At 47.4% G+C, this 71,235-nt stretch overlaps 1 non-coding gene across 1 annotated transcript; it reads right to left on the bottom strand.

The window, feature by feature from the left end:
* Positions 1-39,668: 39,668 nt before the first annotated feature.
* On the bottom strand, positions 39,669-39,806 carry LOC114809536. The gene has a single exon (XR_003757314.1). It is a non-coding gene; the product is annotated as a small nucleolar RNA SNORA7 (small nucleolar RNA).
* Positions 39,807-71,235: the final 31,429 nt, after the last annotated feature.

Here is a 71,235-nt window from a genome sequence, read left to right as displayed (position 1 = left end):
CATTTTACAGATGAGGTAATCGAAGCACAGAGAGGTTGAGTGACTTGCCCAAAGTCACACAACTGACAGGTGGCAGAGCCGGGATTAGAACCCATGACCCTCGACTCCTAAACCTGTGCTCTTTCCACTGAGCCACACTGCTTCTCATGTGCTGCTATGTGCAGAGCACTGTACAGAGCACTTGGGAGAGTACAGTACACAGAGTTGGCAGGCAAATTCCCTGCCCACCATGACCTTCAGTCTATAGGGAGAGACAGACTTTAATATAAATAAATCTGCTTGCTTCCCGCTCACATCAGAGACCACCTCGATGATTACAGTAGTTATTGAGGAGGCAGATGGAGCAGAGCGTTGACCTTGCTTCAGTGCTTCCAGCTGGTCCATGTGAAAAGAAGCAGCATGGTCTAGTGGATAGAGCGCGGGCCTGGGAGTCAGAAGGACCTGGGTTCTAATCCCAGTTCCACCACTTGTCTGCTGTGTGACCTAAGATAAGTCACTTCACTTCTCAGGGGCTCAGTTTCCTCGTCTGTTAAATGAGCCCCCAGGTTGGACGTGGACTGTGTCCAACTTAATTACTCTGTAGCCACCCCAGCGCTTCAGAACAGGGCCCGGCTTAACAAATACTATTAAAAAAAAAAAATTCCCCGATCTGGCCAGAGTTATCGACAAGCACCTATGGGCCAAGCAAAAATGCCGTGTTGCATCAAGTTTTGGCTGGTTGGGGGGAGGTTATCTTTTCAGTATGCAAATTTTCAAAGTCATTCATGCCTTTACCTTGTCGTTCTCTGTTAATGCATTGGCCTCTGTTTGTTTAGGCCCTAGGCAGAGAGCAGTTGACCAGAATTACAGTTCTAACCAACTAAGGGCTTGGTGGAACACGGCCTACATCTTGAATGGCACCCAGAAACAATCAGTCTGGAATGAAAGAGCAAGAGAGAAATCAGATAGGCGAGACTGCGGCATTCCATCCAAGAGGTATAACAACATCGCATGCTTAGTAGTGTGATTAATAATAATCGTGGTATGTGTTAAGCGCTTACTGCGAGCCAAACCCCATACTAAGCACTGGGCTAGAAACAAGATCATCAGGGCAGACACAGTCTCAGGGGAGGGAGAGCAGGTGCTTAATGCCCATTTTATAGAGCAGGAAACTGAGGCCCAGAGAATAACAATGTTGGGATTTGTTAAACGCTTACTATGTGCAGAGCACTGTTCTAAGCGTTGGGGTAGATACAGGGTAATCAGGTTGTCCCACGTGAGGCTCACATTCTTCATCCCCATTTTACAGAGGAGGGAACTGAAGCCCAGAGAAGTGAAGTGACTTGCCCCAGGTCACACAGCAGACAAGTGACAGAGTTGGGATTAGAAGCAGGTCTTCTGACTGCCAGGCCTGGGCTCTTTCCACTAGGCCACACTGCTTGCTCGTGTGTGCAGTGAAGTTGTGTTCATGGGTGTTACTGGGAGAGACTGTCTGCAGATAAGGGGCTTCTGACTGGGGGTAGGGGGACACAGGCAGATTGTAGCTGGAAATGAGGGATTGAGGGGAATGAGACTGTGAAGCAGGTGACTTTTATCAGCATAGAGCATAGATCTGGGAGCCGGAGAACGTGAGTTCCAATCCCAGTTCTATCACCCGTCTGCTGCGTGACCTTGAGCAAGTCACTTCACTTTTCTGGGCCTCAGTTTCCTGCTCTGTAAAATGGGGATTAAGCACCTGCTCTCCCTCTCCTGAGACGGTGTCTGCCCTGATGATCTTATTTCTACCCCATTGCTTAGTGCAGGGTTTGGCTCGTAGTAAGCGCTTAACACATACCAAGATTATTATAAATCCCACTATTAAGCATGTGATATTGTTATACCTCTTGGATGGAATGCTGCAGTCTCGCCTGAAAAATGGGGATTAAGACTGTGAATCCCTCGTGGGAGAGGGACTGCGTCCAACCTGATTAGCTTGTACCCATCCCCGAGTTTAATTTAGTACATGGCACATAATATGCACTTAACTAATATCATTTAAAACAACAACAAACAGCACTGAGTGTGCAGAGGTTCGTCTGTTTATATGAATAAATGCAAAATAGCTGAGATGACTGACATTGGCTGCAACAGGAGTTTTTTATTCTTACCTGCTCCTGCCACTGCAGAGTGACTTCTGGTACTCCAGGGAGCCAGACAAAGAGCAGAAGAGCAGGAGTGGGTCAGGTATATTGTTAGACTGTCAGATTGTGCTCTCCCAAGCACTTAGTACAGTGCTCTGCACACAGTAAGAGTTCACTAAATACGTCCGAATGACTGACTGACTGAAAGTAGACTCCGTAGCCGCTGCCCATCGAGGCGAGTGAGGCTCAGGTTGGGTTGTCCAGGATGGGGAGGGCGACAGAGGAAGTGGGGAAAGGGTGTCTATGATAAGGATGGAAGCAGTGGAGGCAGAAGTGGGGACTGTGATTTGGGAATTTTGTTTTTACCTGCCCAGATGCTGTGCCCTGGACATCGGCTTTGAGGCGGGGAAGAGGGTAACCATGGCCATGAGGTTGGGGATTGAGTATGTCAGAAGGACTGCGTAAAGGAGGGCTAAATTGTTCCTCAGAGAGTGTATATGTGTGTGTGTTTGGCTTAGGGGTACTGGGTGTGTCCAAATGAGTGTGTGGATGAGGCTGAGTGTGTCATTTCATCAGTAGGTGTGCGTGTGGATATGCAGGTGTGTGAGGGGTGAGGAGCATGATGCGGTAAGGGGGATCCATTTCAGAATGTCTGCATCTTTTGTCTCCTGGACCCATTTCTCACTGTCCCCTCTCCCCTATCCCTGGCTCCTTCCGCTTCCCTCTTCCTTCCGGGGCCGAACAATAGAAAATCCACCTATACGGCTCACAGGCTTGGATCACAGGGTGCCATGGGCAGACTGCCCTCCTTGCTTCGCGGGCTTCATCAGCTCCATTCTTCCCTGGCAAGTGGGGCTCTCAACGAGGATCCATTCAACACTGGCCATGGCTGGTGTTCTTCCGGTTCACCCAGAAAATGTCCTTTCCAGCTCTGGGGACCTGTATTTATGAGCGTTTGTTTCTGAGAGAGGCTAGTCATGGTTCAGGGCTGGGATCCTGAGAAGAGGAATAGGGAAGGCCTTTTGGAGAAGATGTGCCTTCCATAAGGCTTGGACGACGGGGAGACCGATCCTCTGTCAGATATGAAGAGGGAGGACTTTCCAGTTCAGAGGCAGGACTTGAGTGAGGGGTTGGCAGCGAGATCAAGGTACACGGAGTAGGTCGGCATTAGAGGAGCCAAGTGTGTGGGCTGGGTTGAAGTAAGAAATCGGGAAGGTAAGGTACGAAGGGGGTAAGGTGATTGACTAATAATAACAGTAATAATAATAATAATTGTATTTGTTACACACTTACTATGCCATCTTAATTATTATTATTATTATTATGTCAAGCCCTATACTAAGCACCGGGGTAGATACAAACAAGTTAGGTTGGACACAGTCCCTAACCCAAGTGGGGCTCACAGTCTCGATCCTCATTTTACAGATGAGGTAACTGAGGCCCAGAGAAGTGAAGTGACGTGCCTAAGGTCACACAGCAGATAAGTAGCGGAGTCGGTATTAGAACCCATGACCATCTATCCACTACACCTTGCTGCTTGCTTTAAAGTCTCTGGAGGTGGATGGGAGGTGGATGAGCAGCCACTGGATGTTCTTGAAAAGTGGGGAAACATGGACTGAATAACTTTGTAGAAAGATGATCTGGGCAGCAGAGTGAAGTATGGACTGGAGTGGGGAGAGACAGGAGGCTGGGAGATCAGCGAGGAGGCTGATGAAGTAATCAAGATGAGATAGGATAAGTGCTTGGATTAACTTGGTAGCAGTTTGTAAGGCAAGGGCAGATTTTAACACGCGTTAAGGTTGGACGGACAGGATTGGGACAGGATTTGGTGACAGCCTGAATGAGCAGGCTGAATGAGAGAGGTGAATCAAGGATAACTCCAAGGTTACTGGCCTGTAAAACAGGGAGGATGGTAGTGTCGTCTACAGTGATGGCTAAATCAGGGGCAGGACGGTGTTGGGATGGGAAGACAAGGAGTTCTGTTTTGTACAGGGTAAATTTAAGTGTCAGCAGGACATCCAAGTAGAGACATCCTAAAGGCCGGAGGAAATACAAGACTGCAGAGAAAAAGAGAGATCAGGGCTGGAGATGTAGATTTGGGAATCATCTGCATAGAGATGGTAGTTTAAGTCAAGGGACGAATGACCTCTCCAAGGGAGTGGGTGAAAATGGAGGTGGGGAAAACTGTGGGCAGGGAATGTCACCGTTTATTGTTATACCGTACTTTCCCAAGAGCTTACTACAGTGTTCTGCGCACAGTAAGCGCTTAATAAATATGATTGAATGAATGAATGAATGAATGAATGAATGAATGGCTGGGGAAGCGCTGGGGGAGCTGTTTTTAATAGAGAAAAGTGGAAATGACTACATTTCCCATAACTCGCTTTCCTGAGAATCCACTCCTTCAGAAATCTATCCCAACCCCACCTGCACCTGGTGATACTTTCACCCACAGTTTCCTGTGGGAAGAAATCCCAACCGCTGGATTAGGTCCTGGAGAGAAAACTCTCCAATAAAAGCCAACAAAAGCCCTACCCTCAGGAAACTTATCATCTAAACTTGGGGGGAAGAGAGAACTCAGACAACAAAAGCTCTGGCCTCAGGAAATTTATCATCTAAACAGAGGCTGGGGAGAAAATTCGGCCAGCAAGAGAACCCTCCCCTCAGGAAATGTAATATCTAAACTAGACAGAATTCAGACAACAAGAGAGCCCCACCCTCAGGAAATGAAATACCTAAACTAGGGGGAGAGAAAACTCAAATAACAAAAGCCCTGCCCTTAGGAAACACAATCTATTAATAAAATTTATTTATATTAATATTTATCTCCCCCCCAGACTGTGATCTTGTTGTGTGCAGGGATGTGTCTGTTTGTCATTATATTGTATTCTCCCAAGCTCTTAGTATAGTGCTTTGCACACAGTAGGAGCTCAGTAAATACAATTGAATTAATTAATTAATCTAAAAGGGGCAGGGGAGAGAACTCAGCCAATGAGAGTCCTATCCTCAGAAATCTTACCATCCAGATTTCCCGGAGCAGATCTAACTCTTAAACCCTTCCAAAACCTCCCCAGTAAGAATAATTCATTTAATCGTATTTATTGAGCACTGGGTGTGTGCAGAGCACCATACTAAGTACTTGGGAGAGTACAATACAACAATAAACAGACACATTCCCTGCCCACAACGATCTCACAGTCTAATAATCAGGGTACTTGTTAAGTGCTTACTACGTACCATGTATCCTTATATCGTACTATCCCAAGGGCTTAGTACAGTCCTTTGCGCACAGTAAGCATTCAATAAATACAATCAAATGAATGAATAAAACGCTGTACTAAACACTGGAGTAGATACAAGATAATCAGGATAATCAGATAATCGATTAGACTGTAAGCCCGTCGATTAGACCATAAGCCCGTCAAACGGCAGGGACTGTCTCTATCTGTTGCCGACGTGTTCATTCCAAGCGCTTAGTACAGTGCTCTGCACACAGTAAGCGCTCAATAAATACTATTGAATGAAAGGTCAGGCACAGTCTCTGTCCCCCACGTGGCTCACAGTCTAAATGGGACAGAGAACAGATGACATTTGACAGATGAGGTAACCGAGGCACAGAGAAGTGAAGTGACTTGCCCAAGTTCACACAGCAGGCAAGAGGCAGAACTGGGATTGGAATCCAGGTCCTCTGGCTCACAGGTCTGTGCTCTTTCCACTAGGCCACACTGCTCCAGTGAGAAATTTAGAGAGTCCCGTTACGTCAGGGACACAGTGGAGATGAAGATCTCTGGCAAGTTCCTCGTTCCCCTCTCGGGTGACAGTGGGAGGCATTCACTCAATCGTATGCAGAGCACTGTATTAGGCGCTTGGGAGAGTACAACAGTAACAGACACATTCCCTGTGTCTGGAGTCTAGAGTCAGGGAATGGATAGGAGGAGTTGGGCTTCGGGATTCACCCCCAACCTCCATCCCATTCACAGAATGAATGAAAGCCATCGGTGTTTGCTTTGAAGACATCAACATCCTCCCCTCTGAGCAATAATCCCAAGAAATATTGGCGCTGCAGTTTCGGGGTAAACAAAGTTGGGCAAGGGGACCGGCGACTCAGTCTAACAATCCAATGGGTAAGAAGCAGCATGGTGCAGTGGCAAGAGCCCGGGCTTGGCAGTCAGCGGACGTGAGTTCTAATCCCAGCTCTGCCACTTGTCTGCTGTGTGACCATAGGCAAGCCACTTAACCTCTCTGTGCTTCAGTTCCCTCATATGCAAAATGGGGTTGGAGACTGTGAGCCCCACGTGGGACAACCCGATCACCTCGCATCTACCCCAGCGCTTAGAACAGTGCTTGGCACATAGTAAGCGTTTAACAAATACCATAATAATCATTGCTATTATTATGAGGACTCCAGGCCGGCGGGGGAGTGGAGGAGCTGCCCGAGTCCTATTAGAGAGGTCCAGCCTAGCAGACAGAGCCTGGGGCTGGGAATCGGGGCAGCCGAGTTCTTATCCCGGTTTCACCAATTGCCTTCTATGTGGTCTTGGGCACGTCTCTTTGCCTCAGTTCCCTCAGTGTAAAATGGGGGTTCAATTCCCATCCTCCCTCCCTCTTAACCCGGGAGCTCCACGCGCATCAGGAACCCTGCTCGATGATCTTGCAAAGCGCTTGGCACCTGGTAAACATTTAACCAATATTATTAGTATTATCGATTGTATTTATCGAGCGCTTACTGTGTGCAAAGCACCGTACTGAGTGCTCAAGAACGGTACTGAGAGTTTAGCACTCTACTAAGTGGGTGGGGACCGTGTCGGCTAATTCCGTTACAGCATACTCTCCCAAGTGCTGAGTACAGTGCTCCGCGCAAAGTGGGAGCTCAAACAATACCGCTGATGGATTGATGATTATTAAAAGCAGAGAGCGCTGGGAATTCTGGCCCCCGGGGGGAAATGGGGCATTGTGGATGGAGGGGAGAGATCTCTCTACACTGACATCACACCCAGGACCAACCGCCTCCCCAGGAACTCATCTGATAAATGAGGATGAAGACTGTGAGCCCCACATGGGACAACCTGATTAACCTTGTATCCATCCCAGTGCTTAGAACAGTGCTCGGCACATAGTAAGTGCTTAACAAATACCATTATTATTATTATTATTATTAATGGGCCAATGAGGAGCAGGGACTGTGTCTGACCTGACTGATGGTCTTGTTTTTACCCTATCACTCAGTAGAGTGTTTGGCCCGGACTAGCAGCTTAACGAATACCATTACTGGAATCTAATAATACGTTGAATCGGTGTGGAATTTTCTTATTTTCCCAAAGTACCTTTCGCATCACCTCAATCATTACATCCTTTCCAGGTAAGGAGAGGCAGGCATTCTTATCCCCACTTTACAGATGAGAAAACTGAGGCTCAGAGACATTCAAACCCACAGCGGGTCAGTGCCGGAGCTGGGACTAGAACGCCCATCCTCTGTTTCTCAAACCCTAGCGCTTCCCACCGGACCATGCTGCCGCCCACCTGTTTTACTTTATATAGGACTGGTGTTCCACGATCCAAATTACAAGATGGGTGAACAATGGCTTTGTTCTGGATTAAATGGAAATGGTTCTACGGACAAAATAAAATCACTATAGTCTCCCACCACGTTGCTGCTGCTACCCACACTAGCTGGATTGTCTTCCCCTCTAGAGGGTGGCTCAGTGGAAAGAGCACGGGCTTTGGAGTCAGAGGTCATGGGTTCGAATCCCGGCTCGGCCACTTGTCAGCTGTGTGACTTTGGGCAAGTCACTTCACTTCTCGGTGCCTCAGTTACCTCATCTGTAAAATGGGGATTAAGACTGTGAGCCCCACGTGGGACAACCTGATCCCCCTGTGTCTACCCCAGCGCTTAGAACAGTGCTCGGCACATAGTAAGCGCTTAACAGATACCAACATTATTATTATTATTATTACTGTAAGCTCACTGTGGGCAGGGGTCGTGTCTGTTATATTGTTATACTTTCCCAAGCGCTTAGTAATAATGTTGGGATCTGTTAAGCGCTTACTACGTGCAGAGCACTGTTCTAAGTGCTGGGGTAGATCCTGGGTAACCAGGATGTCCCACGTGAGGCTCACAGTCTTAATCTCCATTTTACAGATGAGGTAACTGAGGCACAGAGAAGTTAAGTGACTTGTCCACAGTCACACAGCTGACAAGTGGCAGAGCTGGGATAGAGTGGACTACGCACAGTAGAGCGCTATAAATGCAACTGACTGACTGACTCCCCGACACAACTGTGGCTCTATCTCCCAACAGGCTGGACCAGTGATGCCCCCAGCCTCATCTTCCTCCCTGCGACCTTTCTCCCCACTCCCTAGACCCATCCTATCCCCCTGCCTCCTAAGGGCAGCAGGCCTAGTGGCAAGAACATGGTCTTGGGAGTAGTAGGACGCGGGTTCTAATCCCAGCTCCACCGCTTGTCTGCTGTGTGACCTCGTCACTTACCTTCTCTGTGCCTCAGTTACCTCATCTGGAAAATGGGGATTAAGACAGTGGACCAATGCCATGTGGGACAGGGACATTCTGCCAAATACCAAGCTAAGCTCTGAGACAGATTGAATACACTTAGAACAGACACGACTCCTGTTCCACATGGAGCTCACATTCCAAGAACAGATATTTCAACCCCGTTTTATAGGTGAGGAAACTGAGGCACAAAGAAGTCAAGTGAGGTACCCAAGGTTCCACAGCAGGCAAGTGGCAAAGTTGGGTTTTTTTTTTTTGTTTTGTTTTGCTTGTTGTTCCTTTCAGTGGTATTTGTTAAGTGCCTATTATGTGCCAGGCACTGTACTGAAAGCTGGGGTAGATTTAATCAGGTTGGACACAGTCTCTGTCCCACATGGGGCTCACAGTCTTAGGTCCCCATTTTACAGATGAGGTAACTGAGGCAACAAAGAAGTGAAGTGATTTGCCCAAGGTCATAGAGCAGACCATCGTTGGAGCCAGGATTAGAGCCCAGGTCCTTCTGACTCCCAGTCCCGTTCTCTATCCGCTAGACCACACTGCTTCTCACAGGCCACGAGGCTTCCCTGCCCACATGGAACTCACATTCCGGATTTCATCCCCATCTTACAGGTGAGGAAGCTGAGGCACAAAGAAGTCAGATGACTTGCCCAAGGCCACACAGAGCAGGCAAGGGACGGAGCAGGTTAGAACCACCCGACTCCCAGCCACGCTCTTTGCACTAGGCCTCGCTGCTTCTGTGCGCACCCAGACGGTGGTCGTGCGGCCCCTACGTCCCCTCCAGCTGAGGAAGGAGAGGGCAGCGCCTCTGACTTTAATATCGGAACATTCCCCTCTCCGTCTGATGCTTTATAAATAAACTCCAAGATGCTCAAGATCCCTCCTCCCCTGCGATGGAGCTTTCCCAGAACCCAGCGCGTATCTCCAGCTGAGAGACTCATTTCATGGTCATAATTTGTCTCAAGTGTCGCTGATTGCTTCCTCCCTTCTCCCCAGCTGATGACTTTTGCACCTTGGCCCGGTTGCTTTGTTTCCTGAGCCATTCTGGACCCTCCCCCTCCGGGAGGCAGTTTACACAACACAGCCCCTTTCATCTGCCTGCTAAACGCTGTCCTCTCTCTGGACAGCCGGATGGATGGGCATCCGAGGCTTCCGATGGTCCCCTTTCATATCGTGTCTCTTTTCCCTCGAAAACAAATTCGACCTCCGTCGGTTCAGCTGTGTGGCCGTTCACCTCCACGACTTGCAGCTCCCGTGGTCATGTGGAGTCTGAGCAGAATCAGTTTAATGTTGATGGATTTCCCAGGGGTTGGAACCGGCTTTAGGAAGACGGTTTAGAGCAGCTAGATTTTGTAATGTATTGTACTGTACTGGATTTCATCATCTTGGATCATATTATGTATTATAAACACACACACTCATACACACACTTCTCTTCTGAGCCAAAAAACTGCCGTAATAATAACTGTGGTATTTGTTAAGCACTTACTGTCTTACAAAGAGTGAATTAAGCACTGGGCTAAAAACAAGCTAATCGAGTCAAATGCAATCCCTCTCCCAGAGTCTAAGTAGGGAGGAGAATAGGTACTGAATCTCCGTTTTATAAATGAGGAAACTGAGGCACAAAGAAGTTAAGTGATTTGCCCAAGGTCACAAAGCTGGCAAGTGGCGGTGCTGGGATTAGAACCCAGGTTTTTCTGACTCCCACTATCCTAGCGCTCTAACCACTGGGCGACGCTGCTTCTCATTTATCGAGTGCTTATTAGGTACGGAGCCTAAGTGCTTGGGAGAGTACAGTGCAACAGAGTTGGTAGACACGTTCCCTGTCCACAACGAGCTTGCGGTCTAGAGCCCAAAGCTGCATAATGCAAAGCTGAGAAGCAGCGTGGCTCAGTGGAAAGAGCATGGGCTTTGGAGTCAGAGATCGTGGGTTCGAATCCCGGCTCTGACACTTGTCAGCTGTGTGATTTGGGGCAAGTCACTTCACTTCTCTGTGCCTCAGTTACCTCATCTCTAAAATGGGGATTAAGACCGTGAGCCCCACGTGGGACAACCTGATTCCCTTGTGTCTACCCCAGCGCTTGGAACGGTGCTCTGCACATAGTAAGCGCTTAACAGATACCAATATTATTAATCCACTTTCTCTAAGAGCAGTAACAGGGAGGAGGAGGAGATGATCCAATACGTTGATCTGGAGAAGCAGTGTAACCTAGCGGAAAGAGTCCAGACTTGCCACTCATCAGCCGTGCGACCTTGGGCAAGTCACTTAACTTCTCTGGGCTTCAGTCTCCTCACGCACATAAAGGGGTTTAACCAGCATTGTGTCTGATCTTCATGTACGGTATCTATCCCACAGCTTAGTACAGTGTTTGGTACATAATAAGCGTGTAACAGATATTATTATCATTGTCTTCCAAAAAAAATAGCCTTTCTCTTGAAGGGAACTACTGCACGTGGAACAAACTACTGCGGGAAACGGACGGACTTGTTTAATGTGATTGATCAGATACGATCTCTGTGTTCCACTTGGCCCTCTTTACTCAAGCTATCTCCCAAAGGATTTCCTGTACACCAAGAGCCTTCGAGATAGCGGGAGTTGGTCATGGCGGCCTCCTGCCTCCAGTGGAACAGATCTATGGGAAGAGCCTTCATGGCTCGTGACTAGCCAGTCCATCGATCCATCAATCAGCGAGGACTAGCGGAAAGAGCCCGGGCCTGGGAGTCAGAGGAACTGGGTTCTACTCCCGGCTCGTCTGAGTGCTTGCGGTGTGACCTTGGGAAAATCGTTTAACTTCTCTGGGCCTCAGTTTCCTCAACTGGAAAATGGGGGTACCTGTTCTCCTTCCTACTTAGACTGTGAGTTCCATGTGGGATAGAACTGTTTCCAACCTAATTAACTTCATTCAGTTGTATTTTTTCATTCATTCAATTGCATTTACTGAACACTTAGCGTGTGCAGATCACTACTAAGCACTTGGAAAGTAAAATACAGCAATAAAGAGAGACAGTCCCTGCCCACAATGGGTTTACAGTCTGGGGAGGGGAGACAGACACCAAAACAAGTAAACTAGCATCAGTATAAATAAATAGAAGCAGCTTGGCTCAGTGGAAAGAGCCTGGGCTTCGGAGTCAGAGATCATGAGTTCGACTCCCGGCTCTGCCACTTGTCAGCTGTGTGACTGTGGGCAAATCCCTTAACTTCTCTGTGCCTCAGTTACCTCATCTGTAAAATGGGGATTAACTGTGAGCCTCACGTGGGACAACCTGATTACCCTGTATCTACCCCAGCGCTTAGAACAGTGCTCTGCACATAGTAAGCACGTAACAAATACCAACATCATTATTAGAAGAGGGGGAGCTGAGGAAAAGCTGAGGATTTAGTCAGGGGAGGCCTCTTGGAGGAGGCACACCTTCAGTAGGGCTTTGAAGGGGAGAACAGTGATTGTTTGGTGGATTTGAGGAGGGAGGGCATTCCAGAACAGAGAGGTAGGACATGGGCCAGGGGTCGGCAGCGAGACGGCTGAGATCGAGGTACAGTGAGAAAGTCAGCACCAGAGGAGCAGAGCGCTTACTGTGTGCAGAGCACTGTGCTAAGTGCTTGGGAAACTACAATAACTTAAACCTAACCTAGCAGTTAAAAGATTTTTTGACATCTAGTAAGCACTAAATAGATACCATTAAAAAATGGTATTTACTGAGCACTTCCTATGTGCAGAGCACTGTACCAAGTGCTTGGGAGAGTACTTTGCAATAGCTTTGCTAGTGACTATTCTTGACCACAAGAACCTTATAATCTAGAGGGGGACACAGACGTTAAAATCAGTTAGGGAGAGAGCACAAGGCCAAGATGAGTTAATCAGTCAATCAATCAATGATACTTATTAAGCGCCTACTGCATGCAGAGCACTGTACTAAGCTCTGTGATAGATCCAGTATAGGCAGATCATACACATCCTTTCCTGCCCCTAACGCCCTCCAGGATAGAAAGAGCTCTCAGTGAGCTATTCCCATTTTCTGCGGAGGCAGGTAATAATAATAATAATAATAATGTTGGTATTTGTTTACCGCTTACTATGTGCAGAGCACTGTTCTAAGCGCTGGGGTAGATACAGGGTCATCAGGTTGTCCCATATGAGGCTCACAGTCTTAATCCCTATTTTACAGATGAGGTAACTGAGGGACAGAGAAGGGAAGTGACTTGCCCACAGTCACACAGCTGACAAGTGGCAGAGCTGGGATTCAAACCCATGACCTCTGACTCCCAAGCCCGGGCTCTTTCCACTGAGTCACACTGCTTCTGAAGGTTCCAGGAGGCTCCCTCCCAGCCCCGCAGCTCTTGATGATGATGTTGGTATTTGTTAAGCGCTTACTATGTGCCGAGCACTGTTCTAAGCGCTGGGGGAGATACAGGGTCATCGGGTTGTCCCACGTGAGGCTCACAGTTAATCCCCATTTTACAGATGAGGGAACTGAGGCACAGAGAAGTGAAGTGACTCGCCCACAGTCACACAGCTGACAAGTGGCAGAGCCGGGAGTCGAACTCATGACCTCTGACTCCGAAGCCCGGGCTCTTTTCCACTGAGCCACGCTGCTTCCCCTTACGTTATGCTTCCTCTTATGTTCATATCCGTAATTCATTTATATTAATGTCTGTCTCCGTGGGACGACCTGATTACCCTGTATCTACCTCAGTGCTTAGAACAATGCTCTGCACATAGTAAGCGCTTAACAAATACCAACATTATTATATTGTTACATTTGTACTCTCTAGTGTTTATACAGTGCTCTGCAAGCAGCAAGCTCTCAATAAAAAAGATTGACTGGATAGCTCATTTCAGGGGCAGGCGGTCAGGGGGACTAGAGGTGTAAGGAAGCCTCAGCCTCGTGAAACACCACGCTGGTAAGACGGTAAGTGCCCAGGAGACGTTCTGGTATGAATTGTTTCCAAACAGATGGTTTCCTTGGATTTTCCTTACATCAGACAGCTTAGAGAAGCAGCACGGCCTAGTGGGAAAAGCACAGGCCTGGAAGTCAGAAGGACCTGGGTTCTAATCTGTTCATTTATATTGATGCTATTGATGCCTGTCTACTTGTTTTGTTTTGTTGTCTGTCTCCCCCCTTCTAGACTGTGGACTGGTTGTTGGGTAGGAATTGTCTCTATTTGTTGCCGAATTGTACTTTATAAGCGCTTATTGCAGTGCTATGCGCACAGTAAGTGCTCAGTAAAAACGATCGAATGAATGAATAATCCTGGCTCCGCCACCTATCTTTTATGTGACCTTGGGCAAGCCACCTAACTTCTCTGTGCCTCGGTTCCCTCATCTGTAAAATGGGGATTGAGACTGTGAACGCCATGTGGGACAGGGATTGTGTCCAAACTAATTAGCTCGTATTTACCTCAGCACTTTAGTACAGTGCCTGGCACATAGTAAGTGCTTAACAAATGCCACAGTCACTATTATTATTGTTATTATTATTACTATTAGCCCGGCTCTGGAGTGAGAAGGGGATGGGATGAGCTAGGATCCCTGCCCAAGTTCCAGCTCTTTCAGCCAGAGACACATACATCCACTGGCCATTCATTCATTCAGTAGCATTTATTGAGCGCTTACTATGCGCAGAGCACTGTACTAAGTACTTGGAATGTACAATTCAGCAACAGATAGAGACAATCCCTGCCCAGTGACGGGCTGGCCATGCCCGGGGATCACTGGGGTGGTGAGCTTCCATCATCCTCCCAGGGCCGCGGGGAGACCAAAGCCGCTCCCAAACCTCCCCCTACCCAGCCTCACCGCACAACATCCGCTCAAGGTAGGCCACTCCACAGCTACACAAGCTTTAGCCCATCCCTGGCTGCCTTCCCTGACCATGGCAGTGGTGGCGGTTTTAAATACCCCCGTGTCCCTCCCTCAGCCCCAACCCCACCCCATGCAGCGGGAGTTAATCCGTTGAAACGTTAGCCAGGTATTCCTTCCAATCCTTGAATACTGTCTTCCCAAACCATCAGGAGAGTTTACTCCGGTTATCTTTTTCTGTACCTCCCCGGAGGCTTGGGTTCCTGCCCCGACAATCTTATGGATGGAAATTCGTGTTTGATTTTGCAGCACTTTTTCTTTTTTTCAGTACAGCCAAACCACTACTTTCCTGGGCCAAGAAACCTGCAAAGCCGAAATAGCAGAGACAAGGAGAACACTGAAGTGAGTCATAAATGGAAATAAACCTATGGAAGTCATTTCTGGAGCTGGAGAAACCAGCTGGTTCCAAAGGAGTTAGGTTTGACCCAAGGGCCCGTATTTGCCGGTCCTTGGAGTGGGAGTTAGGGATGGCGAGGCAAGAGCGCGGGGTGTTGGTAGATCCGTCTGTAATTAGAAGGATGGGTGTTCGGGCGACCAATGGGACATGATTTCTCTGAGCATCCTGGTGCCTCTTTGGGAGACAGAGTCCTGGATTGCATGGACAGAGGGACAGAGCCAGTAATGGGAGTTGTCCACAACTCCTGGCTTGATGAATTAGCCTCCTTATTCATTCATTTATATTTATTAAGTGATTACTTTTATAGAGCACTGTACTAAGCACTTGGGAGAATACAATATAACAATAAACAGACACATTTCCGGCCCCCTCATCAATCAGTCATATTTATTGACTTCATACCGTGCTCAGAGCACAGTACTCAGCTCTTGGGAGAGTACAATATCTCCTGAACTTTTCCCAAATGCCAGAGACATTGCTGGGCAAAATGTTAGCTATTCCATGCTCCCTTTCCCTCCCTGACTCTGCCCGTGTAGCATAGACCGATGATCTTCGTCAACTTCTCTGGATTGTAAGCTTACTGTGAGCGGGGACTGTATCTGTTTGTTGTTGTATTGTACTCTCCCAACTGCTTAGTACAGTGCTCTGCACACAGTAATAGCTCATTAAATAGATTGAATCGATGAACTCTCACCACTCACCCCAGTTTCAAAAACATCTCTTTCTTTGTGGGCGGGGAACGTGTCTACCAACTCTGCTATACTATACTCTCCCAAGAGTTTAGCACAAAGTAGGTGCTCAGTAAATACCACTGATGATGACCTGGTCTTGACAAACAAGGGCGGAGCTCTGATTCACTCCAGACTTGCAGGGGAGGCAGAGAGGACCCAGCTACTACTGTTGGAGCCTTCTGCTCTGATCTGCTTCAGCGAAAAAATACGAAAGACTGATCGCCAATTCTTTCTTTCCTTTTGGGGCATTAGGAGCAGGAAAGACTGTCCATGGGGACAAATCACCGTGGAACCACCCAAGGGTCACGAACCTTTACCTCCCCCTCCCCACCCACCTTTCATGTGCAGATGAGGTCAGACAGAGGGGAGAAAGTTGGAAGGCCAGACGAAATGAATTAGAACCGCTTCCCGCTGCTTCTTTAGGAGGAGGGATGGGAGGCACGTATTTTCCCAAGGTTACAGTTTGGCATCGGTGTCGATCCCATCGGGGATTTGAGTGGGACAGGCTGCACCTGGTCTTGGCAGCGGGCAAAGACAGTCTCGGGCAGCACTGAGCACTGCTTCTGGCCTCTTACAGAAGACCTGACACTCCCCCACCCAAAATATTCTGTGCTAAAATCTTGAGCAAGACAATAATAGTAATGATTCATTCATTCAATTGTGTTTTTATCGAGTCTCCCCGCTTTCCTCTTCTCCCACTCTTTTCTGCATCACCCCGATTTACTCTCTTTGTTCTTCCCCCTCTACCGGACCCACAGCATATCTGTAATTTATTTATTTATATGAATGTCTGTCACCCCGCCTCCAGACCGTAAAGTCGTTGTGGGCCGGGACTATGTCTGTTTATTGTTATTTTATACTCTCCCAAGCACTTAGTACAATGCTTTGCCCTCAGTAAGCACTCAATAAATGCCATTCAATGAGTGAATGAATGAATAAGGCTTTGAAGGTGGGTAGAGTGGTGGTCTGGCGTATACAGAGGAGGAGGGAGTTTCAGGCCAGAGGGAGGATGTGGGAAAGGGGTTGTTGGTGACAGAGAAGAGACCAGGGCACAGTGAGCAAAATGGCACTAGAAGATCAAAGTGTGCAAGCTGGGCTGAAGTAGATCAGTGAGGTGAAGTAGGAGCGAGCAAGCTGATCGAGTGCTTTAATGCTGATGGGAAGAAGTCTCTGTAACAGAGGTGGATGGGCTCCTCTAACTCTTAGAATACTAACCTACTCTCTGTACCTCGCTCCCATCATTCTCCCCACCGACACCTTGTCCACATCCTTCCTCGGGGTCCCTCCCCGTCATATCTGAGAGACTACCACTCTTCCCACCTTCAAAACCCTCATAAAATCCCATCTCCTCCAAGAGACCTTCCCAAACTAAACCCTCATCTCCCCTAACCACCTGCCCCTCTGCATCAACTATGCGTTTGGCCGTATACACCCCTAAAGCACAATGACATTCACCTCAGTCCCCAGCGCATATGTAAATATTCGTATCATCTACAATTTCCCTTATCTCCCAATCTACTTTAATATCTGTCTCCCCCGTATAGATCGGAAGCTCCTCGCGGGCAAAGGTCACCTCTACCAACTCTCTCAGTCCCAAGTGCTTAGTGCAGTGTTCCATTCAATGTACACGCTCCATAAATACCATAGCCCAATTAACTGATTAGGTGCAGAAGGTGTTGGCTGGGTGGGTATCGGAGGGCTGACCAGGCAACCCTCCCCAACTTCCCAACGATGCTGTCTCCATCTTTGGTGGCCCAAAGATTCAAAAAGAGGGAAGGGCAGAAAATAACCTCAAATCCCCAGACAATTCATCAGTCTCATTCATTCATCCATTCCATCATATTTATTGAGTACTTTCTGTGTGCAGAGCACTGTACTAAGTGCTTGGGAGAGTACGGTGTAATAATAAACAGATACATTCCCTGCCCACAACAAACATGGTCTAGAGGGCCGGAGACAGACATCAGTACCAATAAATAAATTACAGATATGTATATAAATGCTATGGGGCTGGAAGAGGGGAAGAACAAAGGGAGCAAGTCAGGGTGACACAGAAGGGAGTGGGAGAAGAGGAAAGGGGGGCTTAATCTGGGAAGGCTTCTTGGAGGAGGTGTGGTTTCAATAAGGCTTTGAATGGGAAGAGAGTAATTGTCCACCAAATTTTTGAGGAGGGAGGACGTTCCGGCCGGAGACAGGATGTGGAAGAGGGGTCGGCGGTGAGATAGATGAGATCGAGGCACAAGGAGAAGGTTAGCACCAGAAGAGCCAAGTGTGCAGGCTGGGTTGAAGTAGGAGAGTAGCAAGATAAGGTAGGAGGGGGCAAGGTGATGGACTGCATTAAAGCCAATGGTGAGGAGTTTTTGTTTGATGCAGAGGTACATGGGCAGCCACGCCAGAATCTTTCAGCCTGCAGATGCCAGCCCAATCCAATTCTGCCCTCAAGGGTTGACCTGGTCCTGGTGTCCAGGAGCTCAAGGTGGAGAAAGTGCCGGGACTGGAGTGTGATGGTGGAAGGGTCTGGCCCGGAAGCTTACCACAGAGAAGTAGTAAGCTCCTCCTCTAGACTGTAAACTCTTTGTGGGCAAGGAACACGCCTACCAACTCTGTTATGTTGTACTCTCCCAAGGACTTAATACAGTACTGGCACACAGTAAGCTCTCAATCAATGCCACTGATTGATTGATTGATTGCTCCCCAAACCCCACTCTGATGGGATGAGGGCCCTGGGGCCCGGAGCTTGACCAGGGCCTCATTGCTACCCTCCGAAAAGGAATCCTGGATTGGACAGGCCACAGGTTAGATCTCATCGCTCCCGCTCTCACCATCTTAACAACACTGAAGCAATTCTACAAATGGGGAAGGGCTTTTTTTTTCTTTTTTAAAAGGAAAAGAAAAAGACGAATCCTAAATCACTCTCCTGACAAGGCCCTTGCAGGCTTGGCCCGGCTCCTGATTCTCTCTCCGGCTTTTCCCAGAGTTTTCCCAGACTCAGACCCTTCACCTCCATGCTCCCTGTTGAGCCCCTTGGAGCTGTGAATAAACAAACAGGCGCTGGGCCTAGCAGGAACAGGATCCAGGCTACTAGGCAGAAAATGAGACCTCCGTGTTTGTTTGATTAGGCAGCCCCCGCCTGAGACCCAGAGGGTATTGAAATGCACATGAATCCCGTCCTCCAAAACGCCTAGGCTCGGACCCCGCCGGACCTCCTGCACTCAGCAGACAGACAGGGTTTGGGGGGGAGCCCTGCCTTTGTCAGTCAGTCAATCACTCAAATTTATTGAGCACTTACTGTGCACAGGGCACTGTACTAAGCACTTGCGGGAGTACAGGCACATTCCCTGTCCACACTGAGTTTACAGATTAGAGTTTTTGTACTCAGAAGAAGATCTATACTCCAACAAAATGATTGATACATAAAGCGTACGACATTTGGGTGAGTATTTGTATATGTGAGCACGCATAAGAAAGAGAGAGAGAGAGAAAGAGAACACAAAGGTGTGTGGGTGCTTGGGACTCTCCCAAGCACAGTGCTCCGCACATGGTAAGTGCTCAGTAAATACCAGTAATTGATTGATTGATATGTCTTTATGGTTGGTCTCTGGGATGCCCCTGATGAAAGCTATACCGACTGCCTGCCCCCAGATGGTTTTTCTACTAGAGATGATTTGGTCTAGGGCAAAGACCAGCTATCTGAGCGTCAAAGGATCTCGGCTCTAGTCCCAGGCCTGCTGAGTGACCTGGGGCAAGTCACTTCACCTTTTTGGGCTCAGTTTTCTCCTCTGTACAATGTAATGTTGTGAAGGAAAATGAGATCAGTGATATGAAAATATATAAATAAGAGAAGAGCAGTGTAGGCTAATGGAAAGAGTGCAGGCCTGGGAGTCAGAGGACCTGGGTTCTAATCCAGACTCTGCCACATACCTCCCGTGTTTCCTGGGGCAAGCCTCAGTTATCTCATCTGTCAAATGGTGATGAAGAATGTGAGCCCCACCTGGGACAGGGACTGTGTTCAACTTGACACAGTCAGGTTGTTTGTAGCTTGTATCAGAGACCAAGGTGCACCTAACACTCCTTTCTAAGTCTATAGTAGTAGAGGTCTTTATTGAGCATATTCCTTGCCCACAGGTAGCTTACCCTCTAATGGGGGGCGAGGGGACGGACATAAAAAAAATGTACAAATAGGCTAATCAGAACCAAGAGTCTACACATATATGCATAAGAGCTGAGGTAGTTTATAATAAAATGTGCTAGAGGTAACTTGGGGCTTAGGGGGTCCATGTTCTTAAAGGCTCATTTCTTCCCATTTTTATCCAGTTGACATTTCTCTGCATTGATTCATTTATTTAGCGGGTAAGTTTCAGCCTGAATCTCATAGTTTTTACTCGTACCTCCCCAGTAAACACTTTCTGAATGACTCAGACTCAACCATGCCTTCTTCCCACCCTGGCGGTAGCCAAGCCAGAATGGGATAAATAAAGGAGAGGGGGAACAGCGTTTGCTTGTCAAATACCATGTCTCCCAGAATGTTTCAGCTGCCTCCCGGTCAGTTTAATCTCCAATGCCTCTGGTCCATCACTCCTCCCCTAATTCCATGGGTATTTTCAAGGGGAATTGGATCCATCTGTTTCTGACTCATTTAAACTTAACTCATCATAGAGAGCTGTTTTGTAAGAGACTTCACTGTCAAAAAAAAACCCCAGCACGAGCTTCTTTTCAAGGTCTGAAAGGCCTTTTGTGGATCTCAACCTTAAATGTGTTGAGATCCCCAAAAGAATCAACCAATGGGATGTACTGAGCTCTTATGGTGTGCAGAATACTCTACTAAACACTTGGGACAGTACAATACAAAAAAGTTGGTATACATGTTCATTCATTCATTCAGTAGTATTTATTGAGCGCTTACTATGTGCAGAGCACTGTACTAAGCGCTTGGAATGAACAAGTCGGCTAAAGATAGAGACAGTCCCTGCCGTTTGACGGGCTTACAGTCTTCCCTGCCCACAATGAGTGTTTAGTCAAAAGGATGTTCATTTGCTCCCTAAATCCAACTGTCTGGGTCTACTGAGGACAATCACGTATCTCGGATGAATTGGGACAGGAACTTTGTAGGATTCTGGAAGCTGTCAAGGGAAAGTTTATGAAAATGGGCAAATATCACTGAATTTTAAGGTGACTAGATATTGTGCTTTTGGCAGTACAGTTCCTGAAAAGTTTATGAGAATGCTGTCCCTTTAAAAACCAAATGGCCAACAGAGATAACATCTGAGTGGATGGGAGGGATGATAAAGAGATGGAGGTGAGTCCTCCTATGAGCACGTGCTTCCCTCCCTCCACAGGAGAGATAGCAGATGATGGGGTGTCCTATCCCAAAATGGAACAACTAAAATTTAACCCCTCCTTCCTCCTCTGGAAAAACAACTGTGGCCTAGTGGAAAGAGCATGGACCTGGGAGTCAGCAGACTTTGGTTCTTATCCAGGCTCTGCCACTTGCCTGCTGTGTGGCTTTCGTTAAGTCACTAAACTGCTCTGAACCTCAATTTCCTCATCTGCAAAATGAGGATGAAGTTCTTACTCACCCACTCCCTTCGAATGAGTATGGGACAGGAATTATATCCATCCAGATTGTCTTGTACCTACTACAGATCTTATTCCAGTGCTTCACCAACTATACCCTTCCATCCCTTCAAAGCCCACCTCCAGCAAGTAGACTTTCCCTGATTAATTCCATGCAGTGCTCTGATGCAGTGTGTTCTACCCACAGAGGCACTCAATAAGTGATACTAAATGAGTCATCTTCATCATGCTCACTATGATCAAGAGAACTTTTGAGTACGTACATTTCGAAGCTTTTGCTGATGCTCTTCTACTCACCTAAAACCACTAGTAAATGACTGCAAACTGAGCTGATGCCTTTTACTTCTCCCGCGGCCCGCCTCCTGAAACAAAAGACTTCCCGTTTTTGTACTGACTTTTGATAGCTGCTTTATCTTCCTGAAAAATCTCACGGCACCATTCTGACCTGAAGGAAAAGCTATTCAGGCCGTCGGTTTCGACGGGGCTGAGCCAACCTGACCTCCGAGTATCCCAAACATGAATCATACTGGGGAGAGAATAAGGGCCCTTGGACGTAGACACGCTGAGGGCTTATCTCCCCTGGGCACAAAGTCTACAGTCAGCTGGGGAGACTGCAACCACGGCTTTCCGTTTTCCTCTCCAGGGCGTGGAACCGGCTGCAGTGAGTCATGGTGTGTGTGTGGGGGGGGCGTGCGGTTGGGTGGCGTGTGCATGCCGTGCATGTGTGTTTGTGTATGTGTGTGTCTGCAGGTACGCAGGTGTGTGGGGGCATACCGTGTATGCAAGTCTGAGGATGTCTGTGCCGGTGTGCGCAGAGAAGCAGTGTGGCCTAGCGGAGAGAGAAGCACCTGGTTTCTAATCCCAGATCCGGTAATAATAATAATAATAATGATAATGTTGGTATTTGTTAAGCGCTTACTATGTGCAGAGCACTGTTCTAAGTGCTGGGGTAGATGCAGGGTCATCAGATTGTCCCACGTGAGGCTCACAGTTAATCCCTATTTTACGATGAGGGAACTGAGGCACAGAGAAGTGAAGTGACTTGCCCACAGTCACACAGCTGACACGTGGCAGAGCTGGGTACTTATCTGCTGTGTGACCTTGGACAAATCACTTCACTTCTCTGTGCCTCAGTGCCCTCAGCTGTAAAGTGGGGATTAAGACTTTGAGCCCCACGTGGGACATAGATCGTGTCCAACCCGATTACCTCGTATCTACCCCGGCGCTTAGAACAGTGCCTGGCATATAGGAAGCACTTAACAAATACCACAAAAAAACTTCCATGTGGGCAGGGATTGTGTCTACCAATTCTAGTGTAAAATATTCCCCTGAATGCTTGGTACAGCTGGAGCACAAAGAAGCTTTCAATAAATACCCTTAATTGATTCAAAGGACTAATTAGCAGAAAGAGGAGCAGAGCCTACAGGTAAAAGGGAGATGGTTCTGATGATCCTTGAAGCAGATGATTAGGAACTTCTGCGATGATGACATAGTAAGTGCTTAAGAAATATCACTAAAAAAATGTGTGGGTGTGCTGGCTCACTCAGACTGCAGCCTATTGCCAAGAGGGCAGGGGTTGGGACACACACTTAGCCTGCCACTCAGTCACAGAGCGGAGCCGGCCTGCCTCTATCTGCCTTCCTGCAAGTGGGCCTCCCGGGCAACGGGCAGCGAGAGGCGAAGGGCTGGTGTCCAGGGGCCATCGCCTGTGTCCAGAGGGACCCTGCCTTTCCCTGGGGCGCCCCCGGCAGCTCAGGCCGTGGGGCCGACCGGGAACTCGGCCCCCCACACGCTCCGCCTGGAAAGTCTGACGGAACGACAACATGATATCGAGAATGGCAGGAAAAGCCCTCATTATTCGGCGTCCTTCTATCTCCCCACGGTGGGGAGGGGGGAAGCCCGGCGCCAGGATCCAGCCCACATCCAACCGGCTTCCCGGGATTTCCGAGTCGTGGCCACCGCTCCTCCCGACGGCCGAATATTTCCCTCCCGAGACCCGCTGTGCTTCCTGATAGAGGATGCCCTCTCATGTCTCCCGGTGACCTCCGGCTGTAATAGAGAGAGTCATAACATGACCTAGAAGGGCCTCGACAGCCCGTCCACGTGAGCCAGTGCCCATGAGGCCCCGAGGAGGCGTGGGCGGCCGTCTGCTTCTCGTCTGCTAGTCGTCTAGCCACCTGTGGGTGGTTCGTCCCTTCCCTGTGACACGGGCAGGAAAGCAGGGAAGCTTAATTCCTGAAGGCTCTAAGTTAAACTGTAATTATGTTAGTGACCAGATGCCAATTGGCAGAATCTTTCTCTGTCTCTCTCCCCATTGCTCTCACCCCCATCCCTTTCTCTCCCATTTCTGAATATTTTTCTCCTTGCTCTCTCCCCTCTCTAGCTGGCTCTCTGCCTCTCTCCTTCCTTTTCTGTCTCCCTCACACTCCCCATCTCTCTCTTCCTCTCTCTGTCTCTTCCCACCTCCATCTCCCCTCCTTCTCCCCATCTCTCTCTCCCCCGTCTGTCTCTCTTCCTCTCTGTCTCTCACCCTCTACCTCTATTTCTGTGTCTCTTTCTATGTCTCTCCTTCACCCTAATATCCTGGGCATTAAAAGGTCATTAATGATCTAACTAGGCCTAGAAATTCAGAGTATTTGCTACTTTACACAAATCTGGGAGTTTTTGGTCCTAAGATACCCCATCCTCCCTTTGCGATGCCTATGCAAGGTTGCTAGTGAAGCAACTGGTGAATGGAACAGAGATTTCTATTTGTCCTTAATTATTTTCCTCATCCTACCACCATCCCTGCAGAACTAGGAAAGGCACCTCTGCCTGGCTTGAAAACTGCAGCTGGGGTTCTCCCTAGGGAACTGAGAGGTGAGTTCATTCTGACCTCAGGGTCATGGTTTTTGAATTTTTCACATCTGGGCGAGGGTGGATTGCTTCCATCAAATAACTGCACCTTTATGGAGAGTGATCCAGCTCTTTGGTGACTCTCTTAAAGATTAGCCTCCCTGATGACAACATAGCTGTCCATCTCAATCTTTTCCTAAGTCTTTTCAGCGATGCTTTTGCCAGAACTAGCCAGAAGGAGCAGGGTGGGGTTTTTGTTAATTATGGTACTTGTTAAGTGTAAGCACTTATGTGTGTATCAAGGACTGTTCTCAGCTCTTAGGTGGATACCTGATAATCAGGTTGGATATAGTCTCTGTCCCACATAGGACTCACAGTCTAAGTAGGACGGAGTATGATTCAATCCCCAAGTCACACAACAAACCAGTGATGGAGCCAGGATTAGAATCCAGGTCCTCTAATTTCCAGGCCCATGCTCTTTCCACTAGGCCAGGCTTCCAAGGACTTAAAAATCAATCGGTCAAACAGTAGCATTTACTGAGTGTTGACTGTGTGTAGAGCACCATACTGAGCCCTTAGGAAATACAGTATGACAGAGTTGGTAGACATGTTCCCTACCAAAAGTAGCTTAGAGTCTAGAGGGGGACACAGACATTAAAATGAATTATGAATTTGGACATAAGTACTGTGGGGTTAAAAGTGAGGTGAATATTAAGTGCTTAAAAGTTACACATCCAAATGCACAGGGGACGCAGAAGGAAGAGGGAGTAGGGGGAACGAGGGCATAGTCAGGGAAGGCTTCTCGGAGGAGATGTGATTTTAATAAGACTTTGAAGGTGGGGGATAGTAGTGGCCCAAGTAATGGATAGTAATATACCAAGGAGAGGGGATTCCAGAACAGAGGGAGGACTTAAGCAAGGAGTTGAGGTGAAATAGATGAAACGGAGATACAGTGATTAAGTTAGTGTCAGAGGAGAGACACGTGCGAGCTGGGTTGAAGAAGGAAATCATCAAGTTACGGAAGGAGGGCGAGTACTGATCGAGTGCTTTAAAAGCAACGGTAGGAAGTTTTCATTTAATGCAGAAGTGGATGGGCAGCCCTTGTAGGTTCTTGAAGAGTGGGGAAGCATGGACTGAATGTTGTTTTAGAAAAACAGTCCAAGCAATGGTGTGAAGAACTGGAACGCAATAAATACAGCTGAATGAATGAATGAATGAATGAATGAATGAATGAATGAATGAGAGAAAAGAGGCAGGTAGGTCATCAAGGAGCCTGAGGGATCAGTCACTGTGGGATATGACTGCTTGACTAAGCAGTTAAGTGCTTAGTACATGCCTAGCCCACAATAAGCACTTAGCAGATACCAGAATTATTTTTTATTATTATTATATGATAAGGGCTTTGATCAGCATAGTAGCAGTTTAAATGAAGACAGAAGGGAAGACTTTAATGATGTGAAGGTAGAACTTACAGGATTCAGTGACAGAATGAATATTTGGTTTGAATGAGAGAGGTGAATCGAGGATAATGCCAAGGATATAGGCTTGTGAAACGGAGGAATAGTGGTGCTGTCTAAAGTGATGGGAAAGAGGGAACGAACAGGTTTTGGGTGGGAAAATGAGGAGTTCTGTTTGGACATGTAAGTTTTGAGGTGTGGGTGGGACATCCAGGAAGAGATGTCCTGAAGGTACTAGACTGAAGAAAAGGACAAAGGTCAGAGCTCATTGTGGGCAGGGAATGTGTCTGTTTATTGCTATATGGTACACTCCCAAGTGCTCGCTACAGTGCTGTGCACAGCGTAAGCGCTCAGTAAATATGATTGAATAAATGAATGAATGAATGACCAGAGATGTAGATTTGGGAATCATCTGCTTAGAGATGGTAGTTGAAGCCATGGAAGCCAAATGAGTTCTCCGAGGGAGTGCGTGTAGGTGGAGAATAAAACGGGACCCAGAACTGAGTCTTGAGTGACTCCCACAGTTTTGAGGGTGGAAGGCAGAGGAGGAGCCCATGAAAGAGACTGCTGAAAAAGAGCAGCCAGAGAGATAAGAGGAGAACCAGGAGAGGCTAGTTCATTCAATAGTATTTATTGAGCGCTTACTGTGTGCAGAGCACTGTACCTAAGTGCTTGGAATGTACAAATCGGTAACAGAGACAGTCCCTGCCCTTTGATGGGCTTAGAGTAGTAGTAGTAGTAGTAGGCTAGTGTCAATGAAGCTGAGGTTGGATGATGTTTCCAGTGGCGGAGGGTGGTTCACAATGCTGAAGGCAACTGAGAGGTCAAGGAGCAATAGGACGGAGCAAAGACCATTGGATTCTGCAAGGGACCTTAGCGGGGGCAGTTTTCATTTTGTGAAGTGGGTGGAAGCCAGGTTGTGGGGAGAAAGGGGTTGGGGGGTGTGGTTTCCAAGGAGAGAATTGGAAGGGAGGAAGTAGAGGAAGTGGGTGGAGACAACTTGCTCAAGGAGTCTGGAAAGGAACAGTAGCAGGGAGATGGGGTGATAACTGAAGGGACCCGTGGGATCCCGGGAGGGTTTTTTTGGGCTAGGAGATACATGAGCATGTTTGAAGGCAGTTGGGAAGGAGTCATTGGAAAGTGAAGAAGGGTGGAGGCAAGCCTTTTGATTAGGCTCAAAGGGATGGGATCAGAGGCCCAGGTGGAAGTGGTAGAATTTGAAAGGAGAAGGAAGAATGGGAGAGTCAAGTCCCACCTTAACACCTGCTTCAGACTCCTCTGACCTCCGTGCCTCAGTCTCTCACCACTCCACTACATACTTCACTCTACTGCCCATATGACTCATCTCTCTCGTTCACCCCACACATCCGATCCGTTACCGAGACCTGCCGGTCTCACCTTTACGATATCGCCGAGATCCGCCCTTTCCTCTCCACCCAGACGGCTACCTTACTGCTACGGGCTCTCGTTATATCCCGGCTAGACTACTGTGTCGGCCTTCTCTCTGATCTCCCTTCCTCCTCTCTCGCCCCGCTCCGGTCTATTCTTCACTCCGCTGCCCGGCTCATCTTCCTGCAGAAACGTTCTGGGCATGTCACTCCCCTTCTTAAACACCTCCAATGGTTGCCTATCAACCTCCGCTCACCTCCGCTCCAAACAAAAACTCCTCACTCTAGGCTTCGAGGCTCTCCATCCCCTTGCCCCCTCCTACCTCTCCTCCCTTCTCTCTTTCTATCGCCCACCCCGCACGCTCCGCTCCTCTGCCGCCCACCTCCTCACCGTCCCTCAGTCTCGCCTATCCCGCCGTCGACCTCTGGGTCACGTCCTCCCGCGGTCCCGGAATGCCCTCCCTCCTCACCTCCGTCAATCTAATTCTCTTCCCCTCTTCAAATCCCTACTTAAAGCTCACCTCTTCCAAGAGGTCTTTCCAGACTGAGCTCCCCCCTTTTTTCCCTCTGCTCCCTCTACCTTCCCCCTTCACCTCTCCGCAGCTAAACCCTCTTCTCCCCCCTTTCCCTCTCCTCCCCCTCTCCTGTCCCATCCCCTCAGCACTGTTCTCGTCCGCTCAACTGTATATATCTTCATCACCCTATTTATTTTGTTTATTTTGTTTAATGAGATATACATCAACCTGATTCTATTTATTTGCCATTGTTTTTATGAGATGTTCTTCCCCTTGACTCTATTTATTGCCATTGTTCTTGTCTGCCCGTCTCCCCCGATTAGACTGTAAGCCCGTCAAAGGGCAGGGACTGTATCTGTTGCCGATTTGTACATTCCAAGCGCTTAGTACAGTGCTCTGCACATAGTAAGCGCTCAATAAATACTATTGAATGAATGAATGAATAAAAATAGTTCAGCTCATTTCTCCCCATTGCTCAAAAATCTCTAATTGTTGCCCATCCACCTCACTGTCAAACAGAAACCCCTTACTGGGTTTAAGGCACTTAATCTGTATTCTCCCTTCTACCTATTTGTTCATTTCCAACTATAACCCAGCCTGCACACTTCACTCCTCTAACGCCAACCTACTCGCTATACCTTGGTCTCATCTATCTCACCGCCGACCCCTTTCCAACATCCTCCCTCTGATCTGGAACACCCTCCCCCTTCATATATGACAGACCACCACTCTTCCCCCGCCTTCAAATCCTTACTAAAATCACACCTCCTCCAAGAGGCCTACCTTGATTAATCTCTCAGTTCCCCTACTCAATCTCCATTATGCATTAACTGTGCATTTAGATCTGTACCCTTTAAACACTTGATATTCACCCCATGCTCAGCCTCCCGGCACTTGAGTACATGCATTCATTCATTCATTTAATCATATTTATTGAGTGCTTACTATGTGCAGATCGATGTATTAAGCACTTAGAATGCATATCCTTATACTCTGCCATTTCCCTTTGTCTTGTCTTATGCCTGTCGAGTCATTTCCGACTCACAGTTACACCACGGACACATCTCTCCCTGAACGCCCCGCTCTCCATCTGCAATCTTTCTGGTAGTATATCCAGAGAGTTTTCTTGGTAAAAATTCGGAATAGGTTTATCACTGCCGTCTTCCGCAGTAAACTCGAGTCTCCGCCCTCGACTCTCTCCCATGCCGCTACTGCCCAGTATTGGTGAATTTTGACTTGTAGCAGATTGCCTTCCACTCTCTAGTCACTACCCAAGGTAGGAATGGAACGGATAGGCCTCTGCTTGACTCTCCCTCCCATAGCTGAGATCGATAGAGTACTGAAAACTCCCCAGGTATGACCCCGAGAGGATCCATTTCCCCTAGCTTTCATTTATTTCATTGTCAGTTTCCTCCTTTAGACTGCAAACTCCATGTGGGCAGAGATTATGTCTCTCAACTCCATTGTACTGTACTGTCCCAATACATTGCTCTGTGCACAGTAAGCACTCAATAAGCATCACTGTTTGTTCGACTGATGAGAATCTTGAACGTTAGATTCTTGGTCCCTGGATTGAGGGTCAAAAAGGTTTAGCTGCATTGTTCAAAATAAAGCTGGAAGTGGATAATATGGCTCCCTATTCCATCTTGGAAAGCGACCAAAATAATCCTGTAACATTTGACAGGGGCTAATGGCTAGAGCATGGGACTGGGAGTCAGAAAGAACTGAGTTCTAATCTCAGCTCCACCACTTGTCTGCTGCATGGCTTTGGTCACTTTACTTCTCAGTGCTCTTGTCCCTCATCTGTAAAATGGGGATTAAGACTGTGAGTCCCATGTGAGACATGGATTGAATCCAACCTGATGGCCTGCTTACAGAAAGCGCTTAACAAATACCACACCAAAAAAAAACTTAGCCTGATGAAGCCACCTCCCTCTTCCTTTTTCTGTCCAATTTAAGGGACAATCCAATCATCTTACCTTCCCTCCCATGCAGCACTTCTCTGGGGATCAAAGAATCAGGAGCCGAAGGAATATTCTGATCTGAACTGGGGCTGCCGGAGGATTTCTCAGGTGCTATTTGTCCTCCCCAAAGTATTCATCTCCAGGGAACATCAAAAGGGTTTTGGCTGATAAGCCGTGTTCACTGGCCATCCAGAAATTGTTCATCTGTACTCTATTGTTTTCTATTTTTAATTACGAAAATGAAAGGGAACAGATGTTTAATGCTAACGCTCACCGAAGAGAGCAATTTCAATCTCTGAGACTAGACAACCCCTCTTTTTCTCTGAGAGGAATGAATGCTTCTTTTCAAGTCTCTCCCTGGCATCCTACTTTTCAGGAATGAAAAACACCTTGGCAATACCCTTGGAGGTAAGTTATCTCTCAAATCAGATGCTGAGGCTCAAACCCCGGAAAGGCCACTCCTAATGTCTGGGTCCTGTTTGATTTCAGCTACATTCACTTCACAAGCAGGATACCCTGTTTCTATGACCTTTCTGCCTTTGGGGATTAGAACAGGCTAACTATCCCAGGAAAGCATAGTTAATGGATACTAGGAAAAGTTCCCGGAGACCCACTGTCCGCTAACATGGGAATTGGTATTAATAATAATGAATAATTATAATTTAGTATTTGTTCAGTGCTTACTATGTGCCAGACACTGTACTAAGCGCAGGGATGGATACAAGCAAATTGGGTTGGGCCCAATCCCTGTCCCAAGAGGGGCTCACAGTCCTAATCGCCATTTGACAGATGAGGTAACTGAGACACAGAGAAGTGAAGTGACTTGTCCAAGGCCACAGAGCAGACGATGGTGGAGCCGCTTTTAGAACCCATGTTCCCTATTTTTCTGGCCTGTGTTCTATTCTTCGGGCCATGCTACTTCCATGATGGTCATCTCTCTGTCTGCCTAGTGCCATCTGTCAACCAATTCATCAAGAGCATTCATAAAGCGTTTTCTCTGTGCAGAAACAGTTGGGAGGGTATGGCACAATATTATGTATTTATAGTACAATTATAACAATCATCACCACACATTTATAATCTATAGTATACTTACATGAATTATATATTAAAAATAACATATTTATTCATATTGTCTGTCTCCCCCTCTAGACAGTAAGCTCATTTTGGGCTCGTTGCATCCTCCCAAGTGCTTTGTATAGCACTGTACACATAGTATGCACGCAAATACGGATTGAATACAGTAGATTTGGTAGATACATTCCCTGCCCACAAGGGAGTCTAAGGGCCACCAGAAGAATTCTAAACTTCCATCCCCCCCACACAGGTTTTTGTTATTTTGCACAAGCAAGTTGTCCCCAAATTATTCATCTGAGCTCAGCAGCGGTGGTGGAGGGCGAGCAGTTGTGTTGCTGAACACTCTGCAGTGGAGAATCCCAGCTGGATGGGCAGCATGACCACTTAGTACTGGCTCCCCCGAGCCCCGTTTTGGGTTTGAGGAATCGATCCCCTATTGAGGCTAATTGGGGCAGGCTATCTCTGGGTAGAAAAGGGCAGGGCTGTCCAGGGAGAGAAGCCAACCAGGCTTATCTTCATCTCTCCTGGACTCTTGCTGGCTGGGAGTTCCTGTTGTCCCGTGTCACACTAGACAGTTCAGTTTTCAGTCAGTCCGCTCCCTGCCCAGTACGAGTATGGAATAACCTCCTTTATATGTGCTGCTTTCATTTTCAGCCCCGAGGTCCCCTCCACCCTGGCTCCTGCCAACTCCCTCAACTTGGCCTAGTCCCCACTCAGCGTGGCCTAGTTTCCCCTTAGTGTGGCCTAGTGGGTGGAACTCAATCCCGGGAGTCAGGAGGACTTGGGTTCTAAACCTTGCTCCGCCATCTGTCCGCCCCTTGACCTCAGGAAAATCACTTCATTTCTCTACTCCTCAGTTACCTCATCTGTAAAATGGGAATTAAGACCGTGAGCCACGTGTGGGACGGGCAATGTGTACAAAGTACCCACCCCAGCGCTTAGTACGGTGCCTGGCACGTAGCAAGCACTTAACAAATACCACAATTATCATTATTATTATTAAGTTTGGCAACACGGAAGCAGTGCTGGTGCTCAGAGGGAACACAAAGGTAGTGTAGGAAGCAGGGGAGGTTAGGAATCCCTCTGGGGACACGATCTAGATTCCGGACTTTGTGACGCCGGGTGGTACTCTGTGTGCCGGGGAGGACTTCATGTGCTTCTCTGTGACTGCAGGCCAGACCACGGTTCTGCAAACAGGGACTCTAGCTGCCTCTGTCAGAATATGGGGGACGATCCCCTAGGGTCGGGAGAGGAGAGACAGGAGGGGTCGGCACCCAGAGCCAGATTGAAAGCAAAATTCATTCTGGGGACTTTCCAGCACGAATACTGGAGAACAAAGGAGTTTGAGGAGGGTGGTTTAAGATATCTTTTTTTAAATAGTATTTGTTAAGCGCTTATTAAGTGCCAGGCACTATTCTAAGCGCTGGGTCAATCCGGTCCGACACGGTGTAGTGGATAGACCTTCTGGGAGTCAGAAGGTCATGGGTTTTAATCCTGCCTCCGGCACTTGCCTGTTGTGTGACCTTGGCAACTCACTTCACTTCTCTGTGCCTCAGTTATCTGTAAAGTGGGGATTGAGACTGTGAGCTCCATGTAGGACAGAGTCACTGTCCAACCTAATTTGCTTGTCTCCACCCCAGTGCTTAATACAAGTAAGCACTTAACAAATACCATAATTATGATGATGATGATGATTATGTCCCATATGGGCCTTACAGTCTTAATCTCCATTTTACAGATGAGGTAATTGAGGTACAGAGAAGTGAAGTGTCCTGCTCAAGGTCACACAGCAGACAAGTGACGGAGCACAGATTAGAACCCAGGTCCTTCTGACACCCAGGCCTGTACGCTATCCAATAGGTCATGCTTGAGGAAAGGGTGTTGAGGAGGGGTACCCTCTTTAACCAGTCCCAATCAACTCCTCCTGGCTCCCAACTCTGAACAAGGCAGGAGCCACTCAGAGCCAATTTCAGCGGCCATGCTCCCTGACAGCCCCCACGAAAACTCACCCACTGAGATTCTCCTGATGCCCCCCGAGGGGCCAGTTCGGCCCAGACCGCAGCTGGGAGCAAGGAAGATGAGCTTCCCGGTCCCGGTGGAGGTAGAGAGCTAGTGCCTTTCTCCGCTGCCAATAAAATCCCGATTGTACATCGTTCAGGTCTCTAAGACGTGCCCTGAAGAAACATTTCAACTTAGTGCTAGCCAAAACGCAGCTGTTTAGGGTCAATAAGTCAAAGTCTGCTTGAGTCTTGCCAGACCGAGCCACTTCCAGAAAACCGGCTTCCACTAACCTGGCTACTTCAGAAGCCCAGCTTAGCTGTAGAAAATGAACTACTCATCTCCCTACTACTCATCTCCCTACTCCTGGTTTGGATTTGAATCGATGAAGATAATCTCCTGTTACCACAAGAATGCTTCTCCTGGGGTGTCCAATTCATACCACCCCAGGGAGAAGCCCGTATCTTAAGAATGAACGTGCTTTTCCCAAGAAGGACTGGCAAAAGTGATGGACTAAAATTTTCCTAACCCAATCCTCCTTCCCTTTAGAGGTTGGCTTACCCAGAATCTGTAACTCAAGGACTCTGACAGTCCTGGGAGGGAGAGATACTTGAGGCTGAGAGGGCTGACTTCCTCATCTGATTGGTTCAGAAAAGATGACAAGAGACCAGTCCTCTGACGACAACAGAACTGGGCCACAGGAAGGAAATGACTTACTGCGGCCAAACTCCTGCTGTGTCTTGCCCACTTTATTTGCCGAGAGAATCCTCTCCAGTCCATTAAACCACGTATGAAGTCCAGAGGGCAAGAATTTTCTGGCACCAGTCAGTCAGTCAGTCATATTTAATGAGCAATTACCGGGTGCAGAGCACTGAACTAAGTAATTGGGACCGTACAATACAATAAAGGGACACATTCCCTGCCTGCGACGAGCTTACAGACTATTGGGAGAGGCAGAAATTAATATATATATATATTCAGTAAATTACAGATATGTACATAAGTGCTGTGGGCTGGGAGCGGGGATGAATAAAAGGAGCAAGTCAGGGTGATGCAGAAGGGAGTGGGAGGAGAGGAAAGGAGGCCTTCATCGGGGAAGGCCTCTTGGAGGAGATGTGTCTTTGAGAAAGCTTCGAAGTGAGGGAGAGTAATTGTCCGTCATTTATGAGGAGGTAGGGCGTTCCAGGCCAGAGGCAAGACATGGGCAAGAGATCGGCAGTGAGATAGATGAGATGGAGGTACAGTGAGAACGTTAGCCAAGGGCTCTCTTTGGGCAGGGTTCAGTCAGGGGCCGGCTTTGCCTGGCAAAGGTCCTGCAGGAACGGACTCTCCATCACATACACGGACGGATGGTAGATGACCATAAGAGCTTCTGACACAGCTCGTTTAAGTACGGAAGCTCCCCACCCCAAACTCGGAGATGGCCAAAAATATGAGAGGCTGATGGGGACTGAGGGTTTGTGTTCCTGGGAGCCTTTGTCATATTGACCATTTTTCAATACAATCCTGTGTCCTCACTCCAGTGGTTGCTTATTCACCTCCACATCAAACAAAAACTCCTCACTGTTGACTTTAAAGCAGTCCACCACCTTCTCCCCTCCTCCCTCAACTCACTACACTCCTACTACAACCCAGTCCTCACACTTCGCCCCTCTGGTGCTAACCTTCTCACTGTGTTTCTATCTCATCTATCTCACCATCAACCCCGGCCCACATCCTACCTCTGGCCTGGAATGTTCTCCCTCCTCAAATCCATCAGACAATGACTCTCTCCTCCTTCAAAGCCTTATTGAAGACACATCTCCTCCAAGAGGTCTTCCCAGACTAAGCTTCCTTACCCTTCCTTACGTTTTTCATGTATATGTCTGTAATGAGATGATAAGAGCCTCAGTGTGTCTCAGTGGAAAGAGCCCGGGCTTGGGAGACAGAGATCATGGGTTCTAATCCCAGCTCTGCCACTTGTCAGCTGTGTGACCTTGGGCGAGTCACTCAACTTCTCTGTGCCTCAGTTCCCTCATCTATAAAATGGGGATTAATTTGGTATTAAGCGCTTATTATGTGCAGAGCACTGTTCTAAGCGCTGGGGGAGATACAGGGTAATCAGCTTCTCCCACATGAGGCTCACAGTGAATCCCCATTTTTAACAGTTGAGGGAACTGAGGCACAGAGAAGTTAAGTGACTTGCCCACAGTCACACAGCTGACAAGTGGAAGAGCCGGGATTCGAACTCATGACCTCTGACTCCCAAGCCCGGGCTCTTTCCACTGAACCATGCTACTTCTCTAACCTGTGAGCTCCACGTGGGACAACCTGATTACCTTGTATCCCCTCCAGTGCTTAGAACAGTGCTTGGCAGGTACTGCTTAACAAATACCATCATTATCATTATTATTAATGTTATCGATTTGTTTTGACGTCTGTCTCCCTGCCGCTAGACTATGAGCTCTTTGTGGGCAGGGATTGTCACTTTTATTGTACTAAGCACTTGAGAGAGTACAACATAACAGATTTGGCAGACACATTACCTGCATATATCGAGCTTGCATTCTAGAGGGGGTGGCAGAAATTAATTCAAATAAAATAAGGATATGGACATCTGTGGACAACTATGGAGCTGAAGGTGAAGGGAATAAAGGGTGCAAATCCAAGTGCCAAGGTGACGCAGAAGGGAGTGGAAGAGAAGGAAATGAGGGCCTAGTCAGGGAAGGCCTCTTGGAGGAGATCCGCCTTCAATAAGGCTTTGGAGCAGGAGAGAGTAATCGTGTTGTCCCTTCAAAGCCTTCCAACTCTTCTCAATCGATCAAGGTCTGTATTGAGCACCACCTACTCCACACGAAGCACCATACTAAGTGCTGGGAAGAGCATAATACGCCTGGTAGATGTGATCCCTTTCCCCGGTGGCTCACAGTCTAAAGATCTGAAGTAATCTAAAAGCTCTCTTCTCCCTCAGAGTACAGTTCTCCTCACCCACCTCTACTTACTGGGACAACCAGGCCCACCCCTGCCGGCCTGTGCGGCCTGTGCCCCTTCCCCTCTTCTCCAGCTCCCTTCTGCCCATTCCCTTTCTATTCCTTTCCTTTCTTTTCCGAGGCTCAGTTCTCCCAGTGGTTGGTGTGGCAGGGAGCTGTGGGGGAGGACAGGGTTCCTCTGAAGGTTGGCACACGGGTTCAGAATCCCCCACCCCCGGGCTGTGAGCGTGTCCCTTCACGCAGCAAAGGGAGAAATGACAACCTGCAGCCCCTTGGCATGTGCCAAAGTCCCGCCGTTAGCCACCCTCCCTCTGGCAGGCCAGCCTCCGCTTGGCTCCCGCCGACGTGCCGGGGGCTGAAGGTGGGAAACAGACCCAGTAGACGGGAGCCAAATCTGTCAAGATCACCCCTCCTCCTCCACCCACTCCTGGCCCTCCCTGGGCCGCCCGGCGGACGGGGATAATGACGGGGTGAGGCCGGTGTGTGTGTCGGGGGGAGGGGAGAGGGGTTGGGGGAGGCCTGGTTTGGCTGCCATGGTGATAGGAACATAATCCGAGTGAGCTCAGGTAAGCGGCAGCCTGAGGATTGGCTGCGGTCCACAGCTCACTGCCCTGTGTCAAGTGGGTGTTGTGCTGCAAGTCGCAACGTAGCTGTTGGCATTATTGTTAAACCCAGGTGTGCCGGACGGCTGTGCCAAAGCACGGCTCAACGTTACATTAATTTGGGAGGGTATCGGGCCACAATCATGCACGTGTGCACGCATGCACGCACCCGCACACCACACACGCACAGACGCCCCAGCATAAATCGGCAGCCCAGCCGTAGCCTTTTATCAACTGTTGGTGTGACTGGTTTCTGTGCGGTTGACTCGGGCAGACACCACGGGCCCCTACCGGAAGCGGGTGAGGCCTCTGCCTGCCTCTGGCGCTCTGGGGATAATCCTTTGTGGGTCCGGGCCGACGCGTTTGGCGGGAGAGACGGCCAGGGCAGGGAACACTGGGGGATTCTGAGGTTTCTCGGCCGGGCGGTGGTCACAGGGCACGGCCTAGAGAAGCAGCATGGCCTAGTGGCAAGAGCATGGGCTTGGGAGTCAGAGAATGTGATTTCTAATCCTGGCTCTGCCATTTGTCTGCTGTGTGACTTTGGGCAAGTCACTTCTCGGTGCTTCAGTTACCTCATCTGTAAAATGGGGATTAAGACTGTGAACCCCATGTGGGACAGGAACTGGGTACAACCTTATTTCCTTGTATCTACCCCAGTACTTAGAACAGTGCTTGGCACATCATAAGCACTTAACAAATGCCATTATTATTATTATTCTCATATCGGCAAGGAAGTGAGATTCTACTTTTTTCCCAAAGATGGGGGAGACCAAATTGCGGGGAGCTAGTTTAGTAATACGGGCTTTCTGGTCCACAGCAGGATCCCTTCTCCCTCCTGAAAACCCACGTCCCCCAGGAGACACTCTTGGAATTACTTCCAACAACTTGGGTTATGTCAACCCTCTGCACAATGTTTACCCCAGATTCCTTAGCACTTGTTTTTGTGTCAATTTGCAACGTTGTTTCCACTCACACATTCATCTTTTTATCTTTCCGTGCTATTACTATTTCAATAGCCTTTTTATTTCTCCGTTCCCATTATTTGTAAATAACTTCTGACTGTCTGGCCAGTTGCAGTCTCTAAATTGCTCCTTGAGAACAGGGGTCACATCATTTGCTTCCACTGTGCTCTGCAGTCAGAAGGCGTTTTAAAAATACTATCGATTGATTGACGACCGCCTCTCGTGGAATCTGCGGGCAGCGGTCCCATCACCAGAATGTGGTGATTTGTCTCCGAGACTTCTGGGGAAGGTCAAGGAAACTCGTGGATGGATGGAGCAGAACGTGGGATCGTTCTTTGGGATGTGGCTTGACTCATCTCTCTCACACAATCTGTCACCAAATCCTGTCGGTTCTACCTTCACGCCATTGCTAAAATCTGCCCTTTCCTTTCCATACAAACTGCTTTTACAGTGATCCAAACACTTATCCTAACCCACATTGATTACCGCATCAGCCTCCTTGCTGACCTCCCCGCCTCCTGTCTCTCTTCACTCCAGTCCATAATTCACTCTGCTGTCTGGATCATTTTTCTAAAAATCGTTCAGTCCCTGTTTTCCCACCCTGCAGTGATTGCTCATCCACAACCTCGTCAAAGAAACTCCTTTCCACACCTTAAGAGCACTTAGTCAGCCATACCCTCCTCCCTCACCTCACTGATTTTCTTCAACAGCCCAGCCCACACACTTCACACTTCTAGTGCCAGTTTACGCATTGTGCCCTGATCTTGTCTTCCTCCCACCACTCTTCCACCTTTAAAGCCTTATTAAAATCACACCTCCTCCAAGAGGTCTTACCCATTTAATCCCTCTTTTCCCCTACTCCTCCCTTCTGTGTTTCATATGCACTTAGATCTGTACCCCTTGTGTACTTCATGTTCACCCCACCTTCAGCCCCCCAGCACTTAGGTACATAACCATAACTTATTTATTTCTATTAATGTCTCTATTCCCCACTAATCCTGGCTCCGCCAGTTGTCTGCTCTGTGACCTTGGATGGGTCACTTTACTTCTCTGTACCTCAGTTCTCTCATCTGTCAAATGGGGATTGAGAATGTGAGCCCCACATGGGACAGGGACCGTGTCCAACCTGCTTTGCCTGTATCCACCCCAACGTTTAGAACAGTGCCTGTCACATAGTAAGCACTCAACAAATACCATCGCTGTCATCATCTCTAGGCTGTAAACTTGTGATCAGGGACCATGTCTACTAACTCTGTTGTATTGTAGTCAGTCCGTCAATCAGTCAATCGGGTTTATTGAGCCGTGTATCCGGAAGTATACAATACAACACTATAACACAGGCACATTGACTTTTCTTCAGTGTACTCTCCCAAGGGCTTAGTAGAGTGCTCTGCACTCAGTAAGTGCTCAGTAAATACCACTGTTGGACTGGTTGATTCATTGATCGATATGGAGAGTTGTGGGATTAGGAAGAGGCCAATCGAGAGAGGCCAGTTCTCTCCCCAGCCCTCTGCCACTCCTCCCTTTCCGGCTTTCCTTGGGACACCTCTCCCTCTCAGATGCAGCAATCCTCACCCTGGCCTGACTCGCCCCACTGCCCGGCTGCCCTTTCTCCTTTAAACTGGTTAATTTTGACCTGGACTGGGACCGTGTCTATAAAATCGGTAGGGTCATTACGTTCACTCACTTCATTCAGTGGCCTTTATTGAGCGCTTATTATATTCAGAGCACCGTACTAAGCACTTGGGAGAGTACAATCCAACGAGTTGGCAGAAACGTTCCCAGCCCACAGTGAGCTTTGAAGATCTTAAAAAGTTCTCCTTCAGAAAGCAAGCTACTTTGGTAAAGCCATATTCATTCCTTAATTTTTTTTTGAAGAAAAGTCACCCGGACAAATCGCTAATATAAATTTCCCAAAACATGTGTTTCTATAAAATTATGGGCTTTGCAAAAGGGAAATGCAATTTTAATTTCTCAGATGTCACCAGATCCTGCCCTATTAGGTCAGAAGGATTAAAAAAATTCATATTGCTTATTGCTGAGTTTCAGTCCCTGTGGAGCTGCTGAGACAGAAGGAATTGGCATATTCACTAAAGGAGCCTTTATCTCATCTCGTCTCTCTCTCTTTTCCTCTCTCTCTCTCTCTCTCTCTCTCTCTCTAACACACACACACACACACACACAGAGAGCAGCTCCCATGGGAGCTAATATCACCGCTAATACAACTGCTGAGATCAAACTCCCCCTAAAGGGGCTACTACCGTTCTGACTCAGCTTGGGATCCCTGAATACTAATCGTGGCTCTCCCAAGCCTTCAGCTAGATGATAGTGGGGGCTTTTCCAGCCTCTGGATCTGATTCGCAGCTGCCTTTAGACAAGCATTTTGTGAGCAAATAGCCGTGAAGCTTTTTCTTCCGGAAAACAGGCATATAAGCTCCGGATGCCATGTGAGCTGAAATATATTTATAAGCCTTGATTCCAGAGACCCAGGGGTTATCAACTAACCCTCAAAGATTAAAATTTTTAAAAAAATCCTTGAAATCTAAAATCAACAGAGAGCCTCGTGGCCAACTCCATGGCGAGTGGACAGGTCTGCTAGGCCGGATGCCCTGAAGATGAACAGCTCTGCTTTCCACACCTGTCCATTACAGTGGACAGGAGAGGGAGGGGGTCAATTTAACAGATGCAGATCTGTTGTGGCTACCTTCTGGTTGCTGCTGCCCAGTATGGGTGAGTTTTGACTTGTAGCAGAATGCCTTCCACTCGCTAGCCACTGCCCAAGCTAGGAACGGAATGGGTAGGCCTCTGCTTGACTCTCCCTCCCACAGCTGAGACTGGTAGAGGACTGGAAACTCTCCAGGTGCGACCCTGAGAGGTGATATGTGCTTCTACTCCACATGAGAAGTCCCCTGAAGGCAGAGTCCATGTCTTCTCCTTTGGCTGAATACTTCCAGACACCCAGTACACACAGTAATCAATCAGTTATATTTATTGATCACTTGTGGGGTGCAGGACACTTGCGCTAAATACTTGGGCAAGAACTATACAACAAAGTTGGTAGATGTTATCCCTGCCCACAAGGAGTTTACCGTCTAAAGTGAGAGACAGACAAAGATAGGGGAAATAATAGAGCATTAGCGTGAATACATATGTCCTGGGATGAGTATCAAAGTGCTTAAAGGAGTAAAGGAGCCAAGTGCAAAGTCAACCCAGAATGAGGGCAGGTAGGAGAAATGAGTGTGGCCTAATGGCTAGATCACGGCCCTGGGAGGCAGAAGGATGGGGGTTTTAATCCTGCCTCCACCACCGTGTGATCTTGGGTAAGTCACTTAACTTCTCTGCGCCGCGGTTACCTCATGTGTAAAATGGGGATTAAGACTCTGAGTCTTATGCAGGACAGGGACTGTGTCCAACCTGATCAGCTTGTATCTCCCCAGGGCTTAGTACAGTGCTTGGCATATAGTAAGTGCTTAATAAATGTCATTTAAAAAATGGGGGCTTAGACAGGGAAGGCCTTTTGGAGGAAGTGTGATTTGAGGAGGGGTTTAAAGGTGGGGAGAGCAGTGGACCATCAGATATTAGGAGGGAGTTCCAGGCCCAAGGGAAGACGTGGAAAAGAGGCCAACGGGAGAGATGAGATGGAGATATAGGTTGGCACTGGGGGGAACAGAGTGTATGGGCTGGGTTGTAGTAGGATATCAGTGAGGTAACGTAAGGGGAAAAAAAAACTATTAAGTGCCTTAAAGTCAATATTAAGGAGTGTTTGATGCAGAGCTGGATAGGCAACCATTGGAGGTCTTGGAGGAGTGAGGAGTTGTGGACTAAATGGCTTTTACAAAAAAATATCTGGGCACCAGAGTGATGCATGGACTGAAGAAGGGTCCATTACAATATTCTGCACCAAGTAGGAGGCTAGCAAAGTTCTCAATGCCCGATGAGGGTCCAGTAAAGTTCTCTACAAATAATAGGGGTCCAGTATAGTGTTCCCCACCAAGAGCTTATAATTACCACTGGTGACGATGATGAAAAGTTTATAAAACTTTCTATGGGTCTTTTCCCTTCAGGTTCAGACACACAGACTAGAATTTGAGGAAAGTGGATTTTCCTCATAGGGATTAAGTGACCAAACAGTAAACAGAAGCATAACGTCTTGATGTTCTTTTGAGGAGTAGGTAATAATAACTGTGATATTGCTTAAGTGCTTACTATGTGCAAGTCACTGTACTAAGCCCTGGGGTGGATACAAGCAAGTCACTGTACTAAGCCCTGGGGTGGATACAAGCAAATCATATTGGACACAGTCCCTGTCCCACTAGGAGCTCACAGTCTTAATACCCATTTTACAGATGAGCTTTCTAATCGAGACCCAGAGAATTGAAGTGACTTACCCAACATCACACACAGCAGTCAAATGGCAGAGCAGGGATTAGAACCCATGATCTTCTCACTCCCAGGACCATGCTCTGTCCACCATACAGAATGGTGGGCCTAGAACACTGCAATTTTATTCACCAGACACCAGAGGAGAGATTGCAAAAGGGACCAAAGGATAGATGCTCACGGGAGTGAGGAGTTATTTTGGGGGATTTATATATCCCGTTCAGGGTATAGAAGAGGAATCTCCCTATGGTAACGTACAAATGCTACTGGACTTGCAACTAAAATCTCCCTTGGTCCAAAAGTTGCTCTTCCCCAATACAGTAGTTCAGTCCGTGGACACAACCAACCCAGGTTATCAGAACGAGGTAGGGTTTAATCTGGATTCTGGCCTAAACCTTGAGACTACAAGCTCCTTGAGGACAGGCGTAGGGTCCACCATCCCTGTTGTACTCTCCAGATGCTTGCTACAGTGCTCCGCACACAGTAAATTCTCAATAAATACCATTGTTTGATTGATCTATTGAGTGGCCAAGAATGGATTTTCTACCTCTCCACTTATACAAGGAAATTTTTCGAAGTTGAGCTCTGGATCATCAGCAAGACAGAATGCATGGGAGGTGTGTGCTCCTCTTCTATCCAGTATTCTGATGAGGCTCAAAGGAAACTTGGTCCCCACATCCCCTAAAATGAAGGAAACTCTGATCCTGTCCATTTTAAAAATAGATTTGAGCACGCACAAGCCACGGAACACGATGCTTAAATCCTTGAAATAACAAATTGCACCCCCTACTTGGAGTCCATTTCCATTGAAGTAGATATTTGGAGTCAAATTTGTTTCTAAAATATGACATTCCTCATTTGGTATGTGTGAATAAATCCTGAACTGTGCATTCCTCACACCGAGAGGGTGAAAGTCATATATACTCACACTGTATCAAAAATATTCGCCTTTTATTTTATTTCCTATTTTTACGAAAAGAAAATGCAAAACAAATACTCTTCATTTAAAAGGATGAAGAAACTCACTCAACCCTTTAGAACTGAAATAGCAGCTACCCAGAATTTCACTACAACTCTGAATGAGCAATCCTAAGTGATCACTGGGCTGTGGAAGTAGCCATCTGAGGTTTTATGCTACAGAGCTTCCCTGAAAACTAAACTAAATTTAAAAAGAACAGATTTTTTTTGTTATGCAGGTATTCACTATTTGTCTCCCCGAACACTCAGGTCTTCCCCGGAAAGATGAGGCAGTGAAAATGGGTAGGATTTAACTGGAGATCACATTAGAGTCAACAGAACCCCAGTGGATGCCTTTAAGAACAATCAGTAGCATTTCCCAAGGACTTGCTGAGTGCTTGGGCAGGGAAAGTACACTAGAAGCAGGATACTTAATCTCAATCTCTGTGCCTATTGGTCAGAGGAAAATGCTTGCTTGGGGCCATACAAAGAAGGACCTGGGTTCTAATTTTGCTCGGCTACATGTCTATATGAGCAAGTCATTTGTCTTCTCCTGGCCTCAGTTACCTCATCTGTAAAAAGAGGATAAGAGTGTGAGCCCCATGTGGGACAGGGACTGCGTCCAACATGATTAACTTCTGTCTACCAGTATTAAGAACAGGGCTTGGCACATAGGAAGCACTTAAGTACCATTGTTATCATTATTATTGCTAATAATAATAAAAAACTCTTGGAGCAGAAGTTTCCACTGTGCTCATTTTTATATATTATTTATTACCCTATTTATTTTGTTAATGAAGTGTATATCCCCTTGATTCTATTTACCTTGATAATGTTGTCTTTTTTTTGTTTTGTTCTGTTTTGCTCTGCTCTGTGTCTCCCCTGATTAGACTGTGAGCCTGTCATTGGGCAGGGACTGTCTCTGTCTGTTGCCATATTGTACATTCCAAGTGCTTAGTTCAGTGCTCTACACATAGTAAGCGCTCAATAAATACTATTGAATGAATGAATTTTTCCCCCCCGACAGTCCTTCAAAACGTTCAAACAGCATGCCAAAAGTTGATTTTGTGAGGCAGATCTACTGAGGCATTAAGAATTCGAAATGCATGGACCCAAATCCCTCCTCCTTCTTAGAGTGTCTTTTTTTTTCCCTTTTTTTATGGTATCTGTTAAGCACTTACTTTGTGCCAGACACTGTTCTAAATACTGGGGTAGATTTAAGTTAGTCAGGCAGGACACAGTCCCTGTCTCACAGGAAGAACGGGTGTTGAATCCCCCTTTTGCAGTTGAGGAAACTGAAGCCCAGAGAAGTGAAGTGAGTTGCCTGTGGTCACAGAGCAGGCGAGTGGCGGAGCTGGGATTAGAACCCAGGTCCTCTGGCTCCCAGGCCTGTGCTTTATCCACTAGGCCATGCTGCTTCCTTTTGGTCCCTCCCCCTTCTCACCACGAATCCCAGGCCTTCCGGAGAAGCGTTCTGCAAGAGAGCTTTTGTGAGATCCCAGCCACTGCTCTGCTCAAGAAGATCCCGGGACATTTGGAGGGTGTGGACAACCCATCGTGGAGGAATCCGCTCTCCCCCATAACCGGCGTGCGAGCTGGCCCATTTCTCTGCGGGACCTCCATCCATCAGCTTCAAGTCAGGCTGATTGACCCTGGCAGCCCCTGCCTCTTGTTTCCTCCCTCAAAATAGTCCCCAAGTCAGTACAGAAGGAAGGAACTCTAGTTCTTTGTGGCTCAGCTCCTCACCTGGGATGACGCCTCACCTGTTCTTGGAATGTGAGCTCCATGTGGGACGACGAAGCAGCATGGCCTTTGGGAAGCAGAGTTGCCTAGTGGATAGAACACGGGTCTGGGAGTCAGAAGGACCTGGGCTCTAATCACAGGTCTGCCACTTGTCGCCTGTGTGACCTTGGGCAGATCACTTTATTTTTCAGGTCCTCGGTTGCTTCATCGGTAAAATGGGATTAATCCACTTTAATGTAAGCTCAAAAAAAGTGTCCGTTTTTTGATATATTATAGTTTCCCAAGTACTTAGTGCAGTGCTCTGCACACAGTAAGCACTCAATAAAAAAAAATCCACTGACCAACCATGTGTCCCCATGTGTCCAGCCTGACTGGCTTATTGGCTTATACCTGCCGCAGCACTTAAAACAGTGCCTAGCACATAGTAAGCGCTAAACAACCATCATAAAAAAAAAACCAGGAAGAAAACCACCCAGCCATAGGCTATGGGGCCTCCTTGGCCCTGAAACAGTTAACTTTTATGAAGACACCGGGAAAGAAAAACAGACGGAGAGCAGCCTTGTGTTAGAAAATGAGGCTGTTGCTGTTGTTTTCATTGTGTGCACTCTAATCAGGGAGCGTCGGAACAATAACGCATGTAATGCTGATTTTGGAAAGGGTCCACGCAGCCGTTCCCAGGCTAGGGAGCCTTGGGAACTGCTGATAGTGGGGCACACCAGGGCACAGCCTCAATCACCCAACCCAGGGCAGGGCAGGCTTTGTGGGTAAAATATGTGAAGGATGACAAGAATCTTCCCAGCCTGGGAAGTGGTGGCAGAGAGAGACAGAAAAGAAAAAGACCAATATTCCACCCTGGTAGGGATCTGGGTGAAAACTAGCCCCTTCCCCCATCCGCCTCAGTCATCAGGGGCGATAGAGGAAAGATACACTATTTCTCTTTCTCTCTCTTTCCTGCTTTCTTTCTTTTTTCTTTCTTCCTCTCTCCTGTTTTCTTTTTCTCTCCTCTCTCGCTTTCTTTTTCTTCTTTTTCTTTCTCTCTTTCCTGCTTTCTTTTTCTTTCTCTCTTTCTTTCTCTGTTTCCTTCCTTTTTTCTATCTTTCTCTTTCTTTGTCGCACTTTCTCTCTTTCTCCGTCTTCCTCTCTCTTTCTCCCTCTTCCTCTCTCTCTTTCTCCCCCATCTCCCTCTCTCTCTCTCTCCTCCTGACTCCAGTTCAGTTTTCTCCTTTTTGTGTGCTTGTTTGTTTCCCTTTTCTGGATTCAACATGCCTCCCACTCTGCTCGCCAGCCCCACCTCCCTCTGCACACTTTGAAGCCAAGATGAAAGCAGAGGTCTGTGGCTGCTGGCACCAAGCAGACACAGGGAGACAGCAAAGTGTGCTTTAGTTTAAGATGCCATATTTTTCTCCCAGGGAGGAAAGAGGCCGGGGCGTGGCGGGGGGGGGGGGGGGGGGTGGCTAGCTTGTGGGGGTGGGGAAGGGAAGAAAAAAGAAAAGAAAAAAGTTTATCCAGCTAGAAACAATACGTTACTTTTTGCTGAAAAGCACACTGTATATGTTGGACCCAAACATGGTCCTAATTTCTCAAAGCTTTTGTCCTCAAGGAGAAAGAGCTCACTAAAATGTGGCACCCTCTTAAAGGGAATGCCTAGGATTCAGAAGGTTTTTGTTTCATGAACTGAAACAAGAAGAAACAAAAAATTGGTCATGAAAGCCCTTTGGTGTTGACACAACAGGATGTAACTCTCTGAAAGGAGAACCAGTGTTGTCTAGTGGTTAGAGCCCGGGTCTGGGAGTCAAAATGACCTGGGTTCTAATCTTATCTCTGCTACTTGTCTGCTGTGCGACCTCAGACAAGTCACTTAACTTCTCTGTGTCCTCAGTTACCTCCTCTGCTAAATGGGGATTAAGATAGCGAGCCCTGTGTGGGACAGGGTCTGTGCCCATCCTGATAAACTTGTATTTACTCCAGTGCTTAGTGCAGCACCTGGAACAGAGAAAGCACTAACAAATACCATAAAAAACGAACTAAAAACTGCTTTTTGGATAAAGTTTGAAATACCTCCCTTTTTTCCTTAAATAGATCCAAGATTAAGTAAATAGTGATTGATAATTTTATGTTGAAGTGAAGATCACATCAATTTTTCGGATTTAGGATTTTGGGGAGTTGGGTGGGGAAGAATGTTATGAGTCACTGATTTTATTATTCTTTTCCTTAAAGTCACTGATCTTCAGAGTTTAATCTTCAAACAGATTCTTTTAGTTAGGGGTTTGAATTTCAACTCTGAATGTTGGGAGTGCAGAGAACTAGACAGTCCAATCGATCAATCAGTCAATGGTATTTATCGAGTGCTTACTGTGTCCACTAAAGGGTTGGGAGAGCACAATATATCAGAACTGGTAGACAGGTTCTCAATCCACAAGGAGCATACATTTTAGAGGAGGAGCTTCAGTGTTCGCTAATGAAGAGAGCCCACATCAGGAGACAGGAGACTAGAAAAAATACCATTAAAAAAAACAATGAAAAACTTAAGTGCTTACTATGTGCCAGGGACTGTGCTAGGCAATGGGGTAGATTCGAGGTGATCCAGGTGGACTCAGTCCATGGCCCACATGAAGCTCACAGTCTTAATTTCCATTTTACAGATGCAGTCATTGAGGCGCAGAGAAATGAAGTGACTTGCCCAAGGTCACACAGCAGTCAAGTAGCAGAGCCAGGTCCTTCTGACTCAGTCCTATGCTCTATCCACTAGGCCATGCTGCTCCTCTACTTCCTATTTGGCCTTAGACAACTCCTTCCTCTCCCTGTCTCCAAGTCCAAGGAGAATGTGACATCTCTAGTGTAAGAAACAGGATGGTCTAGTGGATAGCGCCCTGCCCTGGGAGTCAAAAGAATCTGGCTTCTAATTCTGGCTCCTTCACTTGACTGCTCTGTGACCTTGAGCATGTCACTTAAGTTCTCTGTGCCTCAGTTCTCTCATCTGTAAAATGGGAATTAGGACTGTGAGCACCGTGTGCAACAGGGACTGTGTCCAACCTGATTAGCTTGCAACTACCCCAGCACTTAGTATCATGCCTGGAGCATTTTAAGGGCTTTACAGATACCTCAAAAAAAACTTTTTTGGAGGAATTAGGTATTTCCTCTTTCAATATTCATTCATTAATTCAATCATATTTACTGAGTACTTGCTGTGTGCAGAGCATTTTACTAGCACTGTCTCTCTTACTTCTCAGCATAAACCTCTTCCTCACACTCCCTCCCCTTTCAATAACTCAGTGGTATCTATTGAGTGCTTACTATGTGCTGAGCACATTTTAAGTGCTTGGGAAAGTACAGTACAACAGAATTGGCAGGCAAATTCATTCATTCAGTAGTATTTACTGACCAACTACTATGTGCAGAGCACTGTACTAAATGCTTGGAATGTACAATTTGGCAACAGATAGAGACAATCCCTGCCCAGTAATGGGCTCACAGTCTAAACATCCCCTGCCCACAATGAGCTTATAGTTAAGAGGCATTAAGGGTGCAAATCCAGCATTAACCATGAAACCTAGTGTGAAAAATAATCAAATGTAAATAGTCATTCCTTTTTCTATCGCCCTATTTTGAAAGTGGCACAACACCTTTGCATCCAATAACCACCACTCTCTTTATTTCCAAAGCCCTTCTGAAGTCCCATCTCCTCCAAGAGGCCTTCCCTGATTAACTCTCATTTTCCCACCTCCTATTGCTACTTCAGCACCACTTACTAAAGCACTCACCCCTTGAACACTTAGGTAGTCTCCTGAATAGCACTTATGTACATATCTTTAAACTTTTTTGGGGTAATTTACTTTAGTGTCTGTCTCCCCAGATAATCTGTAAAATCTTCAAAGGCTGGGATCGTGTCTATTAACTCTACGGTAATCAATCGATATTTATTGAGCACTTACTGTGCACAGAATGCTGTAGTAAGCACTTGGGAGAGTGCAATAGAGAATGGGTAGACAGCTTCCCTTCTCTCAAGGACCTTATAATCTAGTGAGGGGAGACAGATATTTGAAAAATTATGGATAGTGGAAGGGGCAGAGTATAAGGACATGTACATAATAATAATAGTGGTATTGGTTGAACTCTATGAGCCAGGCAGTGTACTAAGAAGACTGAGAAGATAAAAAATAATCAGGTGAGATGCAGACCAAATAATCAGGTAAGACATAGACCAGGTGGGGCTTATAGTCTAAGTAAGAGGGAGAACAGATGAGGAAACCAAGGCACTGAGAAGTTAAATGCTAACAAGTGGGGTGCAACGTGGTCTAGTGAAAGACCATGGGCCTGGGAGTCAGAGGACAGGGGTTCCGATCCCAGATAATAATAATAATGGTATTTGTTAAGCACTTACTATGTGCCAAACACTGTTCTAAGCACTGGATATTCCAGTTGCTGCTGAGTGACCTTGGGCAAAATCACTTAACTCCTCACTGTCTGTTTCCTCAATTGTAAAATGGAGGTTCAGTCCGGTTCTGTCTCCTACTTGAATTGTGAGCCTCATGTGGGACAGGGACTATGACCTACCTGATTGATCTGTATCTATTCCAGTGCTTAGAACAGTTCTTGACATATAGTAAGCGCTTAACATATACCAAAGAAAAAAATCATAATTAGACCCAACGCCCTTTAATTCCCAGCCCAGTGATCTTTCCACTGGGTTACACTGTGTCTCTATGAATATGAGACTGTAAACTCGTCATGGGCAGGGAACTGTTGAAGAGTGATACTGTGCTCTCTCAAGTGCTTAGTACAATGTTCTGCACATAGTAAGCACTCAATAAATATGATTGACTGATTCACTGATTGATGAATGAGTGCTGTAGAGATGAGGTACAAAACTGCTTAGCATTCCAAGAGCTTAATACAGTGTTCAGCAAAGAGTAATCAACACATATTACTGATATAATTGTAATACGTGTGGTTTTGGTTAAGTTTTTACTATATATACCAAGGACTGTCTTAAGTGCTGGGGTAGATGCAAGATAAGCAAGCCCCAAATGGGGGTCACAGCTTAAGTAGGAGAAAGAACAGGAATTGAATCCCCATTTTGCAAAAGAGGGAACTGAGGCACAGAGAAGTGATGTGCCTCAACCAAGATTCCACAGCAGCCAAGTGGCAGAACTAGGATTAGAGCCCAGGTCCTCCGACTACCAGGCCCCGTTTCTTTCCACTAGCCACTGCTTCTCTTTGCCTGGGGCAAAGATATAGTATGGGGGCTCCTTTGATTCTTCCTTGGAGTAGAAAGGGACACCAAATCCTCAGAGGATCCTGTCTCTCCAGTCTACTGAATTAACATAGCAAAATGGTGGGAGACCATTACAAACTCTTAAAGGGCTGAGACTATCAGCCTTTACTTACTGTGTGCAATCAGACTATCCCCCATTTGGACTGTGAGCCCGTCACTGGGCAGGGATTGTCTCTAAATGTTGCCGAATTGTACATTCCAAGGGCTTAGTACAGTGCTCTGAACATAGTAAGTGCTCAATAAATACTATTGAATGAATGAACTATCTGTCTGATCTGCTTTGTTCCACAGGGCCCACAGCCTCTTGGGACCTTCTGGATGAAGCAGATCTGGGGTTTCGATGAGATGGCAGCTATTACTCCCTTATTTTTTTTTTCTTTTGGACCCCAAATTCAAAATGAAGCCTAACCACTAAATGTGTAAATTGGGGCATTGTATTAGTTGCAAATTAATGATAATGTGCTAAATGCATCCTAATGAGCTGGAAGAATACAGATTGCTGCAGACCTGGAGTAATTAACCATTCATACCCAAGGGTCAAGTTGGCTCCTGCACAAACCCAAGGATCAAAAACCTGCCTAATCAAGCCTTACCCCTCTGACCCACTGAAGGGCTGAGGAGGCTCAGGTGAATTCCTGGCTGGGCAGCATTGCCAAGTGTCTTTGCAGTCAGAGGGATTGGCAGTTGTCTGGAGGAAAGTCCTACAGGTCACTTGAGCAGAGGGCACACTCCTAGACCAAGCAAGATTGCAGACCGTAAGATCCTTGTGGACAGGGAATGTGACTACCCACTCTATGTTGTGTCCTTTCCCAAACACTCAGTACAGTTCTCTGTACACAGTAAGCATTCAGTAAATGAGAAGCCATGAGAAGCAGCGTGGCTTAGTGGCTAGAGCATGGGCCTGGGAGTCATTAGGACCTGGGTTCTTATCCCAGCTCTACCACATGTCTGCTATGTGATCTTGGCAAGTCACTTCATTTCTCTGGGTCTCAGTTACCGCATCTGTAAAATGGGGATTAACAATGTGAGCCCCAATATGGGACACGGCCTGTGTCCAATCCAAATGTTTTGTATCTACCCCAACACTTAGAACAGTGCTTGGCGCATAGTAAGTGCTTAACAAGCGCTTACCACTGATTGATTAATGAGTAAGTCCTAGGCTCCAACCTCATCATGCTCCCAAAGATTTTTGCATTATTCAGGAGGGAGAGGGGCAAGTCAGAGGGACTTTTCTGCCCAGTTTCCATCCCCAACCCGCTTTGCCTACTTCCCCCATCCCTAAGCTGAAGATAGCAGAGGTTCCCTCACTTTTTTTTTTTAATGGTATTTGTTAAGAACTTATTGGGCATCAAACACTGTGCTAAGTCTTGGTGTAGATACAAGTTAATTAGGTCAGACACAGTCCCTGTCTCTAATGGCACTCACAGTCTAAATAAGAGGGAGAACCCCCATTTTACAGTTGAGGTAACTGAGGCACAGAGAAATGAAGCGACTTGCCCAAGGCCACACAACAAGCAAATGGCAGAGCCAAGATTAGAGTCCAGGTCCTCTGACTCCCAGGCCAGGGCTCTTACCACGTGGCCACGCTGATTCAGCCCAGAAATCAAGAAAGAGTGCAACCCTGCCATAGAACCCCTGGGCCTAAAGTTGTCAGAAGACCAGATTGCCAAGCTCACCCACTCCTTCTCCACTCCCCATCAAATGCGGTCATGTGTCCCACTCCACTCCCAATCAGATGAGTAGTTGACCAAGTTAGTGGGTAAAAGAAGGTTCACCTTATTGAAATCACATCTCCTCCAAGAGGGCTTCCCCAGCTAAAACTCATTTCCTCTTTCCTCTCTCCTTTCTAGACTGTAAGCTCACTGTGAGCAGGGATCATGTCTCCCCATTCTCCCAAGTGCTTAGTACTGTGCTCTGCACACAGTAAGTGCTCAAGAAATGCAGTTGATTAATTGGCGGTCTAAGGATCTGTTCCCTTGAGGCACTAACTTTTGGTAGCTAAACTAACTTCTCTCTTTCGCTGTCTCCATTTTTACTGGTGTAGACCCTCTTTAATTAGTAATTCAACAAAGATCCTATAACTCTGGACTTTTCAGACTTCTTGTCTCACCCCTATCAATTCAATCCAGTGCCCAGGGCATCTTATTAAATATCACAAGAACCAATAGGAAGACCCTGTCCTCTTGTGTAGGACAGGGCCATTTTTCTGCTGTGTGACCTTGGGTAAGTTATTTAACTTTTCTGGGCCTCAGTTACCTCATCCGTAAAATGTGGATTAAGCATGTGAGCCCCATGTGGGACAGGGACTGTGTCCAACCTGATTAACTTGAATCTCCCCAAGCACTTAGAACAGAGTTTGGAACCTACTAAGCACTTAAGAGGTACCATAAGTATTAATAAATTCCATTTATCGATTGCCCGATTGACAGGGTACCATCTCGGGAAGGAGCACTTGCAAAGCTTGATCTTCAGTGCTCCAAACAGCCACTGCTGCCGTGTTTGCCCCTTACAGGTGCTCAGGAGATGGGCTCCAAATTCTACCTTCATGGCTCAAAAAAGCCCCTTCTGGGCTGCCTTGTAATAAGAATAATAATAATAATGATAATAATGGGATTTGTTAAGCACCTACTGTGTGTCGAGCACTGTTCTAAGCACTGGGGTAGATACAAGGTAATCAGGTTGCTTCACATGGGGCTCACAGTCTTAATCCCCATTTACAGATGAGGTAACTGAGGCACAGAGAAGTTAAACAACTTGCCCAAAGTCACAAAGTTGACAAGTGGTGGAGCAGAGATTAGTACCCAAGACCCATTCTTTAGAGGTTTATGAAACACAACCACTCCAGAGGCGAGAAGCATCCAGTTCCAGCCTTTGGCTCCAGCCTGGGGAGCAAATGCAGGAGTTCAGAGTGACCAGAGGTTCAGCGAAAGGATCTCCCATCATAATATAGGAAGAGAAGCTCCGGTGAAAGAGTATCGGCCTGGGTGTTAGGAGACCTGGGTTCTAGTCAATTGTATTTATTGAGTGCTTACTGTGTGCAGAGCACTGTACTAAGTGCTTGGGAGAATACGATACAACAATAAACAGACATATTCCCTCCCCTCAACAAGCTTACAGTTTAGAAAGGAGAGACAGACATTAATATAAATAAATACATTACAGATTTGTAAATAAGTGCTGTGGGGCTGGGAGGGGGGATGAATAAAGGGAGCAAGTCAGGGTGATGCAGAAGGGAGTGGGAGAAGAAGAAAGGAGGGCTTAGTCAGGGAAGACCTCTTGGAGGCTTTGAAGGAGGGGAGAATAACTATCAAACATGAAGAGGGAGGGTGTTGCTTCCTAGAGGCGGGAGTTTGTCAAGAGATTGGCAGCAAGATAGATGAGAGTGGAAGCTCACTGGGGACAGGGATGTGTCTGTTTTGTTGTTGTATTGTCCCAAGCGATTAATAAAGTGCTCTGCATGCAGTAAGCACTCAATAAATATGACTGAGTACAAAACACTGTAGTAAGCGCTTGGGAGAGTCCAATATAACAGAGTTGACATGTTCCCTGCCCGGGCTGGAAGGACCATAGGGCTGACCCAATCATGGCTATGCTCACGGGCTCATGTCTTTGACTTTCCCCTCCCTGCCGCCCCCGTCAATCGTATTTATTGAGCACTTACCGTGTGCAGAGCACTGTACTAAGTACTTGGGAGAGTACAATACAACAATACAATGGACACATTCCCTCAGGCCAGAAGCCCTAAATATGGGCAGGGGGAAGCCGTCCCCTTACTGTGCCCCACAGACACAGACGAGCTTCTCCCCAAGTGGGACCACGGGCCACGCAGCACAACGGCCCCAAACCAAAGGCGGCGCTGAAGCTTGGAAGTGGAAGTGGCTGGGGTTTCACGAACGACCTTGAATGCCCCATGAACGAACCCCTCCACCAACCAGAATGTCCTTCAAGCATCCGTTGGCTTCAGGTTGCACTGGCCATCCCCCGGATGCAGCTGGAGAGGAGAATGCCCCTACTTGTCCCAAAGATGAAAGCGGCCCTCACGTTTCTCACCGTCCCCTCCCCGCCGGGCTGGGAACGCAGATCTGCGTTTCCCTGGGCCAGAGGTGGGAAGAGAAGCAGGTGTCGAAGGAGCAGGAGAAAGCACAGACCTGGGAGTCAGAAGGACCTGGGTTCTAATCCCGGATCTGCCAATTGCTTGCTGGATGACTTTGAGGAAGTCATTTTACTTCTCTGTGCCTCCGTTTCCTCGACCGTAAAATGGGGATACCTGTTCTCCCTCCTACTTAGACTGTGAGCCCCATGCGGTACAGTGACGGTGTCCAAACTTATTCATTTGTACCTACCCCAGTGCTTAGAACAGTGTTAGATGTAGGAAATGCTTTAGGAAAAAAACCAGTTTCTGATGGGTCTCTCTATCAGCCTCTCCTCCAGCAGCTGTCCCACGGTGATTGGGTTACGACTGACAGTGTGGGAAGGAAACTGGAGTCTGGCAGCCACTGCAGAGAAGAAAAAGATCTCTTTCCTCCAGAGCTTAGCGATCAGAGAACGTAAGTATCTCTCTCGCCGTGCCCCTTTTCCTCCCACCTGAGGTGATGTCAAAGGGGAAGCAGCGTGGCTCAGTGGAAAGAGCCCGGGCTTCGGAGTCAGAGGTCATGGGTTCGACTCCTTGCTCTGCCACTTGTCAGCTGTGTGACTGTGGGCAAGTCACTTAACTTCTCTGTGCCTCAGTTCCCTCAACTGTAAAATGGGGATTAACTGTGAGCCTCACGTGGGACAACCTGATTACCCTGTATCTCCCCCACCTTAGAACAGTGCTCTGCACATAGTAAGCGCTTAACAAATACCAACATTATTAAATCGTCTCTGTGGCAATTGCTTACAGTGGAGGAAGGAAGTGGGAATCTCGTGTCCGCCTTAGAGAAGAAAGAGACCTCTTTCTCTCTCAGGGCACAGAGGCCAGAGAGCATGTCTCTCTCCCTATGCCCCTTTCCCTCCTGCCAGAGTGATGCAACTTTGTCTCTATGTCAGTTGTTTAGGCCAGTGACTGCGTACATCCCACTTTCCCTGCCTGGCAGCTTGACAAAGAGTCAAAAAAGCAATATGACCTAGTGGAAAGATTGCGGTCCTGGGAGTCAGAGGGCCTGGGTTCTAATCCCCAGCTCCACAACTTGCCTACTGGTTGACCTCGGGCAAGTAATTTAACTTTCCTATGGCTCAGCTTCCTCTTAGACTGTATCCAGCCTGATTGTATTGTTATCTACCCTAGGACTTAGTCTAGGGTTTGGCACATAGTAAGCATTTAGCAAATACCACCGTGATTAACCAGACTCTCTGGAACTGCAAGAGATCCTGGGAGAAAATGAATGGCCCTTGTGACACCTGGATACCATTTAGCAGATGAGCACTTCAGGACCCATAATTGAATTTGAGAGCCCTGAAAGAGTGAATCCAGTTTTTTATTTGTTTGTTTTTAAGTAGTCTAGTCACCCCTAGGAAGGTATAAGATCCTGGCTCATCCTGCTCAAAAAAGCAATAATTGATATTTACTGAGCACTTATTGTCACTTTGAACACTGTACAAAGTGCTTGGAGGAAGACAAAAGAGTTATTAGACTAGTATTATTATTATTATTATTATATTTGTCAAGGACTGTACTAAGCACTGAGACAGATACAAAATAATCAGTTAGGACACAGTCCCTGTCCGACGTGGGGCTCATAGCCTAGGTGGGGGGAGTAGGATTTAATCCCCATGTGAGCAGAGGCAGAAACTGAAGTATGGAGAAGTTAAGTGACTTGCCCAAGGTCACACAGCAGAAAATGGCAGAGCTGAGATTAGAACCCAGGTCCTCTGACTACCAGGTTTATATTCTTCCTACTAGGCCATTCTGTTTCTCATCCTTGCCCTCAAGGAGCTTTACAATATAGCCATTCATTCATTCGGTCATATTTTTGAGCGCTTACTGTGTGCAGAGCACTGTACTAAGCGCTTGGAAAGAACAATTCGGCAACAAATAGAGACAATCCCTACCCAACAACGGATTCACAGTCTAGAAGGGGGGAGACAGACAACAAAACAAAGCAAGTAGGTAACAATAGCATCAATATAAACTAATAGAATTACAGCTATATACACATTATTAATAAAATACAAGGAATAATAAATGTGTTAGACAAAAGTGCCGTGGGGCAGGGAGGGAGGTGAAGCATGGGAACGGACACTAAAATAAATGGGATGAAGACCATTCTTTCTTCTGGAACTCCCTCCCACTTCAAACCCGCTAGATGATCACAGTTCTTCCAACTTCAAGGCCCTCCTGAAATCCAACCCCTTCGAGGAAACTTTCCCTGACTAACCTTTCATAACTCTGACTCATATCCTTCCATCTACCGCTTCAGCACCTATGTTTAGACTGTGAGCCCGTCACTGGGCAGGGATTGCCTCCATATGTTGCCTAATTGTACATTTCAAACGCTTAGTACAGTGCTCTGCACATAGTAAGCGCTCAGAAAATACTATTGAATTAACTCACAGTCACCGGCAACACTTCAGTACATGCAGGAGTGCCACAGAGCTTGGGGGCAAATTTGGGCTGGCGTTTTGGGGGGATGGAGGAAGAAGAATGGGGGATGTGAGGGAGGAAAAAAGAAAAGGAATGGAGGGAGGGAATGAAGAACGGGGGAAGAAGGAAAGGAGAAAAAAGCGAGAAAGGAAAACCACCACCTCTTTCCCCTACACTTCCCCTCATTGCTCTTAACTGAACCTCAGGGCTAGGCATGAGTTGCCCTTCTCTCCCCGGCCCCGTCCCCCAACCCGCCTACCTCTCTCCGTCTACACAGCAGCGGGCACCCACGGGACCACCCTGTGACCGAATCCCCCGCCCTTTCCAGGATTATCCCTCTTTACCGTGGGACCTGGGCAGGGGGGACCAGTAAGCCTGGGCCCTCTTAGATGATAATTCCCGCCCCATACCGAGCTTGGAGTCACGGAGGTTGGAAGCCTGGGAACAACGCAGGAAGAGACACACACAACAAGATACTGGATTCACGGCCCTGTGACCCGAATGGGATGTGTCCAGGGAGAGGCTAACAAGTCAAGACCTAAGAGTCTTCCCGTCTCTCCTGCCACGGAAACACGAACAGAAGAATCTCTGCTCCGAGGCTGGATGGATGTTAGTCAATCAGTCAATATCATATTTATTGATCACTTACTGTGCACAGAACACTGTACTAAGCACTTGGGAGAATATAACAATAACCGGACACATTCCCTGCCCACAACAAGCCTAGAGGGGGAGACAGACATTAATAGAAATAAATAAATTACAGATATGTTCATAAGAGCTGTGGGGCTGGGAGTGGAGATAATAATAATAATGATGGAATTTGTTAAGCACTTACTACGTGCAAAGCACCGTTCTAAGCGCTGGGGCGACATACAAGGTAATCAGGTTGTCCCACGTGGGCGCATAGTCTTTATCCTCATTTTACAGATGAGGTAACTGAGGCAAAGAGAAGTTAAGTGACTTGCCCTCACAGCTGACAAGTTGCAGATGGGATTAGAACCCGTGACCTCTGACTCCTAGGCCCATGCTCTTGCCACTAAGCCACGCTGCTTCATGACGAATAAAGGGAGCAAGTCAGAGTGACGCAGAAAGGGAATGGGAGAAGAGGAAAGGAAGGTTTAGTCAGAGAAGGTCCCTTGGAGGAGATGGGCCTAGATAAGGCTGTGAAGGTGGAGAAGGTAATTGTCTGTCGGATATGAGGAAGGAGGGCGTTCCAGGCCAGAGGCAGGATGTGGGCGAGAAGTCGGCAGCGAGGTAGACAAGATCGAGATGGCATTAGAGAAGTGATTGTACCCCTGGGAAATACACAGACGAGGGAGAGTCGTGTTCCACTGTCCTACAGAGCTCACGATCTAAGAATGATGAGAGGGGCGAAGGTTGGCTATAGGCATAGGCCTTTAAGGACAAGGTGAATATAGATACCAGAAAGTGTGATGTCCAACCAGAAAGGAGCGGTAGGATTTCGAGTTCGGACCAGAATCACGGAAGCCATCGCAGCGGCCACGCTGGTCACCTCAACTTTTTAAAAGTTTGCAAGCTTGCTGCTGACAGTCACTGGGTTGGAGGAGGGGACCGTGGGACCCCCAGTGTCCTGGAGGAGGGTCAGGACTCTCCCCTCCAAGACTGGGCCCTGGGGGAGAGATCCGTACTTTTTCCACTAGGCCATGCTGGTTCTTGCCCGCTAGGTGACCTTGGGCAAGACACTTCATTTCTCTGTGCCTCAGTTACCTCATCAGTAAAATGGGAATTAAGACTATGAGCCCCCTGTGGGACAGGGACTGTGTCCATCCTGATTAGTTTGTATCTACCTCAGCGCTTAGAACAGCGCTTAACACATAGTAAGCATTTAACAAATACCATAATTATTATTAGTATTACTATTATTAGGTACTCTCTGCTTCTCCTTCTCCCCACCGGCAGCCCCCGCAGGGGACACTTCCAGCCCCTCCCGTTTCTCCCAGCCATGCCCCCGCACCCCCCAGCTCTGCCCGGGAGCCTGTCTTCCCAGGCCGAAGCCTGCCTTTGCTGGCCGGAGAAGTTCTCCGCTCTCTGCCTGGGGGAGGGGGTCTATGACTGTGCCAGCCCAGCTGAGGCCCTAAATCACCACTGGCTGCGTCCAGGCCCCGTGAACCCAAGGCGAAGATGGAGCGGGGGGGATGGAAGGGAAAGAGAGAGGGAAGAGGGGTGGGGGAGAGGGGAGAAGGAGGACGAGCATCCCCCAACGGCTCCGACACAGTTCTCCCAAACTGACTCAGCATAGAGAAGCAGCGTGGCTCAGTGGAAAGAGCACGGGCTTTAGAGTCAGAGGTCATGAGTTCGAATCCCAGCTCTGCCACTTGTCTGCTGTGTGACCTTGGGCAAGTCACTTCACTTCTCTGTGCCTCAGTTACCTCATCTGTAAAATGGGGATGAAGACTGTGAGCCCTACGTGGGACAACCTGATTCCCCTGTGTCTACCCCAGCGCTTAGAACGGTGCTCTGCACATAGTAAGCGCTTAACAAATACCAACATTATTATCTTACCCTATTCCCCCCCAACTCCTACTTCTAAAGCCCCCAATCACGAAACAAGGCACATTTTCCCAGATCATACAAATTCTATCAAGCCCCACAATATCCAGGGAGATGGCTCTCATCAAGCATTGATGTAGGGAAAAGAAAGAAAAAGAACACGCACATCAACCTCCCCCCCCCCCAAAAAATCAGCCGATTATGCTCCCCAAGGGCCGCCAATGTCCAAGACTAAGATTCTTCAAGCTAATCCTTCCATATGGCCCTGCTAACAAATGCAGCAATGAATAATTACAACCATCCCTGTTCGCTCCAAGTGCCCTGGAAAATATGAATTCACCCAAAGAGAGTTCTATTCTATGATACAGCGATTATCTTTATTAGATTTAAAAGCAGTACTAAGAGTATTCTCTTCCCCCGCCATCCACCCTCTCCCTCCTCTCTTCCCCTTTGTGTCTGCCCTATCTCTCACCATTCTTCCTCTTCTCCTGTTTCTCTCTCGCTCTCTCTCACCCACTCCTGCTTGTCTCTCCACATCTCTGCCTCTCATTCCCTCTATTGACGGCTCAGTTCCTACTACCCACCGAGGCTCCCCTGCATTCCAGAAACCATTCCCTGCCAAGGAGCAGGGGCTAAAGATGGTTGTCGCTGGTGGAAGCTAACTCCTCCACACGGAGCAATGAACCCCGGCCAGGAACAGCAAAACCTTTGCACGCGAAGTTTCGGAGAGAGACGGTTCGCTCGTTTTGGGCTACCACAACATCAAACCATTCCGCTCCCGGGCTCTCCCGCCATCCCCTGCTGTACCTCTCCGTCGAGCTTGGCTTCGCCCGCACGGTGACAAGGGTGACGCCACCCAGGGTGAGCTCCTAACCACCTCGCCGGGGGTGCCAGAAAACTGCTTCCCCCTTCTACACTGTGAGCTCGCCGTCGGCAGAGATTGTGTCTACCAACGCCGTTCTACTGTTCCCCTGTAGTCTCTCAAGCGCTTTGGGTAGCCCTCCGCACACAGTAAGTGCTCAGTAAATACCACTGATCGATTGATTGACTGATGACACTGCAGAATAAGGCTTCAGGAGCCCATCCTCAGCAAAGTTCTCGCACGCTAAGTTGTTTCTCCGGCTGTGGTGACGGAGGGTGCTGCACCACCTCCATTCTCAGCCATTCCTAGGTGCTAAACGGCAGTAGAGGAGCTAGAAAATGACAATCCCCATTCTCAGAGAAATCACATTTTTCCCGCTGTCACTCAGGCCTCAGTGGGGATTAGGTCCCCACTAAAGGCAAGGCTGGGGGAATCCCTGGAAAGAGATGGAGCCACAGCTGTGTCTGGGAGTCAATCAGTCGATCGTACTTATTGAGAGAGTCCCATGAGCAGAGCACTGTCCTAAGTGCTTGAGAGAGTATAACAGTAAGACAGACACAACAAATTTACATCCACTGTCCAACTGCAAGCCAGACAGACCAGATTTCCGCTGATCCGTCTGCAGTTTAGTGTGAGCATTGTTATTCTCCCAAAACTCAGCACCATAACGTATATGTGCACATCCATAAATTATAGATTATAAATGATCTATTTATATTGATGACTGTCTCTCCCTCTAGACTATGTAAGTTCATTTTGGGCAGGGAATGTGTTTTCCAATCCCTCTGTATTATACTCTCCCAAGAGCCTAGTACAGTGTTCCTCCCACGGTCCCGGAACGCCCTCCCTCCTCACCTCCGCCAAACTGATTCTCTTCCCCTCTTCAAAACCCTACTTAAAACTCACCTCCTCCAAGAGGCCTTCCCACACTGAGCTCCCCTTCTCCCTCTACTCCCTCTACCGCCCCCCCTTCACCTCTCCGCAGCTTAACCCTCTTTTCCCCCCATTTCCCTCTGCTCCTCCTCCTCTGGCTTCCCATCCCCTCAGCACTGTACTCGTCCTCTCAACTGTATATATTTTCATTACCCTATTTATTTTGTTAATGAAATGTACATCGCCTCGATTCTATTTAGTTGCCATCGTTTTTACGAGATGTTCTTCCCCTCGACTCTATTTATTGCCATCGTTCTCGTCTGCCCGTCTCCCCCGATTAGACCGTAAGCCCGTCAAAGGGCAGGGACCGTCTCTATCTGTTGCCGACTTGTTCATTCCAAGCGCTTAGTACAGTGGTTTGCACATAGTAAGTGCTCAATAAATACTATTGAATGAATGAATGAATGAATGAATGCTCTGTTTGCTCTCAGTAGAGTTTGCACTGGACACTGGTTGCTTTGACATTATGTATTGTCATTTTAAATGTCCGGCTCCGTAGCTCGAAAGCTACATCTCTGTTAGAGAAGCAGCACGGCTTAGTGGAAAGAGACCGGACTTGGGAGTCAAGGAACGTGGAGTCTAATCGCTACCCCACCGCTTGTCTGCTTTATGTCCTTGGTCGAGCCACTTAACTTCTCTTTGCCTCAGTTACCTCATCTGTAAAATGGGGATTAAGACTGTGAGCCCCACATGGGACAAGCTGATTAACTTATATCTACCCCAATGCTTAGAAAAGTGCTTGGCACATAGTATGTGCTTAACAAATACCATAATTATTATTCACAGGGGTGTTGAGAGAGGAAGGCAAAGACTGTGTGTGGAGCAGGTTGGGGGTCAGGGGTCTCCCCAGAGACATGTCCTAGTTTCAGGTAGCTTCTGGTAGACTCTGACACATCACGACGTTACACGTGTCCCTGGTAATGCAAGTGACAAATGTGTGTCTTGTCTGTAAGACTCTAATCTCCTTGTGGGCAGGAACAGTATCTACCAACTCTGGTCTATTCTATGCTCCCAAGCACTTAGTACAGTGCTCTGCACGCAGCTCAATAAAAATGATTGATTAATCGATTGATTGGTGTCCGCGAGGGCCGTCACGAGTGAAAACGCTCATGGGGAGGGGACTTCCTGGCTCATCATGGCTCAGAGGTGGGTGTCTACCCACCCTGTCTACCCTATTTATTTTGTTGATTTTGTTAATGAAATGTACATCGCCTTGATTCTATTTAGTTGCCATTTTTTTTACGAGATATTCTTCCCCTTGACTCTATTTATTGCCATTGTTCTTGTCTGTCCGTCTCCCCCGATTGGACTGTAAGCCCATCAAACAGCAGGGACTGTCTCTATCTGTTGCCGACTTGTTCATTCCAAGCGCTTAGTACAGTGCTCTGCACATAGTAAGCGCTCAATAAATACTATTGAATGAATGAAAGTGTCTACCCTACTCTATTTTGTTGTACTCTCCCAAGCACTTAGTACAGTGTTCCACATTCAGTAAGCGCTCAACAAATACCATTGATTGATAGAACATGCGCTGAGCACAAAACATCTGGACCATCATGGTTCTGCTGATTCACGAGCTAAGAATAATAATAATAATAATGATAATAAAGGTATTTATTAAGCACTTACCTTGTTGTGGGCCAGGAAAGTGCCTGTTTATTGTTATGTTGAACTCTCAAGTGCTTAGCGCAGTGCTCCGCACACAGTAAGTGTTCAATAAATACAATCAAATGAATGAATTAATGGGACACTGTTCTAAGCGCTGGGTTAGATACAAGGTAATTGGGTTGGACACAGTCCCTGTCTCACATGGGGCTCCCAGCTCGTCTTCCTGTGACTCTTTTCAACCCCTGCAGACCATCCAGGATTTTGAGAGAAGCGGCAAGTTGTAGTGGATAGAACACGGGCTCGGGAGTCTAAAGGTCACGGTTCAAATCCCAACTCTGCCGACGGTCTGCTCTGTGTCCTTGGACAAGTCCCTTCATTTCTCTATGCCTCAGTTACCTCATCTATAAAATGGGGATTGAAACTGTGAGGCCCCATGTGGGACAGGGACTGTCCCCAACCTGATTTTCTTGTATCCATCCCCAGAGCGTAGTACAGTGCCTGGCATATTGTAAGCGCTTAACAAATACCACAGTTATAAGGATTATTATTATTTGAAGAGAGCGGAGCTGTTCCGGTGGTGGTGGGGATAATCCCAGCTCCATGCCATTTCCCTCGTCTGCCTCGGGCTGCAACCTCACAGCGATGGGGCCTGGTGGTGGGCAATCTGACCCCGCCCTGGTTCTCCGCATCATCTTGGCTCCCTGGCCGTGAGCGGCTCGGGAAGCAGGAGCAACCTGTGTCTCCCCAGGACGGCATGTGCTGTTTGTCCCGCTTAAGTTCCCCTCCCGCCACCCCCCAAACCCTCCCAAAATGGAAACAGATGAGGAAGCCTCCGTCGCCGCGGAACGGCAGTCGGTAAACAATCTTCTTTGCTTTGTTCCTTGGCTTCTTTCATTGGTTGAGCTTTAAAAAAATGCACGTAATGGCGGTGGCGGGGAGCCGGACTGCTGACCCTCGGAGGTCATGTGGCTAAGGCCTGCAGGAAAAACTCTCTGACCCTCCAACCATGGGTTGGGGTAGGTGGAGGCAGGTTTCCCTATGGAAGAATCTACTTCCCGTGGAGTTTTGCGGGTGGAGGGGAAGGTGTATCTCAGTGGAAGTTTTCTGTCCTCAAATAGGAACCTGGTCTTGGTTTAAATCATCGAGAGCTGAAATTTTGTTCTCCCATCTAAGGAAGAATCTTACCTTTCTGCATTTCCCTCTGACTCTAACTTGTGATAGGCTCTGCCTTGCTCTCTTTTGGGGAGAAGTGCCAATGATGGAGAAGTTGCCCATCAGGAACAATAGGTGAGTGTTGGTCTTGGGACACCCTACTATCTAAAATTTATTTTAACATCCGTCTTTCCTGCTAGCTAGAGTATAAGGTCCTTGAGGACAGGTTCTAATCCTAGTGGCTTGCACAAAGTCACTCACTCACTCACATTCTCCTGCCGGGGTACAGAGTGCAATGAGAATGAGGAGGCAAGAAGGGGTGCAAAACATTGTGAAGTGCGCATGAAGGTTTCATTTTCATAAGCAGGACTTTTTATGGCCAAAGTGACCACAGTATAATCAAGCTGATGATGTGCTGTGACAACAGACTTCAACAGTCAGTTGGCTTGGTAGCTCAATCAAGCATGGCCTAGTGGATAGAACACGGGCCCGGAAATCTGAAGGACCTGGCTTCTAATCCCGGCTCCGTCACTTGTCTGCTGTGTAACTTTGGACAAGTCACTTCACTTGTCTAAGCCTCAGTTACCTCATCTTTAAAATGGGGACTAAGACTGTGATCCCCATGTGGGACATGACCTATGTCCAACCTGATTAGTTGTCAGCTGTGTGACTTTGTCAGCTGTGTGACTGTGGGCAAGTCACTTCACTTCTCTGGACCTCAGTTCCCTCATCTGTAAAATGGGGATTAAGACTGTGAGCCTCATGTGGGACAACCTGATTACCCTGTACCTACCCCAGCACTTAGAACGGTGCTCTGCACATAGTAAGCGCTTAACAAATACCAACATTATTATTATCTCCCCCAGTGTGTAGAACACATAGTAAGCGCTTAACAAATATCATTATTATTATTGAGTGCTTACAGTGTTGAGTACAGTAAAAAGACTCCTTACTATTGGCTTTAAAGCCCTCAATCAGCTCGCCCCCTCCTACCTCACCTCACTGATCTACTACAGCCCAGTCCACACACTCCTCTCCTCTAGCATCAGCTAACTCACTGCACCCAGATCTCATCTATCTCTCCGCCAACCCCTTTCCCACCCCTTCCTTTGGCCTCTAATTTGCTCCCCCTCCATATATGGCAGACCACCATTCTCTCCACTTTCAAAGCATAGAAAGGTCACATCTCCTCCAAGAGGCCCTCCCTGATTAAACCTTTTTTTCCTCTGCTCACTGTCTCTTCTGTGTGTCTATGCACTTGAAGCAGTGACCTATGGGCAATTCATATTCACCCCACTCTTTACCTCACAGCACTTATGTACTTATCTTTGAATTATATTCATTCATTCATTCATAATTATCCAGTACTTTGTGTGCAGAACACTGTACTAAGCACTTGGAAGAGTACAATACAACAATACACAGACATATTTCCTGCCCATAATGACCTTACAGTCTAGAGTGGGGGAGACAGATATTAATATAAATAAATTACAGATATGTACATAAGTGCTGTATGTATTAAAAGCTATTTACTTATATTAATGTCCATCTCCCCCTCTAGCCCGTAAACTCAGTATGGGCAGGGAGCGGGTCTACAGTCTAGAGTGGGGGAGACAGATATTAATATAAATAAATTACAGATATGTACATAAGTGCTGTATGTATTAAAAGCTATTTACTTATATTAATGTCCATCTCCCCCTCTAGCCCGTAAACTCAGTATGGGCAGGGAGCGGGTCTGCTGATGCTATTATGAATCATTCAACCAATCTTTTGGGGAAGAAGTGACCTTAGTAATGCTTTGAAGATAGAAAGAGCGGTGGGCTGGTGCATATGGTTGGGGAGGACTAAGCTAGGAAGAGGATGTGGGAAAGGGGTCAGTGGTGAGATAGGGGAGATTGCGGCAAAATAAGTAAACTGGCTCTAACGGAGGGAAGTGTGCCGGCTGGGCTGTAGTAGGAGATAAGTGAGATGAGTTAGAACGGGTCAAGCTGATTGAGTTCTTTAAGGCCAATGGTAAGGAGTTTCTGTTTGATGCAGAGGTGGGTGGGAAACCACTGGAGGGTTCTTGAGTAGTGAGGAAACATGGATTGAATGTTTTGGTTGATAAATGATCTGGGCAGCAGAGTGAAGTATGGACTGGAGTGGTTAGAGACAAGAGACAAGGAGGTCAGTGAGGAGGCCAAAGTGCAGTAAAAGTGCAGTAAAAAGTGCAGTAGTTAAGGCCGGGCAGGGTAAGTGTTTGGATCACCCGGGTGGCAGTTTGGATGGAGATGAAAGAGCAGATTTTAACAGTGTTGTGACGGTAGAACTGAAAAGATTTGGTGTTGGACTGAGTATATGGGTGGAATGAGAGGGATGAGTCGAGGACAGCATCAAGATTATGGGCTTGTGAGATAGAGTGTTGTCTATAGTGACTGGAAACACAGGAAGAGAACAGGGTTGAATAGGAAGATAAGGAGTTCAGTTTTAGACATGTTTAATTTGGATGTTAGTGGGATATTCAAGTAGATATATCTTAAAGGCAGGAGGACATGTGAGATTGCAGGGAACAGAGAGGTCAGGGTTAGAAGATGTAGAATTGGGAATCATCTGCACGGAAATGGCAATCGAAGCCATGGGAACAGATGAGTTCTCTGAGAGAGTGGGTGGGGACAGAGAATAGAAGGGGACCTAGAACTGATTTTTGAGAGACCACTGCTATCAGAGGGTGGGAGGCAGAGGAGGAGCTAGGAAAACAGCCTGAGAAGGAGCAGTCAAGGAGTTAGGAGGAGAACTAGGAGAGGACGGTGTCAGTGAATCCAAGTTTGGATTACGTTTCAGAGAAAGGGGTATTCTAGAGTGTCAAAGCGGCCAAGAGGTCTGGGAGGATTAGGATGGAGTAGAGGCCCTTGGATTTGGTAAGAAAAGGTTCATTGGTTACCTTAGAGAGAGCTGTTTCTGTGGCATGAAGGGAGAGGAAGCCAGGTTGGGGGGTGGCGGGATCTAGGAGAGAATTGAAGGAGAGGAAGTGGGGACAGTAGACGTAAACAGCTTTCTCAAGAAGTTTGGAGAGAAATGGCAGGAGGTCATTGGGGCGATAACTAGAGGGAGCCAAGCGGTCAAGGGATTGCTCTTTTAGGATAAGGAATACACAGGGATATTTGAAAGCAGTGGGGAAGAAGTCATTAAAAAGTGAACAGTTTAACATGGCAGTCAAGGAGGGAAGAAGGGAGGGAGTAAGTGTTTTATAAAGGTATGAAGCCCAAGTGGAGGGCATAGACAGAGAGGAGACAAAAGATTTTATCTTGAGTTACTACAGGAAACACAGGAAGAGTTAAAGAGCAGGGAGGAGGAGGTGGGGATTGGGGAGATTTTACGGGGATTTTAGCAAGTTTTGTTGATGAGGTATGTGGCCAGGTCATTATGGGAAAGGGATGGTGAGGGCAGGAGGACAGAGGTTTGAGGCGGGAGATAAATGTCTGGAATAGCTGGAGGAGGCAGTGGGTATGGGAGTGAATTTGGAAGGAGAAGTATTGTTGTCGGGCAGCGGAGAGTGCCGAATCAAAGCAGATAAGAATGAGTTTAAGGTTGACAAGGTCAGAGAGATGTCTGGATTTACTCCAACAGCGCTCCACAGCTTGGGCACAGGAGCGGAGGAAATGTATTGTGGAAATGATCCAGGGTTGCTGGTTAGAGGTACAAACCGGCGGAAGGGCAGGGAAGCAAGGGAGTTCAGTTGAGTAGAGAGAGTGGTGTTGAGTGTGTCAATTTGTGCTTCAGAAGAAGGTAGTTTGGGTAAGGAGACCAGATGGGGTAGGGTAGTTGTAGAATACTGGCAGAGGGGGTCAAAAGAATGGAGGTCTCTGAGGGGAAAAGGACAGATTTGCGGGGGGGTGATTGTATGGGAAAGATAGCAGGTGAAGAAGTTGTGGTCAGATAGAAGAATTTCAGAATCGGTGAGGATAGAGATTGAACAGTTACTAGAGATTCTAAAATCAAGTGAGTGCCCAGATTGGTGGGTATGTGAGGTGAGGTGGAGTAAAGGAGTGAGAGGAGGAGAACAGTAGAAGTATCAGTGGGGAGATGCACATGAATATTGAAGTCCCCAAGGATTAATGTAGGGATGGAGAAGGAGAGAAAGAATGCGAGAAAGAGATCAAAATGATTCAGAAAGTTGGAGGTGGGGCCTGGGAGGGGGACGTTGGAACATGACCGTGACTAGTAATTGAATTAGTGGTAAAGATGGATGATATGGGCTTCAAAGGAAGGGAAGGAGAAGGAAGGGGGAGGTGGGATGGTGCGAAAGTGGCGCTGGGGAGCAAAAAGGAAGCCGACTCCTCCCCCTTCCCAGTGAGTCTGGGGGAGTGGGAGAAGATGAGCCCCCTCTAGAGAGAGCAGCAGGGGAGACCGTGTCATCTGGGGAGATTCAGATTTCAACGATGGCGAGGAGGAGCAGACACTGGGTTAGGAAGGGGTCGATAATGAAGGGAAGCTTCCCCATGATGGAGTGGGGGTTCCACAGGCCACACTTGGCTGAGGCTGTGGGGAGGGGACGATGTAAGGGATAGGAAAAGGTTGAATGGGGATGAGCTGGTGGGGACCAGTGATGGGGGAAGGGGATGAAGGATGGCGTTGGAAGAAGATGACAGGGACGGGGCAGGGCAGAGGGGTGAGGAAGGGTTGGACAGGAGCTCACTGAGGAGGGCCTGTCTACGGGTTGGAGGACGAAGAGGGGTGGTAGACGCAGGGGACGGGGAGGGGAGACCAGAGGAAGGGGAGTGAAGGCACAGTGTGGAGCTAGGGTGGAAGAGAAATGAAGTCCTGACCTGCAGGCAGCTGATCTGTAGACCCAGTAAGCTGTGGCAAGTTCCTCTAGTAGGGGGAGACTCAGCAGTTTCCAGCTTGGGGGGAAAATCCACAAATTCTGAGCTGAGAGTCATTAAAGTTCTGCTCAGAGTGAATGTGATCAAATTCTGAGTTGTTGATGGCTGACTACTGACCCGTTGTTAACTCCTTAGTGAGTGCTGTGCTGTTTCTTTGGTGGAGGTCTGGGTTCCAGTGTATTGGGGGCGGGGGGCAGGGCGGGAGAGAGAGGGGGCAGTTCTAGGCCCACAGTACCCTGGGGGGCGGGAAGGCAGAGGTCCCAGCGGGTCCAGGGTCTCTTCTATCCTATTAATAATAATGAAGTGCTTACTGTGTGCCAGGCACTGTACTAACCGCTGGGGTGAATACAACCAGATCGTGTTGGACACAGTCCCTGTCCCACTTGGGACTCACAGTCTCAATCCCCATTTTACAGATGAGGTAACTGAGGCACAGGGAAGTAAAGTGACTTATCCAAGGTCACACAACAGACAAGTGGCAAAACCAGAATTGGAACCCATGATCTTCTTATTCCCAGGCCCGTTGTCTATTATGCCATGCTGCTTCTCTGTACTAAGTGCTTGGAAGAATATTATACAACAGAGTTGGCCAACACATTCCCTGCCCACAAAGAACTTACAAACTAGAGGGGGAGGCAGACGTAATTTTGGATGCATACGTAAGAACTGTGGGGCTGAGGATGGGGTGAATACAAACGCTTAAAGGTCACACATATAAGTGAATTAGGTGATACAGAAGGGAAAGGGAGTAGGGGGAGAAAGGGTTTAGTTGGGGAGGCCTCTTGGAGAAGGTATGATTTTAATGATAATAATAATAATAACAATAATAATCATGGTATTTGTTACACTTACTATGCCACTGTATTAAGCACTGGGGTGGATACAAGAAAATTGGGTTGGACACGATCCCTATTCCTGATTGGCATCACAGTCTCAATCGCCATTTTGCCGATGAGGTAACTGAGGCACCAAAAAGTAAAGTGACTTGCCCAACATCACACAGCAGAGAAGTGGAGTCGGAATTAGAACCCATGACCTTCTGACTCCCAGGCCCAGGTTCTATCTACTACACCAAGCTGAGTCCCCCTTTCTAGACTGCGAGCTTGTCGTGGACAGCGGGGATTGTGCTGTGTAACGTGGCCTAGTGAATAGAGCACGGGCCTGGGAGTCAGAAGAGCCTGGGTTTTAATCTTGGTTCCGCCACTCTTCTGCTGTATGACTTTGAGGAGGTCATTTCACTCCTGAGACTCAGTTACCTCATCTGTAAAATGGGGATTAAGACTGTGAGCCCCATGTGGGACAGGGATAGGGACTGTGTCCAACCTGATTAGCTTGCATCTACCCCAACACTTAGAACAGTGCCTGGCACAAAGCACTTTGCAAATATTATTTTTTTAAATGGGCATTTAGTATAGTGCTCTGCACAAAGCAGATGCTCAACGCAATGCTCATTACACCATATAGGGGCTCAAATCATATTTTTTGACCAACATTGACTGATGATGAATAAGAGATTAGAGTAAGGGAAAGTTTAAAATCAACCCTATTTATTGAGTGCTTGCTGTGTGAAGAGCACTGTACTAAGCACTTGGGAGAATGCAATATTTAGATTTTCAAGCCTGCCTACATTTTAGCAGTCCAGAATTCCCAGTTACTCCTCCTCATTCATAATTGCAATACGGATGATGCATATGAAGGCAGGGAGACTTGTTCTGTCTTCCAAATTTCAAGCAATCAGTGGTATTTATTGAGCACTTACTGTGTGCAGAATACTGTGCTAAACTCTTGGGAGAGTATAATACAACAGAATTGGTAGACATTTCCCTTTCCACATCCATTAAAATTCTCACTTTGCCAGAACAGACTTTTTTTTTTTACATTTCTTTCCCTGAATGTCTTTCACCGGGGTCAGTGTTAATTTCCATGTCTGGATGAAAGATGAGAGAGGCAAGTAATCTCTTCCTACTGTCATCATTTTTTAACAGTATTTATTAAGCGCTTACTATATGCTGTACTAAGCTCTGGAATAGTTACAATCTAGTCAGGTTGGACACAGTCCATGACCCAGATGGGGCTCACAGTCTTAATCCCCATTTTACAGATGAGGTAACTGAGGTACAGAAAGTGAAACGACTTGCCCAAGGTCACGCAGCAGACAAGTGGCGGAGCTGTGATTAGAAACCAGGTCCTTCTGACTCTTAGGTCCGTGCTCTAGACATCAATAATGTTGGTATTTGTTAAGCGCTTACTATGTGCCGAGCACTGTTCTAAGCACTGGGGGAGATGCAGGGTAATCAGGTTGTCCCACGTGAGGCTCACAGTTAATCCCCATTTTACAGATGAGGGAACTGAGGCACAGAGAAGTGAAGTGACTCGCCCACAGTCACACAGCTGACAAGTGGCAGAGCCAGGAGTCGAACTCATGTCCTCTGACTCCGAAGCCCAGGCTCTTTTCCACTGAGCCACGCTGCTTCCCTGCTTCTCATTTAGGCTATTATTCATCTACCATCTATCCATCATTCATCATCTCACCTAGCTGATGCCCAAGTAGACCCCTCAGTAAAATGGAGATTACGGTGTTAACAACCCACCTCAAAAGATACTTTGAGATGGACTTCTTGAGTAGTACCTATTTCCTTCTGGGTTCACACCAGGAGTTACACTAGACTAGAAGAAGAAATACGATGTTGAAAACATACTCTCAAGGTCTGAGCACTCTGTAAACATTCCAAATTGATCAGTCAATTGCATTTTTTGAGCGATTACTATGTGCAGAACAGGGTCCTAAGCACATGGGAGAGAAGCAGCGTGGCTCAGGGGAAAGGGCCTGGGCTTCGGAGTCAGAGGTCATGGGTTCGACTCCCGGCTCTGCCACTTGTCAGCTGTGTGACTGTGGGCGAGTCACTTAACTTCTCTGTGCCTCAGTTACCTCATCTGTAAAATGGGAATTAACTGTGAGCCTCACGTGGGACAACCTGATTCCCCTGTATCTACCCCAGCACTTAGAACAGTGCTCTGCACATAGTAAGCGCTTAACAGATACCAACATTATTATTACAGTACGAAAGAGTTGGAAGACACATTTCCGGCCCACAGGAAGTTTACAGACTAAAGGGACAGAAACAATTCAGAAAAGGTCCTTTAGCATTTGATACCTGACAGGGGAGTGCCCAATGAACCAGGTCCTGTTTGTAGTTTTCCTCTTACCTCTTCACTTGTCCTGTGTTTCCATTTTAATGTCTGTCTCCCCAACTAGACTATAAACTCCCTGTTGACAGGAATACCAAATGTATTATATTCTCTCATGTATTTAAGTCTGCACACAGTAATAATAATAATAATGATAACTGTGACATTTAAGCTCCAACTTTGTGCCTATGAACTGGGGTAAATTCCACATAATCAGGTTGGACACGGTCCCTGTCCCACTTGGGACTCACAGTCTAAATCAGA

The sequence above is a fragment of the Ornithorhynchus anatinus genome, chromosome 2 (genome assembly GCF_004115215.2).
Source record: "Ornithorhynchus anatinus isolate Pmale09 chromosome 2, mOrnAna1.pri.v4, whole genome shotgun sequence".
In the NCBI taxonomy this organism is placed as follows: domain Eukaryota; kingdom Metazoa; phylum Chordata; class Mammalia; order Monotremata; family Ornithorhynchidae; genus Ornithorhynchus; species Ornithorhynchus anatinus.
The sequence above is the reverse complement of the archived record's forward strand: the minus strand, read 5'-3'. Positions and strand labels throughout refer to the sequence as shown.